Source organism: Haemaphysalis longicornis, unplaced genomic scaffold (assembly GCF_048455015.1).
Source record: "Haemaphysalis longicornis isolate Haplotype H1 unplaced genomic scaffold, Haemaphysalis longicornis Haplotype H1 scaffold_10, whole genome shotgun sequence".
Classification (NCBI taxonomy): Eukaryota; Metazoa; Arthropoda; class Arachnida; order Ixodida; family Ixodidae; genus Haemaphysalis; species Haemaphysalis longicornis.
This window is the reverse complement of record NW_027526204.1, coordinates 5467288-5539376: the sequence shown is the minus strand read 5'-3', so window position 1 is coordinate 5539376 and position 72089 is coordinate 5467288.

The following is a 72089-nucleotide window of genomic DNA, read 5'->3' as shown; positions in this document are numbered from 1 at the left end:
TGCTCGCATTTCACAGAGGCGCCTCTTCCTTCTGTGTTGCTGGAGCTGGTTGCCATTCGTGATGGCCTGTGTGCTTTAGCTTCTGAGCTCGGCGCTGCCCCACCACCGCGCTTGGTATTATACACCGATTCCACTCAGGCTGCTCGAGAGCTCCGGCGCATCAACAGTACACTGGGCGTTACATGCGAGGTGCACCAGATACTCCAATCATTCCCGTTCCTGTTCGCATCCTCTGGACCCGCCGGAGCACGACCACGCACGCTCTTGCCGACTCGGCCGCTCACCCCCAGCAAGTAATGCACCCACTCCCACTTCTGAAGCTCTCACTGGAAGACACCCTACTAATCAAGAAAGATATTATTCGGCGCTCCACGCGTGCCCTTCTCCCTCCTCGTGGTTCTGACGTTCCTGGCGGCTTAACCCGCCGTGAAGAGGTTGTGCTTCGAAGAATCTGCCTGGGAGTCGCACTGACGCCTGCTGTGCGAGCAACGTGGACTTCAAGTCTTGCACATCCCTCCTCGACCTGCCCCTACTGCCCTGCCCCTATTGCTGCAGCGACATTAGAACACTTCCTAGGGACGTGCCCAGGCCTTCAATCAACCCGAGCTCGACACACGGGGCCCACAGGGCATCGCCGAGGCCTACCTCCCGATATTTATCGGTGGACGCACGGAACCACTTTACAAGAAACTATTGGAAGATATTTCCGAAACTGGACTCTATAGTTTCCTGTAGTGCGCCCGCCTCACATTGTGTGTTTTCTTTTCTTTTGTTTGGTTGCCTTCTGTGCCGTACCCCTGTTGTGTTTTGTCCATTGTTTTCATGTTACCTATGCCCTGTGGCAAAATGGCGCAAAAAATACTGCGCAGGGTAATCGCGAGACTCCTTCCTCGCCCGCGATCCACAAGATATGCTAGACGCGCTGCTTCAATGCTCGCACGTAAACACACGCACGTGTCTAAGCGTCGATTGCCAGCTTGGGTTCCTACAGAATGTAGGGCGAAGTATGTTTATAGTTCTTTTTATTTACTTCTAAGTAGCGAGAAGGGCTAGCTTTCTTTTGGAGTAGCTCCCTCGGAAGCGTACGGTATTGGCTGGAGAGCGAGGGTAGGGAAGTGGAAGCTCGGTCGGTCTCCGAGGGCATCCCCCTTCGGGACTCGAAAAGTAATGGGCTTGTTTTTGAAAGTGTCGGATTTCAGCAGTCTCCAGCGTTTTTGAAGATTATATTTTTTTGTAGATTATGTAATTTTGTCAGCCTACTTTGTAGCATACCCGTGTCTTCTGACCTGCTCTCATTCTGTTTTAGTAGTAGTGATTTCTTTGTAATCATATGTAGCATAGTGTTCTCCTGCATTTATATATTATTACCCTTACTGTTTTATTATTAGTGTTGCCTTCATTGCAATACTTGCATATTTTATTAGCCTCATTTTGTGTATGTATGTCGTACCGATTACTGTGTATTTTTCAATTTCAATTTTTCAACCTATTTCAATGTCGCGCGTAGCTTTCTTGTGTGTATTATTTGTGCTGGGGGGGGGTAGTGTCATTAGTGCAGTTTGTAGACACTTTGTGTGGGCTGGGAAATGAGACTGCGCTTAGCATGTATTCTTTTCTATTCTTTGCTGTCTTTTGCATGCCTGGGCCATGGCCGCTCAATTCGCCTCAGGCCGGCGAGGGCATTTAACGAGAGGGTCTGCTTAAAATCAGACGTTCTATCAGGCCTTGAAGTAAACCAGAGAATGGTAGGACGTTTGGCCTTAGGCGCGCATGGAAAAACAACTAACGAAGCAGTTCAGGGAGATATGGGCAGGGCGTCGTTTGAAGTTAGAGAAGCTCAGAGTAAAATATGCTTTGAGATGAGGTTGAGGGCAATGGATCAACGAAGGTGGGCAGCTAAGGTTTTTAGGTACCTATACTTGAAAAGCGTGGACACGCAGTGGTTAAGAAAGACTAGAAGGCTAACGATGAAATACGGAAAGAACAGTGGGGAATCCAAAACAGCCAAGGTAACCAAAAAAGAGGCAAGGCAGATTGAAACGAATAAATGGAGGGAAAAAATGGAAGCTAAAACGTCGTTAGAGATGTACAGGGCTGAGAAGATGAACATCAGAAAGGAAAATTTCTACGATAATTCCCAGGGCAGTGCTTTGCTTTTTGAGGCTAGAGCAGGTTGCCTGCGAACTAAGAGCTTTGTGGGGAAGTATTCACAAAATGATGGGGTATGCGTGGTCTGCGGAAAAGAAACAGAAACTATGCGGCACATAGTGTTAGAATGTGAAGGTATCCATCCATATCTACATGAAGGGAATATTGGGCTTTCAGAAGCTCTAGGATTTAAGGGTATCAGAGAGGAAGTTAACTTCAAGGCTGTCGAGGGAACGAAAAGAAGATTAGAATGCTGGTGGACGAAAAGCAGAGAGGGGAATATTGCCTAGGACAGTTACCCCCTGTAACAGGGAAAAGAAAGTATTTCGGGCCTAATAAGCTTTAGTTCCTGCCCTAAGCAGCGCTAGTATTAAACCAAGAGTGTAAAACATGATTATATTAGTCCTTTTTGGTAAGATGACATGTCATCACCCCGCTTCAAAGGGGAAACCAATAGGCATCATCATCATCATCAGGAGTGTGGGGATCCTGGCGTCCGCTGCCATTGCGCGAACGCTCGTTTTGTGCCGTCATGGCGACGCTTTCCCCCTCTTCCCGAAGGGCCAGCTCAACTCGGCCCCATGGCGTAGGGCCGAGCGAAAGGTTTCAAATTCCTTGACGAGGTGAAGGCACCGGCGGCCGCTGCGCATAAAACACTGTCAGTTCGATGGCCGCTCCGCTCACCTCATTGGCCCGTTTGAACGATTCCCGAATCCCCCCTCTCTCCGGGACACGAACGCCCCCCTTGCACAGGGGGCTGTACGGGGAGACACTTCGAGGATGCCGAAGGAGTCGGCCGAAGGTATTATATGACGCTTTCTCTACCGTCAGGCGGCAACTCTGTTGCGCCAGTGAAAGCCCGCCAGCCCCTCTGGCTGCTAGCTTATGCCTTAGGTTGCTCCTGTTGCTCCGACCCGATGCTCACATGTTGGCCGTACCTAACACTCGACGATCACGCCGTGCGGTACGCGCCGGTGAGCGAACGAGCCGCGTCTCCCTCGCCGCTGCGAGCCAATCTGGCCAGCACGCCGATGCGCGCCGAGAACGGTTGCGCCGCGCCCCGTATTTTGCCCTGACCGAAGAGCCCACTGGCTCTGCGCCGATGAAGCGCACACTTGTGCGTGGCGACCCATCGCCCCTTTCCCCAAAATAGAAGTACGTACCTGGACGGTAAAGTATGTAACTGGGACGTTAAACATCTTCCCTTCGTACCCTTGGCCTATTCCTTTGTTGCCCCTACTCCACCTGTCTAATATGCGTGGTGTTGAGTTGGCGCAATGGCGTTTGAGTTTCGTGGGCGTGCTCAGTTAGCTCTAACCCACAGTGGTTGTTCGCAGCGTGCATGAGTGCATGCCTTGTGCATACTAGGGCTGCGCATATTGCGTGGTAGAGAGACGGTTAGCTGAACCCCTTTAGCTGTTAACCTTGTTTCGGGACGTAGGAATCGGCTGTTTATAATGGAGGTGACTGTTCCGGTTTGGGTGTTATCACAATTTTGCTCTTTACAAACCATCACGCACATGATACGCTGAAACGGAGCTACAAACAACGTTTTCTATGCATTACAGGTGCACGTTTTTGTGTTGGCCGCGGAAAAGGCGGTCCTTCCAAGTCCGCCACTCTAATACCCGACGAAGATGACCGGTAAGGATGGAAACCCTAACCCTCGTATTCAGGAAGCAAACTTATCTTAAGGCTTAAGGACGCCTTTCGTAAATGTCCGAAAAGGATCAGAATAAGAAAAGGCCACCGCGCATTTCAGAAACCTTCTTGAGCCACCCGTATGAAAGGCGTCCTTGTTGGAGCACGCTATAGGCTCCTGCGAACGAGGCTATAGCGAGCTACGCGCCAATCCTAGTGCGGAGTGTGGGCGGCACTTGACTCATGCACCAATCGGAAATAATGAAATTTTCTGGTGGGCTAGTTGCTTCAAGGTCATCACAACCGAGGGTAGCACTTCAAGGAACAAGACATACGACAGAAAACGAACTGGAAGGGCGACACTTCAACTGATCTGCTACCAAGCTACTCCTCGAATACATGATTAGAACCAGCGCAAGGGACAGGAGGAGAAAGATGAGAAGGACGGTCGCTGACTGACGACTTGCTTGTGCTTGTGCTCTTGCTGGTGCTCTTGCTTTTTCTTGTATATTTTATGGTTTCTTTCAATAAAATTTAGTCGTCAGTAAGCTCCCGTCCTTGTCAGTTTTATCGTCCTGTCGCTTGCGCTGTTTCTAATCATGGATCCTTACCGACTGGCCCAGCTTCGCACTCTTGTTCATCCTCGCATATACAGCACAAAAAAAAAATCCGAGCATGCGCAGAGTGATCCATTCATTACACGACTCCAAAACAATCATCGCAACAAATACATTGATAACACCGGCCTGTGCAATAAGTAATACTAGATGAAAATTCTACCTCAGAGGAAAAGAGATCAACAGGAGTATCACTAACCCAGTCATTCCCATATTCCTTGATATAAAAAGCTTTCACTAGTTCACGCGCTTTTGAATTGTGGCTTCTTCCCAAAACCGTGATATCACTTAGCCATGCAACGCAACCCTTCCAGTTCCCGCAATGTGCAGGCAAGGGCGCAGTCCGCCCTTTCCTTAATGCCAATCCTTGTTGCCATGATCGATAATTACTGCACCGCCCCATCTGGCCGATATTGGCCTTCCCGCACGAAAGCGGAGTCTCATACACCACATCAGTGCAGCATTTCACAAATGGCCTGGCGTGCTTCCTATCGCATGCTCACTTCTGCGCGGCAGAAATGCGAGGGAACAGGGCAGAGAGCTTCCTAGGTGCAGAAAAGACAACGGGGATGCCTTGTTTTAGGTGCGGAGGACCTTAGGACAGCACAATGTCCATCCGCGTCCGTGCGCATAGCATTTACAATCGCAAAATATCATACAGGCACCAGCAGGTTTCGAGCCTGTGTCTGGTAGACCAGATAGAGTTGGCCGTCTTACCCATTGGGCTACGATCATGAGTTCGCACCCGAGAGTCAAACGGCTTACTATGCGGGATTCTACATTTCACACACTAGTGATTTGCCACCCCGCAGCCATCCGCGCTCAGCAAACATGCCTTGCGAGCGCCGGCTGCGGACGGGTTCGTTGTTTGCGGAGACAGACAAAGGCAGGAGGCGGCGAGGGCAAAACATCAATGACAGCATTTATTGCAAAGTGCAAATCAAATATACTGCATACAGACTAATCGTAGGCCATAACTGTAACACTGGGAGCGAGGCATTAAACAACGCTAGAGATCGAGATGGTTCGACTCACCGATGGCATACCGGGGCAGCGGAGCGCTCCGGAGTGCGAGCGCGGTTGCACTCTCCCAGCTCGTCCGGATGCATCCTTTGTGGCGCGTTCCCCAGGTCAGGACGAGCGCGCCGAAACGTCCGCGCGCTACCGGATCCCCAAGACAAGACAGCGTCCTCACGTCATCCGACAACCCACCACAACTCGCCTTTTGGTGGCGCTAGTATTAAGGAAGAACTGGTTCTCGGGTAAGGCAGAGGGGAAAAGGGTCAACGCCGTCACCAGGGCGACAACAAACCGTCCGGTCGCTGGCGCCCTCCCGTATGGTTCCCGTCGCGTGAGCGAGGCGCGTGTGCACGCCGGCCGCGAAGGGAAGCTAGCCAGAAAGGGGTTCGCGTGAAAGTCGTGATCCCCACAACTCCCTCGCCTGCAACGGTGCGAAGTACCTTAGGACCTCCCGATGCCTGTCCGCGTTCATCCGTGGGCACACCACCATCAAGCGAAAATCAAGCGAAATTCGATTTGAGCCGTGAGTTGCAGTTTAATATAGGGAATAATCAAGGTGCAACTCCCGGCTGAAAAAGAATGTCGGTCGGGGCGCAAATCGGATGTCACTCGGGGCGCAACTTGGATACCATTTCGAGTCCCCGTACTCCGCACTCTCGCCATCATCCACGGAGTGGAGATGCTGCCATTTTCTGCCACCTTCTTGTTGTGGGATACCTTGTGCACATAAGTGACCATTTCAGGCCTTATTGTCGTGCGCACCAAATCCGCCTTTTCCTTTCTCCCACCACTTTTTATGTCTTGAAGCAAGGATTCAGCAACCGCTGTAATTACTCAGTACAAAATCCCAGCTCCAATCAACCTTTTTACCTGTTTTTTGAAGGCTATGGGCATATTGTGAAAGCACAACCTCGTGAGTGCAGTCTCTAGGCATTACCCTGCAATGGCGCGCTTCTCTGTCTTCGAGTGTGGAGAGCGGCCGTGCATTTTTTGCTCGTAGTGAAAAAAACCACCAGGTGTCCTCCTTCTAAAACTGTAAGTTAAGACCTAAAAACTGCAACGCACCGTCTAACGGTAGTTCGTGTGTGAAATTTAAGCCTTTGCCATGTTGACCAAAGGTGGAAAAAACCTGGTTAATCGCTTGTGCACGCGTCGTTAATCACAAGTTGGTATATAAGACTAGAAAGTCGTCAATATATCTAAACAGCTTACGGACAATTCCTCCTTCAAAGGCGCTTTCCAACGCTCGATAAACAAAAGCGAAAAAAAACGTTACATAAAACAGCGACAACACACGACCCTTGCTGTTGAAGGTTACGTTCAACGACAAGAAATATGTATTAGGGTCGTGGGTCAGCGACATCGACCTCTAGAGCCTGCTTATTGAGTCCAACCAAACGCTCGTAAAAATCACCCCACGAAGGAGCGCGTTCTATAGTGAACTTTAATTGTATGCGAATGCTGGTGACGAACCTCTTCGTTTGTAGTGCTTTTTAAGAGGTCGTTGTCACTATAAATAGGTGTCGGTAATCCTCATAGAGAAATGAATAGACGGAACATTGCTGGCGATAGGCGGGACAAGGACGACGAATTACACACAAATGAAGCGCACTTGATTGGAAACAGACACACCCGATGTACTTGAAATATAGTTAACCAGAGCTTGATATAGGGCTAGTTGATTTTTTACTCGGAACATTGATGGCGCTAGGCGGGACAAGGACGTCGAATTACACACAAATGAAGTGCACAAATTCGTCGTCCTTGTCCCGCCTAGCGCCAGCAATGTCCCGAGTAAAAAACCAACTAGCCCCATTTCAAGCTCTGAACAGACGGAAAGCCAGCAGAAAGGAGGCAGCCAACATGTCACTCACCAACTCGAGGCGTATTGCCCTGGTTACACCACATGTGAAGAGCACGATGTAAGACTTCCTCGTCGTTGCTTCTTTGACGAGAAGATGGCCGGCAAAGTCGAAACCGGTCACTTGAAAAGTATGGGCCCGGGTGATGCGGCCAGTCGGAAGTGGGGCGGTCAATTGGTTCACTTGCCGTGAATGAAAACGCTGGCACGTTACGCACGTCTTTATGGTTCTGCTGTCTTGGTCCAGTCAAATAGAACCACTCTTTTACTTGCGTCAGTGTGTCCCGTATGCCTCCATGCAACACCTGTCGTTGAAACTGCAAAGCTAGAAGCTCCGCCACTTTATTACTCTTGCGTAAGACAGCGGGATGCTTCTCGTTGTATCCAAGTTGGCGTAAGCCCTTCCCTCAACTCTTGAAATGCCAACACAGTCAATCATCAGTGACCCATTTCTCAAAGGTGAGTCAAGGGAAATTCTTTTTTCTTGGGTGACACACAACTTCCCTTATCCAGTACTGCTAAACTTGATTCAACTCGTCGGATGTGAGGGTTCCCAATTCGGTGCTTTGTCGTTCGCTTCTCACGATGAACCGAAAAACGGATGCCGTGACTCTGATTATCTTCGAGGATTTTCCGTAGTGCTCCAAATCGATCACAGCCGACTCAGCAGTTGGAAATGTCGTCGCTAGCAATGACCTTGTTTCCTTTCTTTCCTCTGGTTCGATTTCACTGAAAATCGCCTCCGGAACCATTCGGGGCCAGTCCGTCTGGGTGCGACAAATCCACGGTGCTCCGTTCCACCATATCCCTTTTGTAGCCAGTTGCGCGGCTCTGATCCCTCGTGTTAGCAGATACGCTGGATTTTTATTTCCTGGACAATGTCTCCATACGAACTTGTCCTGAGGTGTTGAATTTCGGTGATTCTGTTGCGTAAGAACTGCTGCCAGTGGCCGGAATGCCAACGAATGCAGAGGAGCGTGATTGTTAAATCCTATCACAGGTAGAAGTTGGAAGGCTGTTCCTCGGAGGTTTCCAAAATGTAGAGACACAGTCGAGCAGCAACGAGGCATGCCATTAGTTCAAGTCTCGCCCGTGTAATTTCCTTGAATGGCGCCACCGTTGACTTGCTTATCCGGATTGTCGAACTCGTACCGTTTTCACGCTCTAAGGTGATGTGGTGATGTAGGCGACCGCTCCGTATGCCAGTTTACTGGCATCGGCGAAATGTGCAGGCATTCTGTTCTCCCTCCGTTTGTTTGCGACCAGTAGTACCGGGGTACTTGTACCTCGGAAAGGTGTTGGAGTCCGCCTACCCACTCTGCCCAGGCCGCCGCGATGTCGTCAGGGTAAAGTGTCGTCCCAGTCTGTTTCTCCTCCACAGCTGTTGGAATAGTACCTTGCCCCGCACACTGAAGGGAGAAGGTGACCCCAGTGGGCCATATATCCGCACCGTTGTTTGCATCATGGACCGTTTTGTGGGTGGTTCTACTTCGCGAGAGTGATCCGTGCATGGAGAGAACGTTAACTGGTCAGCACATGGGTCCCATGTAAGCCCCAAAACCTTCAGTACTCCTGACAAATAGCCGAGATGAATGGTGGCTTGGCAGTCACGCTGGAATGAGTTTTCGCTGGTAGACGACCATTTGTGCGATTTCAGTTTCGCCGCTTCAACCATTTCGGTCGCATCGTTGTATAGCTTCTTTGCTGCTTCTTCGCTTTCAGCCCCGCTTAACAAGTCATCCACGAAAAGACTGTTTTTGATCTGACTCGCAGTTTGAGGGTAGCGTTCTTCGCATTTCCCCAAGTGGTGTTGAAGAGTTTCGGAAAGCAGACATGGCTAGCCGTCGTTCCACAAGGTACACGTGTCATGCGCCAAGTCCCAATCGGAGGGAGTGGTTCACCCGCTTTTTGTGTTGTTTGAAACCACAGAAAACGCAACGCGTCTCTGTCCTGTAGTCTTATGCCAACCTTGGTGAATTCTTGTTAGATATCCGCAACTTGCGCTACTCGGTGTCTTTGGAAGTGCAGCAATAGACCGACTAAATCGGCGGTCAGGTTCGGCCCCCTTTCCAAGTTGTCGATGAGTAATTTCCTGAGTTATTCTGCGATGATGCGTCAAAAACCACCAGAACGTTGTGGGAATTACGTGGCATATAGTAAATGTCATCGCCTTCACTCATGCTGTCTTCGATAAGTTCCGATATTCCCAGGCGGCAGTAGTTTCTGATCACTGCGTCATTGTCCTGACACAAGTCTGGGGTGTTTTAAAGGCATCTTGAAAAGTGCTTTAGGCGCTTCAAAGCTAGCTCCTTATTGTGGTGTAGCGACGTTATTGGCTTCCAAGGAAGCGCCACCTCTTAACGTCCATCCACTCGTTTGACTGTCTGCTCGAAAAATTTTAGGGCGGGATGTGGGCTCTTCGCTTCCTCAATGTCGTTCCCTCCCATTGATTTTAGTGTACAGAACTTGGTTAGCACGTCAACCGCATTTCTTTTGATGACAGACGTTCGCAGCGCGATTGTTTTTGTGCGCTGGGACGACGCACTACTACCATCCCCAGCTCCTTGAATACTCCAGCCTACCGCCGTCTCCACTGCCTGTCGCGGAAAGCGACGGAGAAAAAAGCCAGGCAGCCGCACTCCCCCCCGCCGCCAAGATACAAAGGTCCAGCAGCAGGAATCAACCCATAGGTGTAAGAGGACCACACTAGATGCGCTCATGTCGTATGGACAAAACGAATGGTCGGGGAAACACTACGAAGTCCAGAATAAGCACTGCGGCGCCAGTGAAGCAGCCAAACACAAGTAAAGGTGCGTGGGGAACTAGGACAAGCATAAACATCTCGAGACACGAAGAAGCGTTCCACGTAAACACCGGGCGAGCGACCAGATGTGCCACTTCATTAATTCTGGAACGCGCCAAAATTTCAGAGGGAATACGAAATGGCGAGGTTCGGAGACACGAAATTCACTCCCTTTGGGGAATCTAGGAGCAGAGGTCTTTAATTAAACGATGCGGTTCTTTAGCTCCAAACTGTGGAATTCCAGGACATTAGAAACGTTATATGCCCCCTGAAGTAAACCACGGCGCACTCATTCATCAGTCGCAGACCGAGGTAGCCCCGCCTAGTCACGCAGAGCATTGGACACAGCAGGATCATGCTGGTCGCCTTCGTCGCATTCACAGCCATTGCACTTGCTTGCTCGAGCTTGCTGCGGAAACCTCCTTTGGCGCCCTCCTCCTAGAGTGGCTAATGGCGTAGTTTCGCTGGTCGGTAAGCTGCGCCTCCTCGTTGTAGTCAGTGTGACGTTGACGCTCGGTGCCTCGATCACAGCCCTGGTCGAAGCGTGATCCGCTGTTATCGCCGGGATCATAGGGGAATTCGCACTGCTCAGGGTGTTGCCGCAGATTGACGAGCGCACTCTTTGTTTCCCCTTTCAACGCACGCGTGCAGCCAGCGCAGTTTACTATGGCTAGTAGCTGGTCACAGATGACCACTGGTTATTGTCGTGAGTTGCCCGGATCGGGATGGTGAGCTGCGCCACCGTGTTTCCAGAACGACGATCGTAGTAGCAGATGCGATAGCCTCCAGGATCTCTTCAGGTGGCCGCCAAGCGGAGTCATTGAAGTTTCCTTGTTGCCGTTCAAAATTTCGCCGCAACCAGGTTCACTTGGTTATTCCCGTGAACCGATTGGAAGCGCCGGTGGCCCGATCGGAGGCAAATCCCGAACGGGCCAACGCCAGAAGAGAAGCCAGCGCCGGGAGCCGAACAGCCATCAGCGTGCAAGTGGGAATGGCTCCCTCTCGCTACGATCACCCACGCGGTGTTTTAGCAAGAAACCTTTACAAGCGCCAGCGACGTCCGAACCACCGGAGAAGCTCAAGCTGGGCCGCTCCGGGTCGGCCGCATCATTGTGCTCCGTGGTCACGAGGTCCTTAAAAAGCCCGGTGACCTGGCCGTCCGCTAGGACGACGCAGTCGTCGCTAGACGGGCTGCTGGGTGTATACAATTGTCCCTCAAGGGAATATGTCCCGAGATCCGCCAGTTTTTCCGGGCTATGAGAATGCTGTGCAGCTGTGCGGACGTCTAGGTCACAAACGAGCGGCCCACACGCAGAGTGCACATTGGCCATATTGTAGACCTCGACGGTTCACCTGCTGTCACCGGGGAGCGGCGCGGTCTCACCGTACCCGATGACGGTGAAATCAGGGCTCGGGGTTCCGGTACTCTGAGAGCAGCAACGAGGGAAGGAACCGCGGAGGGTCTGGCGAAGGGGACGTGAGAACGGATCAAGGTGACCTTTTTGTCGTATTCAAAGCTGGTGAAGAAGTCAGCTTCAAACTTGTCTAAATCGATGATTTCCTGGACGCGCTTGTCAAGGACCTTCATTTCCTTGTACTTGGTGTTGACGGCGAGCAGGTGCGACCGCATCTGCTCGGTCGGTGAGTCAGGAAGGTTCCTCTAATAGTGAATCAATTGCCGCTACATCCCTTGCGACGGCTTGTCTCACGAAGTCACGGCACCGGCGTAGCTCCTCCATGGCAGAAGGCGGCAAAGCCGGGCGAACGGGTGGCTCCGGAACGAGCACAAGGGGCGAGCAGCGTTCGAGGACGTGGCTTTCCGAATCTGCCGGATCCAAAGGGATCTCGAGACTAGCGTACCTCGGTGTCTGCGCCGCGTCAAGTCGAGTCTGCTCGTGGTTCGATCTCCTGGGTTTGATGGCCCTTAGAGAAAAGATGCCATATTTTTAATGTATTTTGAATGCATTTCATACATATACTAACTTTGCATTTATTCTGCATTATTTTGTCCACATTCCAAATGCATTTCGAATACATTTACAATGTATTTAAAATGTACCTCAAAAATGCATAAGCAGTGCATTGAAAATATATATTTAATGCATTTTAAATGCACAGAAAATACTGCTTCAAATATACTCAAAATGTGTTACTAGTGTATACTAAATAAAACCTGAATACATTGAGAGATGCCATGGCAATGTGTCTTAGGGGGAATTGTTAACGTTCAACCAGAATTTTATTTTGTGGTTTCAAAAAGTTTAATAGGCACCGGCCATGCTCGGAATGCAGGCCAGTAAATACAGCATGTATGCGCACAAATTGGCAGTTTGAAAGTTGTTTATTGTACACCTCAGCCGAGTGGCCAATTGTGCCATTACTAAGCAGCAGGAATGAATGCCTTTCAGCCACCTCGGTAGCCAGCGCAGATGAAGCGTTGTGAAATCAGAGTCCTCGTACTTCGGATCCTCCACGCGGAAAATTTCACCAGCACCTGCAGTGAAAAGAAAACGGGAAAATATTAGTGAAACACTTTTTTTAGACTCAACTAAATATCAAATCAATCAGGCCTTTTCTCTTGCCGTGCCAACGTCCCTCGCGAGCAAGGATTTTTTAGTTACCTCTTCAAAGAAAAAAAAAACCCGCAGTGAAAACAATGCCCCTTTTAAGGACGTAAGACAATTTATGTAATGGTAAGCATAGTTTATATTGTCATGCGGCATCGAATCTTCAATACAATTTTTAAGAAAGAATGGTCCGTGGGGGGGCGGGAGGCTTATGTTTGGACATTGTCTAGGGATAAAAATTAGCGAAAATTAGAAACAAAAGACCGCTAAGATAACAACGTTACCAAACATGCAACAGAGTTGTTAGAGTTATGCTACTTCTCTTCCTTAGGCGCTTGAGTTAACTTGAAATGGTGGCAATTCTAGTTTTTCAATTAACTTGGACAAAACTGGTCTGTGACCTCACAGGACGCTAATAAAAAGAGATAAGTAGTTATCTTATCAACTATAAGTATTTTAATGAGTTCCATATTTCGGCGTCACCTTCTTCGGAGATTACGTTCGAAAAATATAGTTCACAGTGAAACAGTTTAAAAGTGCATGGGCAGGATTGCAGTAGAAAGCTTACATAAAAGTCATTAGATTGGCGGATGCACTCAACAGTGCTTTCATAGGAACGGCAAAGTAAGGTTATTTCGAAAACAAGAAAAATTTCACGCCGTCCTTAAAATAACAAACTCTTATATCGTAGGCACCTAACCGAAGCGATTAAAACAAGCAAAGCAAGAAAAAGCGTATTTGTGCTTGCAAACACATGTAAATTTTTTGCTCACCGCCGCACATCACCGGCAGGTAATTTTACACTTTTTGCTGTACACAGACAACGCCATCATTTAATTGGCGGGCAACGCGGAAAATAATTGTAAATGCTCGCTTCTTTAACATACAAAAAAAAGATAAACACCTGTTAGCGTCAGGGGCCATCAAATAAAAAGTAGTTGCTACATAAATACTCGTGACACCTAAAAGAAACTCGTGTAAGTACACCCTTTAGACGCAAATGGGCAATGGACCTTTTTCCAGTGCCGGTCCGTCTAGCGGCCGTTTGTATGAACTAAAATTGGCAGCAACCCCGCCCCCTCACGGATCCCGATGGGCACTGCCCGGACCGCCATTCGGCCATTCCTCGCAGCGCGCTTGGTGCGCATGTGTGTCTCCTTGCAGTTGACGCACACGCGTTTTCCTTGCGCATCCCTGCGACCGCGAGGATGGCATGCGCGAGCAGCCTGCCCTCTGCGACGTGCCGGACGTCTTTCAGTTCGCACAATGAAGGTAAATGGAACAGTGACTTCCGCCACGCGCCTCAGTTCACGTAGACGCAGCTGGACAGGCACTTCGGCGATGTGGCTGCCGGATTCTGTGACCGGCACCGGTCTCGCGGGTGGAACTTTAAAGTCGAATACTTTATCAGAAACGTGATGTGGCGGCAGGCAGAAGCTGGCGTTTACGTGCCGTCCATGAAATCTGGGCACTACAAGCAGCTTGCACTCCTGGAGTCCGGCTCTGCGACCGCGTACTGCGAATGCCCAGCAGGGTAAGCATTATTTCCTTCCTTACTTTCAGAACGGAACTAGCGATAGCAAATGTAGCAGGGTCGGCCTTGCCGCTCCTTGGGCGACAGCCCAGTCGCGACAGATAAGCTTCATCGTGCGCGCTGCGTTCGGTTTCCCGGCTCGACAAGCCGCGCTGCGCATAACAGATGCCTTAAAACAAAACGTGCTATGTTAGGGTACGAGGCTGGGTTGCGAGAGTGAGTACTGACAGAAAAGCAAGACGGCTGCAGCGTGCGCAGCCATGAAGCGCGTTTCCAGGTAATGGATATAGTTAAATATCCAGCTCGCTCAGGCCACACGGCTTGTGTTACTTCACATCAATAACTTGCATAGGTAGTCGAAAGCTTTGACAGTAAACCCGGGAGCACGCGTCGCTGAGTGCATGCAAAGTGGTGTAGCGGAGGGATGACAAACTCGTATAGTTCGTACGTTTGGCGGATCCACTCGCTGACAAGGGTTTATTGCGCTGTTGTCTGCTGCGGTAGCTGCGTCAGATATCTGGAAACGATTCTAAAAAATACACGTGCCGATTAGGGGCTTTTTATCAAGCGCAAAAATGGAGTGAACGCCTTAAAATGCTTGCGTTTCGCTGCCCAATAGGGTGATAAAAAATGTGTTATCCATGACGCAACTAATGCAGCAAGCAGCCGCACGACAAAGTGCACGCCAACCGAACAAACTGTCAGAGCATGCCAGCTTCTCACCAGAGTGCTCTGGCATGTGTTGAGCAGCACGCGCTCCCGTGTTTACAGTCATAAAGCTTTTAACTATACTGTTGTGTGTGCTCTATACATACAGTTCAACACACTGGTAAGTTTCCTGGTTTTGAATTTGGCGCTGTCTTGGGAATGTGAGTGAAATTTCAGTTCACGGCAACTGTATCATGCTGAAATGTTGCCTGAAGCTGTTATGCCTTTCATCCTTCAAGTGAGTAAGATTCACCTTGTTTGCGTAGAACTAACAAATCCCATATCTGACTAGGCCACTGTCTGCAGCTGCACGCAAGCTGGAAACTGTTCTAAAAATGTTGTTCAATTAAAATAGGAATGCGCCGATGAAGCAGAATGCATGCAGTGGCAAGTGTAACCTATTGTGTCATTTCTTGTGACTGTCCGTGGAGCACTATGAAGTACCCACAACATTGGGCCTCCTCGATTATCAGTCCCGGTGGTCCGCGGACTGCCCGAGATGCAATCCGGCGCTTGATTTTCCCATGTATTCCTATGGGAGCTCCGATCCGGACACAGTCCTCGGACTGCCCGCAGACCGTCCAGGACTGGTAAATCGAGGAGGCCCATTGACACTCACTGCCATATTGCAGTCTGCCTATTTATTTTAAAATAGCAGCATAAATGTTACTGTTCGCGAAAAATTGAATAACTGTAATTAAGATCTGCACGTTTTTAAACTTGCAAGCCACTGGTTTCTCTCTACAGCAAATGTTTTCCCATGCTACAGTCATGCCTCAGAATTTTAAACACCAGAATTCTGACATTTAAAAAATTAAGTCTGCACAATTCGGCCGATCAGTCCTGTTAAGAAAACACTTCATATCTCGTCAACGAGAAGAGGATGAAAAACAGTGCAGTCATGCAATGTTAGCTTAATAAAGTGCAAACATCACCCACCAACAGCCAACCAACTCGTAGTGTGGCAGTAGCAATGCCACTGTAGTTGCAGTGGCTCTATAACTAGTCACTGTGTCAAGAATGTGAAATCTGTGCTACAAGGTCGCGGATTCGATTCCCGGCCACGGTGGCCGCTTTTCTGATAGAGGCGAAAAGCAAAAAAGCCCGTGTGTGCGAGATTTCGGCGCACGTTAAAGATCCCCGGTTGGTCAAAATTAATGCGAAGCCTTGCACTACGGCGCGCCTCATCGCCTGCGTTGCATCGGCGCGTTAAACCCCACAAATCAATGAGTGAAATCTGTGCTTCCTGCGTAACTAGTCACTATGTCAAGAATGTGAAATCTGTGCTTCCTGCTTAGGTGGTCTTCACATCTCATCAGTACCGATAGTCCTTGTCCATGCCCTGCACTTGTTGATTGCACTAACTGTTTATTAAGTCGTCGGTGCCTTTTATGCAGGACACAACCGGCCCAGCCCAATGCCACTGCAGGAGATTTCCTTCTGGAAGGTGAAGACTGGACAGCCACGGCTGGAGAAGAGAAAGAGGGACAACTGCCCCTCACCAACCGTTGGCCCTCTGGATGTTGCTGGCCTGGCTGACCACCTGCACACCAAGAACCCAGGCATCCTGAGGCTTCGCTACGAAGGGGACCCTGGAGGTGGCGACTCTCCTCCTGGTCATGTGGCTCTGGCCGGCCAAGAGAACGCTGGCCCAGTCGTCCGACTTGTCTCGGATGAGGCTGACCTCACTTTCGTAGAAAGTAGAGAACTCTTTCGTGCCCACGTTGCTAAACTAGTGCCCATGTGTGCGGAAGAGAGGGAGGCAGTGCGCCTGGTGACGGTTGGCCATGCCGATAATGGTGTGTGGTTGGAGGAAAGGAGGGGCCGCGTAACGGCATCCCTTTTTAAGCGTGCCGTGCGGTGCAGGAAGCCAAACAGCCTGCTAAAGGAAATTTTCCAGTACTATAGCAACATCGTCCTCCCAAAGGAGGATCCGCGTTGCTGTGGGAAAGAAATGGAGCCTGTGGCAATTCGACGCTACGTAGAGACCAAGAGTCTCTATGACGTAGGTGTCACTATGTCACTGTTGAGCCCACAGGCTTACATATACACGACAAGTACGCTTTTCTGGCTGCCTCACCTGGTGGCATTGTCCGAGAGCCAAGTGGCACAGGGCTCCTCGAGGTGAAATGCCCTTCCACTCAAAAGGGAGAGACACCCGAGGTCGCCTGCACTGATAAAAAGTTCTGCTGTGAGCTGGTAGGCAACAATGTCACACTGAAGAAGTCCCACCCCTACTATTACCAGGTGCAGGGGCTTCTTACAGTTACAGGCCTACAATGGTGTGACTTTGTAGTCTACACCGCTCACGATGTGCCAGGTCGTGACATTTCAGTTGAAAGCAGCAGTTTTAACAAGAAGTTCTGGGAAGAGATGTTGCCCGCATTACTCTACTTCTATGAGCGTGCGGTAGTCCCCGAGCCCCTGACGTGGCGAGTGGAGCGCCTTGGGAAACTTCATGCTTCAGGTCCAGGGCATGTGCCATTTCGGTTGTACCAAAACGGCTATTTTACAACCCATGCTGTCCAGAATTCTTTGAAACTGCTCATTCAGCGTATTATGTAGAGCACTCACGTCGCCAGTAGCTGGTATAATGTGACTGATTGATTGATTGTAGGGTTTAACGCACCGACGCAACGTAGGCGATGAGGCATGCCGCAGTGGAGGGCTCTGGATTAATTTTGACCACCTGGGCATCTTTAACATGCGCCGAAATCTCGTACACACGGGCATTTTTGCTTTTCGCCTCCGTCAGAAAAGCGGCCGCTGCGGCCAGGAATCGAACCCGTGTTTTTGTGTGGTATAATGTGTCAGTGGATATCATCAACCCGTTTGTGTCCACTGCAGGTTGAAGTCCTCCTTTACCTCCAACCATTCATGCCTTGCAATGTCCCAATCTGATGATTGTGGGGTTGAACGCGCCGACGCTGCACAGGCAGTGAACCCCGCTGTAGTGGAGGGCTCCAAATTAATTTTGACCACCTGGGCATCTTTAACGTGCGCCGAAATCTCGTACTTACGGGCATTTCTGCTTTTCACCTCCGTCAGAAAAGCGACCGTCATGGCCGGGACTGGAACCCACATCCTTGGGCTCGGGCAATGTCCCAATCTGCTTTTACTTCTGAATTTCTTGATTTTAGAGCAACAGCTGCATTACTGCAGAAGTCCCTTAGTCCCTTATTGGGAAGTCCTTTATTGTGTCAGTCTTGTGTTCAAGCTCAGCGAAGGTTAAGCCAGTGCCTCATGCTGTCGCGTAGAGAGAAGGCGTCTAATTGCTCGTTCGTTCGTGTGTGGGGGGGGGTAAGCCATCAGAAACTGTTCACATTCATGGCACATTTTCAATACAAACTTCACTTTCACTAGTCAATGTGTGTTCACTGTGGGTTTGTGCTGACGGCCTTTAGGAGCAGTTGTGTTGCCTGTAATGCAATTGTAGATGCCCAAGTTCATTTCTCTTAATTTTGTTTTATAAGGTCTGCTTTTTACTATCCCTAAAGTGCTAACCACATGGAGTGATTTTGCAAGCGACGCGTCTAGCGACGAACTACTTTTCGGCGCGGACCAAGTCGCTCATCGAATCGCTCGGTTCTGGGCTGCCAGAAACAGTCGCTCGCCCCCGGAAGAGGCCTCAGCGACTAGCCAATAGGGGAGCCCCTACATATGCACGCAACCTCCGGTTTTGGAAGAGAACGGGGGTGGAGATTTGGCGCGTGCGCAAAATCCGCGCAGATGGTGTTTGCGATGGAGCGGGAAAGAAAGCTTTGCACGGCAAAGTTTGTTTACATGCTGCAGCAGAAGCAAGAAGGCTCCCACACACACTGGGTGAGACCCGTGTGGCAAAAACAAACGTTACTAGACCTATCCAGTAACGTTGGCAAAAACGACGTCAAAGTGAATTTTTCACGGCGTTCATGTTGCTACCGAGAGACGAGGCGCAGAAGAAAAAGCAAACCAGTTTTAGACATGCAATGAAGTGCAAAAAGCAAGGTAGAAGGGCGTAATACTTTTTAGTCGTGCTTTTTATGACAAGTGAACAAAAATGTTTGTAAACAACCCGCGTACCAATTGCGCGTTACTATGCGCAGTGCGGCAACATTGCAATCGCCGTCCTCAGTCGCTCGAGCCGTCGCTGTCGTGGTTGCCTCGGCCAGCGACTTCAGATCAGCGACTACGGATCCTAGTCACGTCGCCGGAAAAATCGCTCCATGTGGTTAGCGCTTAAGTGTTACTCCTGTTGACGCTTTGTGAAGTATTAAGTTTTTACCACTAGTCATCGCCAGCGGTACGCTTTTAGTGTTATTTTCAAAGTGATGTGTCTGAAGTTGTCATGTGAGACGCTGCTCATTGCTATGAGTTGCTCAGTGGCCACCTAGATGGATTTTGATTTCTGGCTTGTTGTGCTGTATATTGTGTTGTGGTGTATTAGCACTGTGTTTTATTAGAAAGCGTAGGATGTGCTGTGTTGGTTCAGTGCAAAAGGGTGGCCCTTGAGAGTTGCAGAAGTTGGGCCAGCTGTTTCTGAGTGTACACTCGCGCCCTCACTGAGCTCCAAAATACGTCGTTTCAGTTTATTTTGCTTTGGGAACCTGTTTGTTGTGCCTGCCAGACATGGAGTTCAGTGTTTGTCTACATAGTGCACATTTTCATGTGTAATAATGGATTTCCTTTGGCTAGTCACTTTCCTTAAAGCTTCAGAAAGCTATTCAAGGTTCCCAGACCTATGGGTACGTTTGGGTCTCCTGTTGAAATTTTACCCTAGCCAGGTATACTCGGGGACAACTTTCTGTGGCAGTGCTGTGAAGGTTACATAGCCCTAATACACCGTTTCACGGCGCAGCTGAAAGTAGTGTAGCAAAAATAATTTGCTGCGTGTAACCTAAGCCGTTCAAAAATACATTTTTTATCGTTTTATTGATAGTACCACCAAATTATTAGCCAGAATATATGAAACAGACAGCATTATATTTTAGATTTCAAGGTTTTTTTGGTTGCGGCGTTCACCACTGGTGTTCCATAAGTTCTCTTCAGGAAAAAAAATGGCACCCTCGTCAACGGCAGCTTTCTTTCCCTACCTCGCCGCACGCAAGTGTGCTGCTACTCTTGCTTCTTGCCTGGTGGTCTGATAGTTCCTTACAAACTTCACGCGCATGCACAGAGATCGGAATGGGCCTTTTTCCAGTACCGAGCTGCGCATGCGCGGGCTAACAGCCCGCCATTCTTGGCAGGCACCTCCGGCAAAATAAAGCTCGTTGCTTGGGGTGTGGCTATGCTTTATAGCGCGGAGGGTTTTTTTTTTCTTTCTTTCGACAGCTCGTGGTAGGTTCGTACATGCCCACGAAAAAGGCTTTCTAAGATAAGGGGCAAAGATGTTTGAGGCTGACCAAGCTGCGACCACTGGCTGCCAGTGAGGGAGCAACGAAAATGAAAAAAAGTAAAGCGGCGCTTTGACCGTTGCAGTCTAGTCATCGCGGGAACTTGCCCTTGCTACCGTGACATTCATGTTAAAGGTACGGGTGACGAGTGAGTGCAGGAGGGGCTGAGGGACTGCAGGACCAGGATGTTTAGTGCATGAATTCTCCGAAAGCCTGACTTTTTAGGGGGCGTGACTTACTGTCATTTTTAGTTCGCTGTGGCGGCCGCTAGGAGGACCGTTACTGGAAAAAGGTCCATTCTTTGTATCCTCAGTCATAATCTAACCTAGTCCTTTGTATGCTAGTCCTTTAGTTCCTAGTACTAGTGAACAACTCCTAGTCCTCAATACATAGCAATATATTCTTTCCATTAGCTTGTCAGTGAGAATGCAGTCCATCTCTACCTCTTTAGGCTACCTCACTGCCTTTCGATCATGTCCCGTATAATTGTTCTAGAGATCATAATGCAACTTGTAGTTTGAGATTGCCAAAAGTGTTGCAGGAAAACAGTGTGTATTATTGCAGGTTGCAATAATACACTCAAGTGTGTATGTAAGTGTGTGTGTATGTGTGTATGTGTGTAACTCAGGCACACCACTACCATGCCTTGCAAACAAACACCTTTCCCCACCCAAAAAGAGGCTGCCACTACTCCGAACACATTTCGTCCCCTAGGTGCCCCTTCTGTGGAGGAGCAGACTGTGCTCTTTTCCACATGCCCCTCCCACCCTCTCCCCAAACCGAATCCGTACAACTCTCCCAAGCTCTGGAGGCGCGCCTTGTCCAGCTCATGCCTGTCCGACCAGCTTCGACTGGTGGAGCGGGCTGTAGCGGCTGGCAAAGCATGGGGTCCTGGACTGAGGACTCCACCTCCTGAAGACGCCACACAAATTTACTACACAATAAAGATGTTTATCCCCCTCGTCCTGCTCGGTCTCTACATGGGGGTTCACACTACGTTCCCATTCGTGCTCCGATCAATGAAACAACATAACGGCAACCAATGGAACCTACACGGAACCCCTACGATGCTTCGTATCCTCCTCATGGTTCCCCACGGGAAGATGGTGTAACTGTTTTAACTTCAAACCCTCTTGTGTCAAACTGCAAAGTGCACCTTATCATATGCTAAGTGATGAATGGGTAGTTCCTGCTAACTTTGCGCGATACATCGCTACGGCTCCTGTAAGGCCACTTTTTGTTTCCATCTAAAGTGACAATTGATCAACAACAAAAAGATGGACTTGATAGGTTTTTCAGTAGTTTGAATTTTCTCTTTGACTTTATCTTTTATCTTAAACATGGTATGGAAAAAGTTCTGCAGTCTGACATCTACCCAACTATCAATGTTACACAAAATCAAGAACTGGTAGGCGTGGCGACGGAGCTTGTTTGCTTGCCCCCACTGATCGTAATGCGACAAGTATTGTTGACTTCTGCTGTACTACAGGTGAATATGAAGTTTTATCTGTTCTGTGCGGATGCATAGTTTACTCTTATGTATCGTCCCCCTCATTGGAACTCTCAGCTCTTCTTTTAGTTTCTCGAACAGTACCTTTTATTTGTATCTTAGAACAAATACAAAGTCATGTGTGGAGGCTATTTTAATGTAAACATGTTAGCAACACACCAGTAAAACATGAACATGAGGCCCTTTTGTATACTTTCTGTTGCAGCAATGTTATATCAGCTACACGAACCGCGCCTAACAGCTCCACCTGCATTGACCTATTTATTACCAACATAGGCACTGACTTTGTGAAAGCAGGAGCTCGCAATTGTTGTCTGAGTGACCATATGCCTATTTTTATGAGCCTTCAGGGGAACAGTAGAACACAAGATGAGCTGCAGCACACCACACAAATTATCACGCAAGATCGATTGGAACTTTTCAGATAAAACTTGCTCCTGATTTTCTGGTCAGACGTATAAGACCTAGAAAACGCAAATACACCCTATGAAACATTCTTTAACCTATTTTGTTCCTGTTATCACGACAGCTCTCCCTCGTACTTAAGTAAAATTCGTCGTTCCAAAATTCGTAAACCTTGGATCACCCCCGAACTATTTCAAAAAATGAAAACAAGAAACGCTTTCTATAACAAATTTGTTAATACCCGAGACTTAGCAGATCTACGTACTTTTAAAAGGTTTCGCAATCAATTAACGAGTGAATTGCACAGAGCAAGAGTTCAGTATAATAATAGTATGCTTTACGCATGCCAGAGCGACAGTCGTAAAATGTGGAAGACTGAATCAACTACTAAACTGCGTATCCAACCCAATACCACCCCAACAAATTATTGACCACGACACTGAACTACCATGAGCACAGCTGCCAGATACATTTAACGATTACTTCGTTAACTATGGGACCAGTACAGTAGATACACGTGTCTACAACATATGCCCTGATTGCCCTGAGACTATATTTTTTTCAACCCACCAGTGAATCCGAGATAGTTGGCGTATTTCAAGACCTAAAAAATAGCAGCGCCTGTGACGTCGATCGCCCGCAGATAAGTCCGGTAAATCATGTATTAGATATCATAGCACCTGTTATCGTTCGCATATATAATCTTTCACTGTCGTCCGGAACACTTCCTGACCAAATGCAAGTTACAAAAATTTCGGCATTAAATAAAAAGGTGGCAGGACCGCCGTGTCTAACTACAGACCAATCGCAATACTACCAGTCTGTTTCAAAGGTCTTGAGGAAACATTATCTTTAACCGCATATCAACATTTCTTGAAGCAAAAAAATCTTAACTAGTTGCCAGTTTGCCTTCCAATAAAACAGATCAACTCAGCTTGCACTAGTAGACCAAAAAAAATTTATTTTGAGTAACTTTGAAAAGCGATTACTCACACTTGGAGTGTTCATTTATTTCACCGAGGCCTTCGACTCCATCAATCACGAACTTTCACCTAAGAGGCTCTTTCATTACGGTATTCGGGGTGTAGCATTCGATCTAATTAAATTGTACCTAAACTCGAGACATCAATACGTAGAAATAAACAACATCTGCTCGCAGATGCAATCAATTCACACAGGTATACCACAAGGAAGCATCCTAGGCCCTCTACTCTTCAATATGAACATAAACGATGTAGTAAACATAAACAGCAGCACCAAATATATAATTTACGCAGGCGACACCCCCTTGCGATTCACATCAAATGATGCTATGATCTTGCCTCAACCGCGAATTCAGAGAAACCGCGGTTGTGGTGTATCGATAACGGTATTAAAGCTAACACCGAAACAACGAAAGCGATTCTGTTCCAACCGATCACAACGCGCTCACGAAAGGGCCCATCCTCGTCCTCTTCGCGGCTTCGGCGGTGCCGATCATGCTTGTGATATCCATGATGATGATGAGGATGATGGAGACACGCCAGAACGGCGCACACCGGCTCCGGGAGATTCGCGTGGCCAGCAGAGAACGTTGCGTCGGCGCCGTCTGCGCTCAGTCGCTGATATGCTAAAACAATATGCTAAAACATTGGGAGTTCTCTTCGAACATCGCATGTAATGGAATGAACATATCCATGTTCTAATAAGTAAACTTTTCAAAGCAGTCGGACTTATTTATTCAGTTAAAAATCGCCCACGTTGTGTAAAAGTTCTGATTTATAGCGCCCTCTTTTTAAGTCACAAATTATTGCCCTTCTGTTTGGGGAAGCACTTTCGCTACAAAATTGCACAAGCTGTTCCTTCTGCAGAAAAAATGCGCGTGCATAATTTCTAATTTGCCTTACCACTCACCGTCTGAGCCATTATTCCGAGAGCTGTCTTGGTGAAGGTGCACAATCTGCTAAACCACTGATTAGTGTCTGCGTATGGCAAACAAGTGAACGGTGGAGCCAATTTTATCCCTTTCCTGGCAAACCTGAAAGCAAACGTCCTAGCCTACAACCCACAGCCACCGGAATTGGGCACGTACCCTGATCAAGAACAAACAATGGTACTCAAATGAGCTTTAATAAGCTTTAATGATACGCTTTAATCTTCCCACCTTACGGAATAAACTTCACTTAAGTAGTATAGACGTTACATCCACATCCTTATCAGCTCGACGTACGTACTTTCAGTAGTGACACGCCTTCACAACCGCCAACAATTCTTTCCTTTTCCTTCATAGAAGTATATGTCTAACGCCCCAGGTTTTCATTCCGGTGTCACCGACTTACTCAGCACCGCTCCGGGGCGCGTGAAATAAATTGCCCGGACGCTCAGACGTGAAAGGGAGAAAAGGAGGAGTCGAGTGGGAAAGGCGAAGGGCGCTTGGCTTTTCCGCCGTTGTGCACACTCCCCGCGCTCTGGGAGTCGACCTGCCGGAGCCGCCGGAGCTGTGCCCTCTGCGCTAGCCTGTGCTCATGTTACGTGAAGTGTTTCAATCGGCATGTTGTATTTCGCTTTCTGCGACGGCCGCGCTGTGGATTGAACGCCTAATCATTCATATCCTAACGAAGTTACGAGTGCTTCAACCGTGCCTGTGTTGGATTTCGCGTTCTCAACAGGTGTTTCCCGCCGCTTATGCACTTACGTGAAGCGGCAAGTGTTTGGATCAAGCCGGTCGTGGTTTGGATACACAGTGTGCGCTACCGCATCCGCTCCTCATGCTCTTACGTGAAGTGCTTCAACCGTGCCTCTGTGCGTGATTACGCGTTCTCAGGCGTTGCCCGCTGCTGTAGATTTCGAAGTGCCTCAACCGTTCGCCAATCGCCGTGTATATGAACCGGTTGTTTCTCGAGCGTGTATCTAGATCTACACCATTCACCCTGTGGTGATCGACCGCCGCTGTAAAAGTTATAAAGTCAACCTTTAATTGTCAGGTGTTGCCCGCCGCTGTGAATTTCGAAGTGCCTCCTCAGCCGTTCGCAAATCGCCGCGTGGTTGGAACGGCTGTTTGTCAAACGTGGATCTGCACTGTTTACCCTACGTGGAATCAGCTTAACCTTTGGCCCGAAAATTGCATTTTGTGCCCTGATTGTTTCTGCGATAGTGCAGACCACGGGTGCAGACAACCGTGTTGCTTCAGATATTTTTTTTTTTCAAGCGTTCCGTGCTGACGAGACGGCAATTGGAACTCCCAAAAGTTTCGTCAGGCGGAATGATAACTGGCCAGAGTCCTTCAGTGATTTACTATTGCTCTATTTCACGCCCTCGGCCGTTCGCAAATCGCCGCGTGGTTGGAACGGCTGTTTGTCAAACGTGGATCTGCACCGTTTACCCTACATCCCTACATGGAATCAGCTTACCCTTTGGCCCGAAAATTGCCCTGATTGTTTCTGCGATAGTGCAGACAACCGTGTTGCTTCAGATATATTTTTTTTCTAGCGTTCCGTGCTGACGAGACGGCAATTAGAACTCCCTAAAGTTTCGTCAGGCGGAATGATAACTGGCCAGAGTCCTTCAGTGATTTACTATTGCTCACATGCGTTGCCTCCATCAGGCAGGATGACCTTTAATTGTGTTATTCAGTAAAGCTTGGGTGTTGGGCTAGTTGGTATGAAGACATGAGGAAAAGCAGAGCGCTGAAGTTTAAAAGACGACCACAGAATAAAGGAGCAAACGAATCACACCAACCGTTTCGTTTGTCCCTTTATTCTGTGGTCGTCTTGTAAACTTCAGCGCTCTACGTTTCCTCATGTCTTCATTGTGGCCTTTGGTGTGTGCTTTCGTTGCTAAATGTGTTGTCCGGTGCTTAATCAAATTTCGCCCCCCGTTTTCTTTGGCTACAGCCACGGTAGCCATTGTTTTCACCTGTCGTGCAGTTCACATGGTGAGAGCAGAATAGCTTAAAAATGCTCACTTCTGGAAGCATATTTGGGAAACTGGTCATTGTAATGCAATAGTCATCACATCAAAGGCTATGTGACAAACTTGCTAACACCCACGCTTTGCAATTGGTCTGCTGTACGCTGAATTTGCGCACGAGACATTCTTTTAAGAGTGAAGTGTACATGCATGTGTTGCTGCAGGCCAGCTAACAGTGCTGAACTGGCTGTAAAAGTTGGTCTGCCAAAAAAACCACAATTTTTCAAAGCCTTTTCTTTTATTCATCGGACTGGCTTTTTCTCTTTCGCTTTTTGGAAACATATCAGGGCACGTCACAAAGCGCCCAGAGCAAGCCAAGCCCGACTATTCAGTTGTTACCGCCTTCTTAAAAACTTTTCTGATTGCCCTTCACTTTTCAAAGTTACGTTCTGTCATTCTGTTACATTCTACCTAATGCTACCTTGGTGTGGCGGCGTACAGCAAAATAGGCCACCCAGCCCCATCTCCTTGCTGGCAGGCATTATGACATCGGCAAAGCTTCCCTAGGAACGCCCGCAGTGGCAGCACCTAGGAAAAGCTGCTACGCGAACATGCCTGCGCCATTGATCAAAGCATTTCAGAGCCCTCTTGTTTCCTGCTGATTGTGCTCATAATCCCCTGCTGTCACTAGCTGCTTTATCTGTATGCGCTAAGTCACTAGCTAGGTACAGTACTACAGTCTCTAGTGCACCCACATGCATGTATTTTTGTGGCTGTGTTTCTAGGCGAGGCAAAACATTCCCACGAAATCGACACTGCAACAAAGCGTGGGATGAGGCATCATATTTTATGTTTGCTAGATGAGGTTTTTGTCTTTTAAGAAGCACAAGACCAGGAAAAGTTCTCGCACACATTCATATCCCTGCATCAGTGTTTGCTTCAGAAGAACGCTTCGACTAGTTCCACCAGTCTTGTCTTGACATCCGCAATTAGTAATGTCACAAGTTTTCGTGCAGAACAATATATGGGGCAGCCGTGCCTGTTTTCACGCCACTTTGGGAATTTTTATGCACTAATAAAGTACTGCTGCTGCAAGTGGCATATTATTTGTATTCACAACACGGTAATTACTGATGCTGGCCAACTTGCTTTTGCACTTTAGTGTCTCTTTAGGCTTCTGTATTGTACCGTAAATCCATTAGGTCCTTCCTGGGCAGATGTGCTGAACTATGCTCCTGTGCTATGTCGCTTTTGCATCCCAATATATTTACTTCCTCTTTCTCTCTTTTTAAGCATAGCAGCAACCTTTGAGGTGCAAAAAGTGTCGAAACATGAAAAAGTTCAGTGTAGTTCTTCGTGCTTGAAATGAGTGAGCTACATTCTGCGCATATTACACCTTGTGGCATTTCTGCTGCCCACAGGCCTGAAAGAAGGACACGACAAGTGCTTGACTTGCAACAAAGTTTATTTGTTTGCACCACAAAGATATGCAAGTACAAAACATCAAAAGCAAGTATCACAAGCAGGAGCCTGCGTCCTAGCCTTAAAAAGGTGGCATTATGCGAACCATAAAAACACAACTTCAGTCATATGCATACTCCTATCACTCAGTAAGTACATTCACATCACTCAGTACATTCACATTAACAACTTCAGCAATCGTAGCAGCACCCACACAAACAAAGCACAGCAACATCTCTCACTAAGTGCATTGGCAAAAAAATTCACCTACACAGTCTGTACAGATGATTAACAAGCAAAGCTGTGACATACAGTTGCTGTTTTATGTGTGATGCGTGGCCTACCTATTGAGCTGTGCTTCACAGAGTAGCTTGCTGCATGTGCGCTCTGCTGCGAGAGACGCCTTAATGTTCCCTTTGATGTGGCATTCCCAAGTAGCACTGTCGGTAGGTGTGAGAGTAGCTGCGTCATCTATAAACCTATAAGCCAATCTCTGTCTTTGTCGAGAGTTCGACGGAATGCCATCTGGTCAGGTAAAGGCATTTGTATAAATGTTGCAACAAAATTGACGTTTCGGGATCCGTATGGATCCCTTGTTCATAATGGATTGATGGCTTAGCAGCAGGCTCCTAAGTAGCGTTGAGCGCATGACGTAATGTACGGGAGTACACATAGTTTAGAGTGCCAGATGATCTGTTGATTGTGTTGCTTGTTGTCTGAATTATTAACGATTCAAGATTGAGCCTCGTTGCGAAATTCTTTCCCGCCGACCACTACATAATTCAGTCACAAATCTCCCATCAAAGAGCGAGCAGCCAAAAAATTGGCACTGCGTGCATAACAAATTGGAAGAACTTCCGAGAAACCACCCCCGCTGGTCGGATAACAGTCTCGAGGAATGGACTACCAAGCTCATTCAAGAGGCAAGAAAACACGCCAAGGAACTTTCCCTTACGCAGGATAACCCAGCCATCGATGCCCATCTCCTCCACCTCTGGGACGCCCGTAGAGGGCTAATCAGGTGGTGGAAAAAGAACAAGACGAACCGCAAGCTGAAGATCCGCATTGCGGAAATTACGGCAGAAGCTGAAGTGTACGCCCGTGAGCTGAGCCAGCACAACTGGACGCAGTTCTGCAACAAGCTGCAAGGAACGCTGGGAATCCGCCGCACATGGTACCTGCTCCGTTCCCTTATGGGCCCCGGTGAATATGAGGCGGTCGCAGCAGACCAGCTTCGCCTATTAATCCGCAATTACCCGGGCACAGAAGAAGACTTGTTGGACGAACTTATTAAGCAAGCCTTGGCGCCCCCACCTCACGTCCAACCCACCCAGGCACCTGACTACACAGGCGATCCGAATCCCAAAATGGACGAGCCGTTCTCCATTGCTGAAATCGAGGCGGCATCGTACAACCTCACCCGAAACACCACTCGGGGTCGAGACAAAATCCCTAACAAATTATTGCGAAACCTCGACCATGCCGTCCTAGAAAATCTTCTAGTCTACATCAATGAGTGCTGGCTGGCGGGTTCCTTGCCCCCACAGTGGAAACACGCAGACGTCACTTTCATCCCCAAGCCCGGCAAACCCTTGAACTCCAAGAATCTGAGGCCTATTTCTCTGACCTCATGTGTCGGCAAATTGTTTGAACACCTGGTTTACAACCGGCTCTCGCCCCACGTTGAAGACAACGGCTACTTCCCTGACACGATGTACGGCTTCCGCCCACATCTGTCAACCCAAGACATACTACTTCAGCTTAAGGAGGAAGTGCTGGACGACTTTAATAGCCACAGCAAGCGGTCCATCTTGGCCCTTGACATTAAGGGGGCATTCGACAACGTTTCTCACCAAGCCATCCTTCAAGGCCTCGCATCTACAAACTGTGGCGAGCGCACATTCCAATACTTTGTCTCCTTTCTAACCTAGCACACAGCAACAGTGGGCATCGGGTACTGTCGATCCGACGCATTTAAAACCCTGCCAAAGGGCACTGCGCAGGTGTTGGTAGTATCACAAATACTATTCAACCTCATAATGAAAGACTTGCCACCCCTACTAAAAGCCATCCCGAATCTTCGCCACGCAATATACGCGGACGACCTAACGCTCTGGGTCCCCACTGGATCTCTGGGCGACCAGCAAGATGCACTTCAAGCAGCCATTCAGGTCACCCAACAATACCTGAAAGCCCGAGGACTCGATTGTGCCCCCGAAAAATCTGCCCTTCTAACCCTGTGCAAAAGGACATATAAGAAGCGTCCAGATCCCATACCAGATCCAGAACTTACCATTAATGAGCAACGCGTCCCCAATGTCCCACTCCTACGCATATTAGGCCTCACCATACCAAAAGATGGCTCAGGCGCTCAGACTGTCCTTCCCTTGCAACGGACTCTTGACCAGCTCATTCACCTCATCCGCAGGATCTCCCATCAGCGACTTGGGCTACAAGAAGCTGACACCCTGCGCATCATTCACGCCCTCTTTATTAGCCAGGTTACGCCACCGTATTTGGCCCTGAAACCCGCAGAGAAAGAAAAGCTAAACATCGCCATACGCCAGGCCTACGAGGCCGCCCTTGGACTGCCTCCAAAAATAGCAACAAGAAAACTTCTACAGCTCGGTGTCCATAATACATGGGAGGAACTGGAAGAAGCTCATCGCATCTCCCAATTCACGCGACTTAAGCTCACGCCAACCGGCAGGGCTACACTTACCCGGCTCGGCTACAGGCCTCCCCCAAAATGCGAACAGAGGCAACGCATCCCTCTAACCATCCGACAGTACATCACAATCGCACCCATTCCCAGAAATATGCACCCCATCTATAACAAGGCACGCCGAGAAGCCCGGATACGAGTCCTTAGAAAACGCTTCCCCAACTCTCCCTGTACTCGTTACACGGATGCCTCTCCATACCACCAACAACCGGAACATGCCGTGAGTGTCACCGGAGCCAACAGTGCAGAACTGACGGCCGCTACAGTACACACGACATCTATTGAGGCAGCAGAAGGACTTGCCATCGCTCTAGCCGCCACCACTGGAAACGACTACTTCACTATAATCCGCCTGCCACAACTTCCTGCTAGGTCGAATAACACCCACGGCCTTAAAAATTCTGCAAAGTGTGCACCACCTCCCAGAAATGCACATCACCTGGACCCCCGGACATGAGTCCTTCGAGGGGAACGAGGCGGCACACGCCGCTGCCCGCGTTCATACATACCGGGCCGTTTCTCAAGAAGGCGAAGTCACGCAGCCCCTTCGCTCTCCCAAGCCCGCTACTCTGAATTCATACGCGGACATCCTCGCCCATTACCGCCACGAACGACGACGCTTCCCGCCACCACATCCCCATTTATCCAGAGCACAGGCGACTGCCTTTCCTCCATGCCATGTACCCCACCCTCTACTACTCAACGTGTAATTTCTGTCCCCAACCAGGCACCCTGTACCACATGGTATGGGAGTGTCAGAAAACCCCATCTCTTACCCCAAATCCTCACCCAACGTACGAGCAGTGGGCGGACCAGCTGGCCAGCTCCGACCTCTCAGTCCAGCGTATCCTGGTAGAGAGGGCTAGGGCAGCCAGCGCAGACCAGGGCTTCCCGGACTACAGGAGGCCCCCCACCTGGCGGGCACCTGAAGCTCGTCTTAATAAAGTTTATCCACTCCACTCCGTGGCTATGATGCGCGCGTGGTCCCACTCTATCTTGTGGCCCATCTTCTCGGCATGCTCTGCAAGTGCATTCGTCACGGTGTCCCAGTCGAAAAACACAACAGAAAAATACGACAGAATGATCCTGTGAGGGAATGGGACATCCTGTAGTCTGTAGTAAACCCTATCCTGTAGTCTGTAGTAAATCCTGTCCTGTAGTCTGTAGTAAATCCTGTCCTGTAGTCTGTAGTTATTCCTGTCCTGTAGTCTGTCGTAAATCCTGTCCTGTAGTCTGTAGTAAATCCTGTCCTGTAGTCTGTAGTAAATCCTGCCCTGTAGTCTGTAGTAAATCCTGTTCTGTAGTCTGTAGTAAATCCTGTCATGTCTGTTTTCGTAGTAAATCCTGTCATGTCTCCAATTTCAACTTGTTTGGCATAAGAAATTTACTTCCCGTGATGTTTTTTCTAATAAGTACCTGAAGTATGCAGGATTTCAATAAAACTTCATTTCAATTTCAATTTCAAAATTTCAATAACAATTGCAATAAAAATATGACCAACAAACATAAGCATTTGGGGTCATTCTTGCCTTTCTGGAACAAGCTTGAAATTGTTTTCAGTGAATAACTGATTTCAGAAAGCTGTACCAAAAGGCATTTAAGCAATGCAACTAGTGGTACATTCATGCATGCAATACAAAGGTTTGATGTTACGCAGACTGCACATGCCTGATCACAGTCCGAAAAAAAAAGCAGTTTGCGGTGCTTATCCATTTTATTTTCCTCTTTTTACAACACTGTTCCTGGGCACTACCGTGGCTTCACTTTTTGTCATGGAGAGGCTTTTAATGCCCTCTTATGTTACTGTTACACCAAACAAATCATTTTTATTTCATTGCCAAATATAAAAACAAAATGTGGCGCGTTATTTGTATGCTCCATGATCGTACTGACTTGGAAACGGTCAGAACTATAATTTCTTTTAGTACAAAACAGCTTTCATCCGCACGTCTTGCGAAACTACGCCTGCTGCAAATTCACGGGAACCTGGACACTGGTACAAGCCGGTCGCGGAAACTCGTGGATCCAGCAGCCGCTGGAACGTAACGCTGGAACACGCCCGGCCTTTTTTTCTTTAATAGCCGTGTAATTGCAAACCCGCGTAGCTGTTAACAAGAAATACAGAAGTCATTCCTTCAGGGAAACCTCAGTAGCGCTGAAAAATTTAGCCAGACTCATATGGGCACTTTTCAGCTGATTTGGCCCTGCTTCGGAAGCAGGGCCAAATCGCGTCCCATCAGCGCGTTCCGTCAATGACACTCAACCTGTTCATAAAAGCAAATTTATTCTATAGAAAAAAAAATTAAACGAGCATCGACAATAACCGTTCGAAAATTCGTTCCTTATATTAGTTAGGGCCATTAAAACACAAGTGAACAAATATTTTTTTTACACTGCAAAACGTGAGAGAACGTGAGAAAATTAAAATGGAAAGTCAATCTTTAGCTGGAATGCTTGCCTTTGTGAACCTTGTTCCGTTGCATTCGCACAGCAAGGCGTGGAAGGGTATCCTGTGGCGAAAAGCGCACGTCTCTGTGGTGCTGCACTATCTTGAAGAGTATGCACGCACGATACCTGCCGAAGTCACGCAGGGATCGTGGCAAGTTCAGTCGATTGTCGAAGCACATCGCACGTATTCCAAATCACGCTGCCTGCGAGATTCGTCGCATTCACTCACATTAAAGTGCCAATTATCCAAAGCACCCCGGTTAGTCGTCGCTGGAGGAGTCTTCACATCGAGATGCTTGAAATCCGGACCACTGATCTTGCTTTTACCACAGCTTCCGAAGCTTCAAATGTTGCTGCTGACACTCCGCGGAGACATAAGATGCACGTTTTTACAAAACAGTTAAACCCAACTTCAACTAGGCAAAGCGCCGAATCGATGTGAAATGTGAACGAGCCACGCAGCCACCCCAAATTTTGACCGGGAGACGAAAAGCAGGAGGGAACAAAGGAAGGGTAAGGAGGGAACCGGCCGATCCCGAGAAGTTGTTTCGCGACCCCTCCTCACCCCTCTCGATTCTTCGTATTCTGGTCTCCCCGTCCCGCGAGTTCTGCCGGTTCTGCCGCGCCGCGACATGCCTTCAGTGGTGACGATGCTTCCCCGGACTTCTTCCGAAGGGCCGGGCTAGAGGGAAGGCGCGCGTTTTCTTTCTTTCTACATTTATTTTTTTAACACATCTCGGTAATGCAGCGAGTTCACTGGCGCCGTTTCTTTTTTTTTTTGTCACACAGGTAGCGGCAACTGGTTCGCTGTTTTTAAAATCTTATTTTAACTATTTCGTCTTGATTGGACACATTTATCGCGTTAAAATAAACAAATTGCTCGCTAAAAAATAAAACAACAGCACGCAGTTTGAAACAATGGGGCTCTTAAAGACACCACGAAATACATGTCAGAATGTGCACTGCAATTATTACTCCACGTCTTCAAAAAGCACATCTTGCTTGTTTTTTATGCGTCCGTTTTGTCGAGGGGCTACCCTTGTTGCCTGATTCTTTTATCAAACATTGTCCACAGTACAATATATGCAATTGCAATTCACTCAAAGAACCCAAGGAATTTCCGAAGTTCTCTATGTATCCATTTTTTTTATTATGGGGCTACGTTTAGATGCTCCAACATTAGTGTGATTTGTGCTAAGTTGTGTTGTTAATTGCAAATTTGTAGCGAAGGTTTTTGCCAACACGGCCGGAATGCTAATGGCCGCAATGCAACAAACGTTCATTACAACAGACGCTTGCAATGCAATTGATAGAGATGACCGTCACTCACACGCAGCATTGTTTCCGTGCAGCGCACGCTAAAAAAAGTGGGATTTTGCGGCACCGCACGGGCCGCAAACACCAAGTTTCGGAGCATCTGCGTCGATCGCGGCGCGCGGCATTCCCGTGTCCAGCCAAGCAGCGGTACCATACCATCCCGTACTATCCAGTTCGTGCTATCCCCTTCGCATTGGCTGAAGCCCTGTCCCCAAAGGCAATGTCCCCATGTTATTCGATGCTCTCCAGCAACCTCCCCGCGTTGCTGTCGTTCAGCGCGGCGTTTTCCTGTGTATTCCGTTCTTTCCGGGCTATTCCATCGCTCTCCTAATGCCGGAAAACGCGGGGTTTTCCGACAGGGTAAGCAAGAGATTTTGTAGCAATACTGAACGGTCTGTCATGTGACACTTTCGCAATGGATCTAAACTTCTCTTTCACGCTATAACAATATGCAGGGACTACAAAATGATCTTCGCATGGCAGATAATAATGGTAATTACGGAATGCTGAATGTAGTGGCTGAAGGACAGTGTGTGGGCCAACAGAAGTTTGTGTAGTGCCTACAGGGTGTTGCACAATAACTGTAGTACAACAGAAATGTCTCATGCGACAGAAATTTTGTAGTTCTATTACAAAGGTTTTTGTAGTGGGGACTGCAGAATGTCAGTCGCATGATAGATATGTCTGTTGTACTACATAAATTTCTGTCGTACGACAGACATTCTGTCATCATTCTGCAGAGATTCCTGTCTCACAACAGACCATCCTGCATTCCCAACAGAAATTCCTGTTGTGCGACAGAAATGCCTGTCGTACGGCAGATTTTCTGTAGTTGTACTACAGAAATTTCTGTCGCACGACAGGCCACCCCGTAGTCCCAACAGAAATTCCTGTCGTGCGACAGAAATGCCTGTCGCACGACAGATTTTCTGTAGTTGTACTACAGAACTTCCTGTCGCACGACAGACCATCCTGTAGTCCCAACAGAAATCCCTGTCGTGCGACAGAAATTTCTGTCGTGCGACAGAAATTTCTGTTGTGCGACAGAAATTCCTGTTGTGTTTTTCGACTGGGGTGGCCCTTGGTGACGTCATTTTTGTGCTGTTTAAGACGCCGGCAGAAATTTCCGCTTTCACCAATGTATACCGATTCGCAGTCGGCGCATGGGATTTTGTAGACCACACCAGGGAAACGTTGCCGAGGGAGGATCCTATATGTTAAGCAAGTCACCCTTGAGCTTGCTTGCTTGCACATGCGCGATCTGCACACCACGTTTTCTGAAGACACGAGCAAGGGCTCCACTTCCAGGCAGTTCCTCCACAAGGACATGACATTAGTGTATCGCACGCCGTTCGATGTCACTGAGCTCTGCACCTTGCTACGGTTTTGCCTGTCTAACACTTGCTTCTCGCACAAAAGCGAATTCTACAGGCAAGTTTTCGGTACCGCTATGGGAGCACCTATTTCAGTCACGACTGCAAATATTACAATGGAAGCAATTTAAAACAAGGCATTGGAATTATTTTAGCCGATACCCAAGGTGTTCCTGAGATACTTCGATGACTGCTTCTGCGGTAAGGTGTACATCAGACAAACCAGCCGATGCGTAAATGACCGCCTCAGGGAACATGATCTTTCCATGAACAATGGCACCGGGTCGCATTTGCCTCATCACTGCCGCGAGTGTGGCAAAGGATGCCTTCCGAGACTGACAGAGACAATCATTATCGGAAAGAGTCGTGACACCGTGGCGCAAGAACTGTGCGAAGCATATTTTATCAAAAAAAAAACAGCGCAGGCTGTATCAGTGAAGCATCGCTATCCCTGTTTTCGAAGGAGTACCGGATCCTAGACAACATGCGCTAAAAAGGTGTGATTGTTGTCTTCAGCTGTGGCTATTTTGTTTTTATAGTATCTTTTCCAGATCTATTATCCTTTGTGTATGTTTGTGCGTTTGTAGACAAGCTACTTATATCACTGTCTTTCCTTGGAATAAATCAGTTGTTAGTAGCGCATCTGTCTCGTCGTTCTTCGTTTTTTCTGTCCTCGTTTGTAGCGCTCGATTTTCCTTAAGCAATGAACCAACTAGCCCAACAGCATATTTTACTAAAAAAGCGGTCCCTGATTTACAACGCTACTTGCCCGTACGATTTCGAAAAGGAGCTTTTGTTATAGCCGACGCTTCAGCTATCACGTCTCTCTCTTTGAAGGGAACAAACCGCACGCGGGCTGCGATCGATCACTATTTTTACACTACATTATGTGCAAACAGCTTCGTGAATATCAACCCAGTATTTTTTGCCTTGCTGCCCATAGGGAAACGAATTATAAAACGGATCTAAAACGATAAGCCAGCTTCCACAGCTAAATGATGCACTAAAGCACGAAAACATTTCCTATCTGCCACTGTTTTCTACCTTAACCAGAGACAAGTGCTGCTGAAAACATTTTACTTTCAAATAAACTAAATCTAACGCTCAAAGTAAATACTTCACTTGGGAATTGAACTTTTAAAAATCTAGTCTATTATTTAGGAGAGGAGAAGTTTCGTTAGTTTTCGCACTTGACGAAGACGACGGCCGATATTTGTGCTGATGTATTTGTTACTTAGAGAAAGGCTGATTTTGGCTCACTTAGCGAGTGAGGCAAAAGTCACACAAGCGTTATAGCCACGTGTACAACAACTCTATTTAGGTCGTCAAACTTTTGAAAAGGTCTAAAGGATGGAGGTGGCGTTGGGCCAGCCCAAATATGGCCCATATTGGACGCGGGATGCAAGCAGCCAAAAAGTTATAAAATATCTTTTTTTTTCTGTGGTAAATGCAATAGGAATGACAAATGTAAGGCATGTGCTCATTTCGCACTATTTTTACCTTTGAGTAAAAATTTTATTTTTAAGTAAAAAGAGGTTTGCTAACATCAAGACATTCGCAAGCGCGTGAATAGTTTGTAGGCTTCTCATCTTTCTTTTTTTTACATTGAAAAAAAAATGGCGGATACGCCTGCTTATGCGGTTAGTTTAAACATGTGATGGCGACGGCGGTACAGCGCGCTGGTGTAGCAGAGATACCCCGGGCGAGCACATCCCTGCACCTGGCGGAGCGCCCTGCAAGTCGCCGGAGAAATGCGAGCTTCACGGGACAGGTTCCCCAACCTCCGTCACAGGCTGCTCGGAACTTGTTTCGGCAACTCTCCGCCAGGTGCAAACGTCGTCTGCATGGAGCTACTTTGAACGATGGTACCTAGTGTGCAGTGTGCTTGCGAAGCTCAGGATTTCGCCAAGGTGATTTTAAGAGCTTAGACTGCTTATTTGGACAAAGAAAAATTTGAGTGCAGTTGGCCTTTAATGCCGAGACATGTGCATTTAAAAATATTGGATTTGATTTCCAGTGAGTTTTCACTATTCATTTACGACTTGTAGTGCCATTCACACACCTCCGGAGAAAACATAACCCTAAATGAAGAGGCCCACACAAGGGGAACCCTATTAGGTGCCTTCTGTCCCTTCTGTAGTCCGAGAGCTTTGGCGTGCGGCACCCCATCTCTGACGCTGAGGTTCAGGGCGTGAGGACCGCTTGACCTTCTTGCTAGCTGAGCTCTTGGCCAGCAGGCACTCTACCTGGTCCCCGGTTGACCCCAGGGCGACGCCTGGCAATGCTTGTGGGCTGGACCTTGACGGTACAGCCGCACCTCCGGGCGCTGGTGAAGCCTGCCTTCATGGGCAGGCTCCTTCCTGGGGCTCCTTTCTGATCTTGTGCATCTGCCGCAGCAGCTGCTGAAGGGCAGTGGCATAATATGGGTTGCCAGCAGCTAGGGAAGGCTGGCGCCACCACTCCTCGTAGATCTTCTGCAGCTCCGCAGTGTCCTACGAAAAATTTGTTCAGGATATACCACAGATTTACTCAAAATTTGTTGCATCTCCTATCTTTACTATTGTCTTCTTTGCACTGCTGAAGTAATAAGGGTGTTCCGTAGGTATTCAACTATGGGCCTACCAGGAAACCCATTAGGGCAGAAAAATGTTCACAGAACTCACCTTCCCCTGCCAAGCTTAGATAACCAGTTTGGACCAGAGAATACTACGCAAGTATTTACAGATTAGTTTCACAAACATTAATGCATTCATTGAACTAAAATAAAACACAAGAGAAAGCTTTGTTTAGTGCCATGTTCAGTTACATAATAATGACTGATTGATTGATTGACTGCGAGGTTTAAAGTACCGAAACTACACCTTGCTTATGAGGCGCGCTGTAGTGGAGAGAGCTGGGGTTTAATTTTGGTCACCTAGGAACAGCTAGGAAGAGTTAACGTGCGCCGAAATCTCGACACACAGACGCTTTCGCTTTTCACTTCTATCAGGAAAATTGCTACCTCAGCCGGTACCGAACCCATGTCCTTGGGCTCAGCAGCACAACACCATAGCCACTTTAGTCTCACAGAACCCAAGCAACGCCTCTTCAAAATCCCAGGGTTCATCAAAGCCTTACTTGAGAGCCCCTGACCTAGCGCTTTCGCAAGGCACCTTTTTATTCACAGGGCCTTAGTGGCATACAAGGACTATTCAGCGAAACACACAGAAAAAACATTAAGACCATAATGCAACTGACTATGTATGCACTATGTATGAGATTGGATCCTGGCAGAGTCTGTTTAACACTTCTTTTAAGCTGGACTGAAGACACCAGCACAGCGCTGTTTAATGAAAGTTTATTCTTCCTCCTCTTAGCACCCTCCCTATGTCAGAAAGGGCCTCGGAAGACATACGACAGCCAGCATAAAAAATTTCACACTAGCTGTGACATATGAATACTACTTCATTCTTGCTCCCCTTTACATGCATTGGAAAAACTTGTTCGTCTTGCTTCTGCTATGATGCTACGCAGTCATGTTGGATTGCCTTAATTTTTGGAGTGTCTTTTTTGGCATCCTGTAGCCTTCTTCTACTTAGCTCCTGCAATTGTACCTTCGTAAAAATAAATTTTACTACTAGAGACCCCTGAAAAAATGCATGCACGTGGTTATAAAATAGGTAGCTCTTTCCAAAAGTGGAGTGTGTTGCTGAGAAACAGATCTTGTTCAGGTGTCTAGTTGCTACCTAGGTGTCCAGTAACTGGAGTAAGAGTCACAATTATTAGGCTTTGCTAAAATAAATGCACGAGCACAAGCCACACCTCAACACCTCACGTTGGTGACTGCTTCCAGTTGAGCCCTGGGCCTCCAGCTGTGGCTCGGTATCCATAGGCAGCTGCTGCTGTTCAGGCTCTGCTGCCACCGGTTGGCCTTGCCCTGTGGGTGTGCTGGTGCTGGCTTCTTGGGAGTTGTCCTGTGTTTGCTTTCCCAGTCAAGCTTCCTGAATGCCCCCTCCAGACATGCTGTGAACAGTTAGGAATAGTGAAAACTGACTGTGAATCAGATCGAATATTCTCAAATACGAATAGTAGAAACCAACCGCGAATTACATATATTCGAATGTAAATGGCAAAAGATTACTGCAAATGAATTATTTTCAAATGTGAATAGTGAAAATTCACTTCACATTGAATTTGATTCAAATTGCGCATTGCTCCCACGCCAGGCTGCTGTTAGCTGTGCCACGTATAAAGATGTATTATGAGCTGCACTGTTGTGGCGAATACCACACGCCCATTTATGCCTTCTAAGTGGAACAAAAATAGTAGAGCGAAGGTATGTACTGAGACATATGAACGTCTGGGCCATAATTTAAAAGTAGTTTTACAAGCACAGGCTTTCACAGTCAGGCTGTGCCATCTTCATTAGGACAGGTGCATCAGACGTGCGCCGTGGCTGTGCATGTGCTCATCGCTGCCTTTCTCCAGAATTGGAGAATTCAACACTGCAGAACAGAGTTTTTGCGATACCTTTCCGTCTACACTGCATGATAGCTTGCTTGAAGCTGAAAATTAAACTGAGAGAGATACCATGTTTGCATAAACGTTGGCACAGGTCACATAAAAGTAGCCATATATGGAGTGTGCTGGGGTACATAGCTACTTACAATGTTCAACGTGATTTGGTGCTCTTCTGTCCAGCTTAGTGAGGGGGCTCACTCCTTCGTCGCCATACTGCCCTCTCCGCCACCCGCAGAACCAGTGGTAGACGGTGCTGACTGGGGGATTTACAGCGCTGCTAGCGAGCAGGCCCTCACCGTCCTCCTGCCTTGCCAGCTTCGTTTTATGAGGAGCTAGTGCGGCTGCTGGGGTGTATCATCTTGAAAGTAGCGGAAGAATGTGGCACTTTTGTCCGATGTGGGTTTTAGAAGGCGAAGCCCATCGGCGCAGTCGAGCCCGTGGTTGAGCACCTCATGCAGCTTGATGACAGCAGTCGGCGAGACTGGCCAGTTGAGGAATGGGTCGTTCTGCTGAGTTGCTTTTGTGACTTCCTAATTTTGACATCTACAAATGCTTAGCAGTAGTAGAATGCTTTCCGGCAGTTTCGTTCAAGCTTCTGTGCTGACACCTTCACTCCTTGTGGAACACAAGCCTGTAAAAAGAGAATATCACAAATTATCTCAATTCTCAAAATATTATCTAAAGCTTGATATACAAGGACTAACCTGCAATATATTTTTTTACTTAAATTACAATTTTATGAAACACAAACGTGTTAAACGGTAATATTATGAATTATTTTAGTTGTGAGAATATTATTGAGAACCAGATATGCAATCTGTAACTTACAAATGTTTTTTTTTACTTCAATTACCCACTTCATCTGACAAGTTTCACAATCAGACAACTAAGAAATGCTGAAGTTCCAAGGTGATGCACATACTGTATTAAAGATGCGCCTCCAAGTCATGTTCTGATCTACTTCGCGGAATGAGAAATTGTACAGGTTTAGCACTCGCCTTTCACTTAATTTTCCCATGTATGAAAAATGGCGTTTTAGGAAAATTTGTGTTGGTACTAAGCAAAAAAAAAAAAACTTGCTCAATCGCTTACGAAATCGAAGCGGAACAGTTGCATGTTATGCTCTTGCATATAACACAATTCTCTCCAAAATAGGACAGTTATATGCTTCCCACATTTCGGTTACGTTTAAATCTACTGAACACGTAATAACACGACACGTTTAAAGCCTCTTTTAAAGCATTTTCAGTTGGTCTTTTTTTCCTCCTCAGCAAGGGGTGCCCCTTTATAGACCGAAGGGGGCAGGAGATAATGGGCTAAAAATCATTCATCTGTGAAAATGTTAAAAACATGACACACATGCTTGACTCTTTTTGCTCGGACTATACTATGAAGCGTTATTTGTTTCTGAATTAGAATTACATCACACATTATTCTGATATTGTTTAATCTTACGTAAGGAAAAATAAATTAATTTGAACATGAAGTGAAATGCGGATTGTTTTTGCACGGGTGCTTCAAATCGTGGTCAAAAAATCCCAGCCCAACTCAATGTAATGTAATTTAAGCTACATGTTCTTTCACCTCGGCCAAGAGAACATACAACGACGAAGTTCAGGTGTTCTTCCCTTTGAAATTGAGCGTGAAAGACGGCGGCATCGATGATTGACCCGTGGCGTTGTTCAGCGTGACGGAAGCAAGTGTGATCAGTAGTAACCAGATTTTTAAGCCACCGCTACTGTAATAAATGCGTAGCAAAAAAAAAAATCTCGCTGGTGTAGCTTCGCAACTGCAACTGATCAGTCTGTCTTGATTTTACCAGGTCGGGTAGGGGGGGTGATTTGGCAACGCGTCCGAGGACCTTGCCAAAAAAATAAAGACACTGCCGAAGAGCATCTATGGTACCTCGTTGGGTTGGGGCTACCGGTCGACGATCCACGACGCACGGTTGCCTCGCCGTAGTAGTCAGCCATGCGTACGCATCCCCGCACGAAGCACGTCCACGTTATCGACGCTGGCTTTGCAGTCTAACTCGAAAGGTTGGTCGCGCCCGCGCATGTCACAACGGCTGAAGAAATGAACTGCTACTTCGTCGTCGAACTAGAAAAAAACCGTAAAATTGCAGCAAACTCTACGCCACTGATGCTGCTGGTGCCGTGAACGAGCCCTAAACAAGAGCAGAGGAGTGCGGAGTACGTTTACTGCTTTGTTCGAACGCCGGCAGAACCAGCCTAAACATCAAATAGCAGGGAAGGAGCGCGCAGTACGTTTGGTGCTTTGTTCGAACTTCGCACACCGCAACGTTTTTATGGCGCAAGGTTTGTTTTGCATTCAATAGGTGGCGCACCGCAAACGCACAATTTTTAAATTGTATGCCGCGGCATTCGCGCTCACGTCTCCGGCTACGGATGAGATTTCTTTTTCTTGGAATGCATTTTTAGCATTTCTGCGCGTACTGTAGCACGATATTACGTTACTGTGATCGCCTAAAGCATCAGCAACCATGCTTAAAATAAGACATATTCCCGCTGCATTTTTTATTCAGTGACAAAAAAGTAAATTCTCCACAAGAAAAGTAGGGGGAGGGTTCATTATGAGAGTAAATACAGTAGCTCTCATTTTAAGCACAAAAAACTGCACTGAACTTTTTCATGTTTCGACACTTTTTGCACCTCAAAAATTGCTGCTATGCTTAAAAAGAGAATGAGGAAGTAAATCTACTGGGATGCACAAGCGACATAGCACAGGAGCATAGTTCAGTACATCTGCCCAGGAGGGACCTAATTGGTTTACGGTACACTATAGACCCCTTAAGAGACACCAAAGTGCAAAAGCAAGTTGGCCAGCATCGGTAATTGCAGTGTTGTGAATACAAATAATATGCGACTTGCAGCAGCAGTACTTCATTAGTGCATGAAAATTCGCAAAGCGTCGTGAAAACAAGCACGGCTGCCCTGTACAATGTTCTGTAGACAACTTGTGGCATCACTGATTGCGAATGGCAAGACAAGACTGGTGGAACTAGTCGAAGTGTTCTTCTGAAGCAAACACTGATGCAGGGTTATGCAAGTTTAAAATGAGTGTGTGCAACAACTTTTCCTGGTTATGAGCATTTTAAAAGACACAAACATCAGCCAGTAAACATAAAATATGATGCCTCATCCCAGGCTTTCTTGCAATGTCGATTTCGTGGGAATGTTTTGCCTCGCCTAGAAACACAGCCACAAAAATACATGCATGTGGGTGCACTAGAGACTGTAGTACTGTACCTAGCTAGTGATATACAGATAAAGCAGCCAGTGGAAACAGGAAAATTAGCACAATCAACACGAAGCAGGACGGCTTTCAAATGCTTTGATCAATGGCGCATGCAAATTCAGCAGCTTTTCCTAGGTGAGTAGCGCCTGCAGGCGTTTCTGGAGAAACATGGTCAAGTAGCGCGGTAAAGATGGGACAAAAGTAGAGACCACACAGGACTAGCGCTAGACATCAACTGAAATTTTTACAACACACATCAAAAGATATACAGGAAGGGCGCATGCGTGAACATGCTCAAAGCACAAAGAAAAAAGACAAGGTCAAGTGGTGCATTTTGTTACGCACGTGGCAAGTTTGCATCCAGATAATCTATTTCTTTTTTTGATGAACTAATAGATGCCGTGCTTACACACTTTTCACCGGCTTTCATGGTGCACCACGCTTCAAACAATTCACGGCTGGCTTGGTCCTTAAAACAGCACAATGTTACTGTCTTCTCGTAAATTGGAACACAGTGTGGAACGCACCGGCAGCGGCGGCAATGGTCAGCTAAATGGCCCCCCGCAGCGAGCGCTTGAACAGCTGTACGGTGCTCCCAGAGCCTGTCATTTATGCACCTACCAGTCTGCCCAATATAGCATTTTCTACCAGATAGAGGCACTTCGTATACAACACCTTGTTTTCAACCAACAAACAGCGTGGCATGCCTCTTCTTCGGTTACCCTTCTTCTCGCCATTCACAGCAGAGCACATTCGTGCTAGTTTTTCTGGGGTGGAGAACACAACGTCGGCACCACATTTCCCCGCCACCTTTTTAAGGCGGTTGGAGAAATTGTGCACGTAAGGGACGACCACAGGCTTCCTTTCTTTGCGAGGTTCATCTCGCCCTTGACGCCGTGCCCCTGACTTGACGTCACGCAATAGGCTTTCAACCACTGCTGCTATTACTTCCCGAGGGAAGCCGGCATCTTTCAAACGTGCAACTTGGTGCTGAACACTATCGGCGAGTTGGTGCTGACAAGACTTCTCAAGGGCACCGCGAAGACAGCTAACGCCAATACCCCTTTTCCCTATCTTCGAATGCGCTGAACGATAATCCAAAATTGCCTTTTTTGACCGTGGCTGATACGCCCAACACACGCGTGTTCCACAGAAATTAAAACACACATCGAGGAACTGCAAGGACCCATCATTTGGTAATTCATGAGTGAATTCCAAGCCGTCAGAGCACTCCAGAAATGTTTTCTTAACTGTCTTGACTAAAAGGTTTACTTCTTCTGGCTTCACCGACCTAGTAACAATCATGTAATCATCGACATATCTAAATATCTTTGCTGTCTTAGCCGTGTCAATATATGCCTCAATGCTGCAGCGCCAGACAAACGTCTTCAAATTTTCCTTCTTCCCACACACCATATCCGACTGGAATAATCTGCCTGTATCTGTTGTCTGCAGCATTGATGGGATTGAACATATAGAAAATTGAGACAGTATGTTTTTACAAGTTACTGTATTTTACCCTGTGTTGTCGGTTGTTTATATTGGAGTGATTCCTGTGTGGGGCCTGCAGTATGTCATAAATAAATAAATAAATAAATAAATAAGCTGGTCCGCAGCAACACATGCAATGTACACTTAACTCTTAAGCCAAATACAGCCACCATAGCACATTGTTTTCACCTGTTTTGCAATTCACACAGTGAGAGCAGAACTGCTTAAATATGCTCCTTCTGGAAGCGTCTTTTGGGAAACTGGTCATTAAGAATGCAATAGTCATCACTTCAAAGGCTCTGTTTCAAGCTTAATAACACCCACGCTTTGCAATTGGTCAGCTGTACACTGAATTTGCACACCAGACACTTTCGTAAGTGGTCGCCAGCGACAAAGAAAAAGGGGGGTGGGGGGTCACAAGAGATTTGAACCCTGGAACAACACATTTAGCAACGGAAGCGCACACCAAGGGGTCATCCTGTCTGACTGAGGAAATCGTCCGAGCAGTAGTAAATCATTGAAGGACTCAGGCCAGTTATCATTGCGCCTGCCGAAACTTTAGCGAGTTACAACTGCCGTTTCGTCAGCACGGAACGCTAGTGAAGAAAAAAAAAGAACGAAAGCAACATGGTCGTTTGCGCTATCACAGAAAAACATCGGGGCACAAAATGCAATTTCCGGGCCAAAGGTTGAGCCGATCACATGTAGGGTGAACGGTAGATCTACGTTTGAGAAACAGCCGCTCCAACTACGCGGCGACTGGCGAACGGTTGAGGCACTTCGAAATCTACAGCGCCGGCCAACACCCGAGAACGCGAAATCACGCACAGAGGCACGGTTGAAGCACTTCACGTAAGAGCATGAGGAGAGGATACAGTAGAGCGCACACTGCGTATCCAAACAGTTGCCGCTTCACGTAAGAGAACGCGAAATATCCGACACAGGCACGGTTGAAGCACTCGTAACTTCGCTAGAATACGAAGGATTAAGCGTTAAATCCAAAGCGCGGCCGTCGCAGAGAGCGAAATAAAACACGCCGATTGATACACTTGTCGCTTCACGAAAGTGCCCGAGCAGAGGCTAGCGCAGAGCGCACACTTCTCCGGCGATATTCAACGCCGGCAGGGCGGTCCCAGAGCGCGGGGAGTGTGCACAACGGCGGAAAAGCCAAGCGCCCTTCGCCTTTCCCACTCGCACTCCTCCTTTTCTCCCTTTCGCGTCTGAGCGTCCGGGCAATTTATTTCACGCCTCCGGGGCTCTTCCTCGCCACCGCTGACACCTCATTCACAACTTTTTTACCCTTGCCCCCACCGGTGCCTCTTTGGCAAGTTGCGCACTCGACAGCTAACGGCGGTAGTGCTGTTATGAGAAAAATAAACAGAACCACGGATATGCGTAAACAATGCACTGGCGATTACTATACTCCCAAATATGAAATTTGTGTGCAGCGCGAGCTGCATTCTTCTAGGGCACAACGCATTTCTGCTGCTTCTCAGGAAGTGTTCACAAGATCTGCGAACGCCTGGGTGCGTGCGCTACTCTGCTTCTACCTTGCAGCGCGCCGCCGCCGCCACCACCAGCCAGCATGTTGCAAATCGCATTTGAATCTGCCGTGCAAATGTCACGTGGTTCGGATTAGCCCATCACAAGGGAGCAGCGAGCACATTGTTGCAAATCGTGTTTGAACAGGCCGCGCAAATGTCACGTGGTTTGGATTAGCGGAGAATGGAACAGGGTGTGGGGAACGTGTCAGGAGCTGGGCGCTCCCTGGTGGCGACACATGAGACATGTGTGAGGGAAACGCAGTGAGAGAGATGACGCCGTAGCCGCACGTGGCGTATTCCACCTCACCCTTGGTTAGACGCTTCTCACCATTTTCATTCTTTCGTCGCTGCTGCGATCGCTCACTCGTTTACGCGGATATACACAGACGCCGCTCCCGCGAAGCCAAGGTAAAGCCTGCCAAAGGGCGGCCCCCTAAAACGACTGAAACGCGCCGTCGCCGTTTGATATAAAATTATACTTCGCCAAGTTGCTGCGAATCCCTCCCGGTTGAAGAGCAACTATCCCAGTTGGAACGACGGCGTGAGCCCATATATCTTTTTCAGCTTGGAAGGCCTTCCGAGCGTCATTTGTGACGGTGTCTTTCACGCCTAAGTATGCGCCATCACCGGTTGCCGGTTTATGCGTGCCCGGTTTGCGGGTGGAAAAAGAGGCGTGTGCACGCACAGCTAGGCTTCAGGCCGCTACCGATGACATGCAGGTTGCGGTGCAGGGAGATTTAGCTGTCGAAATTACATGGCTCAACGCGCTTAGTCAGCTGTCCTGCTTAATCGAGTGGTTCGGGTGTGGGTTGATGTGTTACACAGACATCTTACACAGACAGTAAGATGCCTACGAGGGGGAAGGGAAACAGACAGCCTCATGTTTGTACGCGAGAATAGAGCTCAAGGACTTCCAGGTTTTCAATCGTTATGGGAAGGGATGCATGCCGTTCGTGTGGAGGAAGAAGAGCAAGAGTTGAAACGTTAGCCCGACACAAGCGCCAACGGGCTTAAATACAACGAAAAGCCGCTGGCGCCGCCGTTACCGCCTCAAGTTCAGGTCATCAAGTAGTGGCGAATCCCTCCCGGATGAGCAGCAACTTGCCCGCTTCGAACGCCGCCGTGAGCCAATGTCACTTCAGAAGGCTTTCAGGGGATACGCTCGACGGGCCCTGTCACTTATAACCATGCGCACATGACCGGTTGCCGGTTTGTGCGTGCGCAGGTTTGTAGTGGAGAATAGTGGGAGAGAGGAGGGAGGGGGGTGAGCACGAGCAGCTGTAGGTTTTATGCCCGTAATCAGAGATGGAACATCCACTGTGCTGGTGCGAGGTTTGAACGCGGACGCTAAACCCCTTCAACCCATTAAAACCCGTTAAACGCGGATGTTAGACAGGTCGCCGATGCGACCTGTCCAAAGTCCTTAGTGGTAGAGCGGATTGGGTTTCCTGTGTTAGACAAACGGCAAGATGCTTACAACGCCGGAGGGACACAGGCAGCTCCATATTTGCAAAACAAAGCTTGGATCCATCAAAGGTTCATTAAGACAATTGGCTAAGAAGTATGCTCCACCGCAAATTACAACGAACGTGTTTTGTTTCATGCATTAGCGCACCCAGGATTTTTGTCTGGCGGGGTTTGAAATTTTGCAACAAATATAAAATATAATAATATACAAATGCGAAAACTATAAAAGAACAAATATAAAGACAAATGTAATTAATGCTAATAAATAAAAATACCCATAAAGGATAAAATATATAAAACTATAAAGAGTACCCGAGGTTGTATTATTTTGTACGCGAAAAAATTACGCATTAAATCATCCGCCATAACCTGTACAATTCGCCTGCAGGAGGAATATAATAATGGATGCACTTTCACATAAAAAAAGAAGATACGCGAACTTTGGGAAGGAAGGGATGACGGGAGATCAGGTTGCGGAGGAAATATTTAAAGCATTCCTGAATGCCTTCTTCACTGATGAAGTCAAGCAAAGAGTAAAGCGCGTGCAGTCTCCTCGTGACGTTTATTTTTACAAAAATGCAGAGAGAAAAAACTTTGCAGTACAGTTGACTATTATGCAACGACGAATATTGTTCCTTCTCTGCCGCTACGGTAGCATGGTGAACGGCAGGGAAGCAGTACAGAAGTTTCAGTATTTTTACGTTAACGGGTTGAATTTACTAATAACATCGGTAGACCATTAACCCATACAAATTACAAACAATACACCTATTACATGAAACTAGAAAATATTGAAGAGAGTGTAGCAACAGAATTTGGCCAATAACTGCCACTACAGTAGCAGGTTGGTAGAGCGGTGAAGCAGTCGAGACGTTGAAAAAGCTTCAAGGTTAACTGATTTAATTTACTAATGACCTTTTCTGATATTTAACACATACAAATTCGAAACAATAGAATTATTACATTAAATGAGAAAAACGGCAAAGAGAACAAGAATACTTAACGTGACATGGCTGACTGGATCGCGGTCTACTGGCGAAAGGGCCGGACGACGGGCGGCAGCGTTTCTCGAATGATTTCCTGGCGCGGGCCCCCCTGAAGCCGGCGGAGCGGCGTTATAGTTACTTCAAGTGGGCCCGTGGAGCAAAAGCGAATTCTGGCCCCACTTTCCCCCTCCAATGCGGGAGACGCTTATGAATACCAATCAGCCTTGTTCCCGCCAAAGAGAAAATGACCAATGACACACAGTCACAAAGTTTGGACTGGAAAACGCGCACTTGCAGAAGTATTGACGTAAAGAATGTAGTTCAGACAAAACACACCAAAGTAAACAGTGGAAAAGACATCAAGGTCGTTTGAACTACACCGAGGGCCCGGAGCCCGTAACCGGCCAGGGGGGTGTGGGACACCGCTGCCGCGCTGTAACCCAAGCTGGGCCGATGGCTCCCCGTAAAAGCCGCTTCTTCCGGCCGGTCGGCGCGCATTTCTTAGAAAACCTGTGCCTTTGCGGCCGGAAAAGTAGCTTAAAGAAGAAAAACGCAAATTCAACGGAGGGCTTCGCGACAAGAGGGAGAGTACTAAACGGAGCACAGCTGATGGTAAAGTTGTCCCGGAGTAATTAAGGGACCAACGACTGGTGGCAACGTTTCTGAACTGAAACCCCGGCGCCGGGAGCTGCTCCCCGTGAACGCGGCGGAAAGGGCTTTGATTTGTGCCGACCGGGTCATTGAAGAGAAAAGCGCATTCTGGACACGTTTTCCGCAGTCAATCAGGGAGACGCTTCTTAAGACCAATCAACCATGGTCCCGCCAACAACAAAGGAACCCAACACTAACAGACTCAAAGTTTGAACCCAAAAACGCAGGCTCCGGCAAACGAATTATTGACCTAGACGAAATAGTTCAGACAAAAGAGGGAAGTAAGGAGTGGGAATAACAGGAACGGCCGTTGAAAGTAGACAGAGGGCGCGGAGCGTGGAGCGAAAACCACAGGGGGTGCGGAATCTTCTACAATGCGAATACCCGATCCCCTGCAACATTCGGCCAGGACGGTCTCCTCACCCCGTAATAACCGCGCCTTCCGGTCGGTCGGCGCGCGAACACAGGCTACATGCGTTTCTCAGTAAAACGGGGGCCTTGACGCCCCAAGTAGTTCTAAGCAACAGGGAAAGACAGCAAACGCAACGTGGGCTTCGCAACACATATTTGCTGCTATACCAGCTACTAAAAAAATTAGTAGTGGCTTAGCTCGGCTATGCCAGGGTATACATACGTAGCGTGAGCTAAGGTTCAGCTGGTTATTCTTAGGTTTCCTGGTTGTCTAGGGTTGGCTGATTATTCTTACTGCTGCTAAAATGATTTCCAATCCAATCCAATCCAATTCAATCCAATCCAGTCCAGTACAATCCAATCCAATCCAGACCAGTCCAGTCCAGTCCAGTCCAGTCCAGTCCAGTCCAATCCAATCCAATCCAATCCAATCCAAGCCAGTCCAGTCCAGTCCAGTCCAGTCCGGTCCCGTCCAGTCCAGTCACTGCTCCTCGCGCATGCTTAGCACGGCTCTCCAGAAGCCGTGCTGTGATCCTAGCGGCAGGGTGCTGCGGTGTGGCCGTTCCCTTTCCCTCAGAGTTTCTTTTCACACCGGTCATGCTTCCGCGCCTCCTCACGCATGTGCAACAGCTCACCGGCGCCAATTTTTTTTCTTGCTCTTGGCGCGCACGGCGGGCCAGTTCGGTTCGTGCATGAGCGGTCCGGCGTGGGAAGGCTAGCGCATGTTGCCTAAACGCCTGCACGGGCTGAAAGTTTCGCTGCATTATAAAAGATATTCGAATGTATTCTAACATGGGGCTGCGGTGGAATGAGCGTCACCATTCCTGTGCAGCTCTGTGGTGCAGCAACACTGCGAGAAACACTTCGGCCAAGTTTCTCGTCTTCTCAAAAAACTAGGTAAGCAAATTAGCTTTGTACAAGTTATAGTGAATTCCAAAAAATCTGAGCAATGGCACTCTTCTGTTATCAAAATAGTTCGCGCATGAAACTTGAAATGAATGGTACTTGTCAGTCGTCTTGGAGTGGAAACTAATTAGCAAATAAATCCCAGCTTTGCAGGTACGCAAAGTTTTAATAGGAGTAAATGCGCCTTCGTCGCGCACACTCGTGCTCGTAGGGTCAATTTGTGGCAGAATCACCATTTTATCATTGCCTTACTAACTGCTTGAACGTCGATTGAGGATTCTGATCCATGTACTTTTTTGTTGTTGCTCCGTGCAGCAGGTTTGAGGCTTGGTTAGCGCCCCAAGTCGAGGACGGTTTGGGTCTTCATTGGGCGTTTCCGCTGGTGAATCTCGTCAACCCCTCCGAAGTCCTCACGCCGCACCTGCACACAAAGAAGGCAAGCTCAACTGTACGCGCTCCTTGTAGCTCACTGCGAACCTACTACCACGGCGATGGGTGGTGGGGCGGTATTGCGCCCTAACCAATTCTTCCAGCGCTATGTTTCTACAAAACGGATATCTCCGGCAGAACTGTTGCCCAGTGTTCCTTCAGTCTTCCGAAATATCTGACGTAATACCTCGGTGTTCACTGCTAACCTATTTGCACAGGGAGCACTGGAAGGCAAAGCCGAAATACACGCGTTTTCTGCAGCCGCCATTGCAAGCCTTTCACTCAAAAAAAGCAAAAAAAGTGGCATGGCTGGCTTTGCTGTTGAATATACCTGCGCGCCCGCGCCTTGTCATGTTATCGCGAGTGGGTTTGCTGTTCTGTAGTTTTAAAGTTAGAATCGTCATGCCATGTCGGACAGGACGAGACAAGAGGCGCTGCCCAGACGCGAGCTAGAGAGTAGCTTGTGACAACCGAGCTGATATCTGCAAGTGATGAGCTCGGTACATACGGCTTACAATACCCCTTGAAGTCCAATGCCAGCATCGCTGTGGGGGAGTGCCGGGTGGCCGGGGTCATGACCTGTTCTTTGATCTAGAGGCGAGGTGAGGTCTGAAGCGGCGAGGTGAGGTCTGAAGCCAAAATAGAGGCCGGCATGAGATCCCGATCGTCTATGTGACGCTGGTGGCGAGCGAGGACGATATGCTCCATGCGTTTTCCGACACAGGATGTTAACGAGATAGGTCGGAGGTTGTCAATGGAGGGGGGCTTGTTCGGTTTTGGAATGAGGTGAACGTTGGCGAGCTTCCATTCGGCAGGAATATTGCCCTCTCGCCGCACTCTATTGAGGCACGCGGTGAGGGACACGAGGGAGTCGTCATCGAGGTTGGCTAGCAGCTGGTTGGAAACTCCATCGGGACCCGGTGCAGTGTTTTTCCGTAAGCGAGCCAGTGCCACTCGTACCTCCGAGATGAGGATGTCTTGGTCCGGTGTGGGGTTTGGCTCGCCAACGTAGTCTATGTGGCGCTGTTGAGGACCAAGTGGGAAGAATTTTGCCTCAAGGTTCGTCAGAAGTGTGTCTGGTGAGTGCTTGTGCAGGAGGACCCGTAGTTGGTTCAGTGACGTTGTCTCCAAGGTAGAGGGGTCCAGGAAGCAGCGAAGAATTTTCCAGGTTTTTGACGTGACCCATGGCGTCACAAAGGGAGAGCCAACTCTCACGGCAAAGTTCACGTGCGTATTTTGCCGCCTTTTCAGTGAGCGGCGCAATGCGCTTGCGGAGTTTTTTATTGTGTCGTTGTTTTTTTCCAGCGCTTTTGAAGGCTGCGTCTAGCTCCCCATATGTGTAGGTGTGTGTCCACGCAGGGATTGTCGGTACTTGTATGTAACTTCGTAGTACAAGCGGCCTGGTCCTGAATAAGTTGGGTTATCCACGCGCAATACTGGTCTTCCTCCATCTGATCTGGAATGTCCTCTGTATGCCGTGATGACCTCATTGTCCTAAAACCAACCCAGTCTGTTTAGGAGGCACGTCCTACTGTGCGGACCAGCTCAGGGCCTGAAATGACATTTTCAATAATAGAATGATCATTGCCCAGTGCCTCTTGCTTGTTTCGCCATACGCACGTCACCTGCTTGTTGCTCAGGAAAAGGTCTGTCGTTGTATCACGGCAGGTGCTTGTGCCCGTGCGAGTAGGTATGTTGAGCTCGTTAAGTATCACCCACGCTTTATCGTCTATATACTTGTGAAGGTAGTTGCCCCTTGAATTCGCGTAAGCGTAACCACAAAGCGGGTGCGCCGCGTTGAAGTCTCCACTGACGATAAGCTGATGCCTGCCTGCTTTCTTTCTAGCCATTTCTAGGAGGGCGCTTGATAGCGGGGGAGAGTTGTTGCGGAGAAGGTGAAGGGGTGTTGGCTGTTGTTTTTGTTAACGAGGCCCGCAGTTCTGCTAGCTCCTGTCTTAAAGCCGCGTTTCCAGCTTGCAGTTGTGTTATAATTGCGCCGTATTTATCCTCAGCTCTGGAGGATGCTATCCCTGCCCAGCTCACCTTGGGAGAGTCTTCCTGGCGTGGTTCTTTGTTCCCGGTGCCCGTGTTGACTGAGCAGCTTGTCGAGCGTTGGTCCCTGGGTGGCTTGCGCTGCGTCACTGGCGTCGTACCTCGATTGCGTGGCTGGGTGGGCGGGCGTTCCCTGGTGGTTGAACGCTCCCTGGTTGCTGAACGCCCGTGTTGTGGTCCGTGACAGTTGTCTCGCCTCGGTCTTGAGCTCGAACGATGAGGTCCCCGGTTGCGCCGCGAGCCAGGAGAGGGGGAGTGTGACCGGCAGGACTTGTTAGATGTGAACTTGTTTGCAGTTTTCTTGGCCTTGTACACGGTGGGCAAGTACCGTTTGGGGCCGTCTTTAGATGCGGTTGTGTGTGGGCCTTTACAAAGCCTGCACCGCGGTGTGCAGATGTGCTGAAGCTCGTTGAGGGAGGAGCCGCATGACTTGCACTTGGGCGTGGCGGGAGGCGAGGGGCCAACGTTCGCTCGGTGGGCCGTTTGATGGCAGAGGGTGCAAAAGGCGACCGTGTGGCGATAGGGGTAGCATCGGAGGAGGGCTTGATTGGCATAGACGTAGTACGGTACTCACTTGCCTCGAAATGTAATGACGAAGGCTTTGGAGTCTCCGAGTCGACGAGCTGTGAGCACCTCGTAGCCGGGAGCGGTAATGAGCGACTTGACGTACTCTTCTGGATGTTCTTGTGCGATGTTGTGTATGACGCCACGGAAGGAGTTGTCCGGAGTGATCGGGTAGACTGATACTTCGTGTCTGTTGCCGAAGATTACAATCTTCTAGAGGCTCTCGAGCGCTCGCGCAGCTGCTGGGGAAGGTGTGCTGACCACATGACGTTCTGCTCCGCGCCAACGCGGAGCTGGAAAGGTGCTGGTGAAGTGGGGAGCCCGATCTCCCGAGCGATTGACGCAGTGAGAGAAATCGGGTCTGCACGGGAAAGCTGTAGGCCGTTTCTTGGTTGGATGCCTATTTTAAAGTCGTCCGTGGGTAGAGGTGGTTGCCTGGGTTGACGCGTTGATGGGCGATGGCGGAGCGCTGGGGGCAGCGGCGAGTGGGGAGCAGGCTTGTACGGGGGAGGAGCACGTCGTCGAAGCGAGCGGCGTACTACTTCAATCCATGGGCTGGAGATTTCTTCCTCGGTTTCAGTGGTAGCCGGGGATGTAGCGTCTGTGTCATTCGCTTCCATAATTTCCTCAGGTGGGTCTGTAGGAGGTGACAAACTTGCAACTGGGTCGTCGGTGGGGGGGCGCGCTGACGCCATGCTTGCCGGCAAAGCAGCCGGCGGCGTGGTTGGCTCGCCGGCGAAGCGTTAGGCTTAGCGCGCCTGTCCTCTTTAGACGCTTGTCAAATTGCGAATTCTGGACTCAGAGATGTGGATGGTATGCTGGTGCTCCTGGTGACGTTAAGAAGAACGCTCGGTGGTCAGCTGCAGTCGCTGGGGGTGATTTCCCAATAAAATTGAACGATTTCAATGGAGCCGACGTGACGCTCATTCGAACACCACGAGCGGGCACGTGCCCCTCTCGTAGAGACCGAGAAATGTAGGGAAATGTAGAGACAGCGAAGAGACCGACACCGGCGTTACCTGCTTCTCGTCTTTTTTTATTGCGTGCTCACGCTCCTACCCCGCTGCCCGCCCTCTTCGTCCCCTTCACTGGTTGAGCTACAACGCACGTGGCGCTTCCCGCCACAGCTTTCCCATAGGAAATTCAACATCATCCTCTAAAGTTTCCAGTTCTTCGTTACCGTTGACGTTCAGCTTCGCGTGTCTCCGTTGTATCAGTAGCTTTTTGACGTAGTTTGAATGAGTCAAGGACATAAGGCGCGTTCGTAGGACTTGCTCATGTCTCGGTTTTGTAGCGCAGTGGGAATAGCGCCACGTGCCTGCCGCTGCAGCCAGAGAGTCGTGGGATCGAAACCGGGTGCCGCTAACTATTTCTTTTTTATAGTGTAGGGGGAGAGGTGCGGACGCCGGACGACGGAGGGTCGACTAAGAGATACTTTGCATCTAATAGCGGTTTTGAGGTTCAACTCGTGGGCATCATCCTTCAATTTATCAACGTCAGCGTGGCATTTCATTCGTGGTTGATCCCCCTCCTCTTTCTTCACGCGAACGTTCCCATTCCGGTGCCAGGCGAAGCGGTAGTCGTTTTCAAGCGCCCATTCTTTCGTTTCTTTCAGCAAAATCTTGTTTCGTTTTGTCAGGTTTTAGGTTAGCAAGACGTCGGGTTCACGAGTTCACAGCAACTTCCGTTTTGCAAGCCGTTGTTCACTGGTAGACAGATGTACAAAACGCACGATCACAGCAGAAGGTTTGCCACTATTCGTTGGAAGTTTGTGCAGTGCGGAAGTTGTTTGCCCTGTCACTGGGGTGTCCGTCTATCTATGCCTTTCTAAACGGTTGGTATAGATCTCCACGGGCCTCTTCCTTGCGCGGCTGGAGGATATCGGTGGATTGTGACAGCTAAGATGAACGCCGTCAGCTGCCAAGACATGGTTGGTCTTGGCAGCTGTGAGTGGTGACAGTACTCCCGTAGAAGGGTGTTGAACTGGCGGGCCTTAAGATGGAACCTCCGGATAAAGGACATGTTGTCGCTTTGTCGACGGCGATTGATAGCCCTAGGCAGGACAAAACTGACATATATTCTTTTGATTTGGCCATGTTCTTTTGAGATGACATCGAAGAGTCTCCGAATACTGTCTAATGCGTTGTTGGCAGTGCAGAAAGCCAGGTCGTTTGTTCCGGAATGAATGATGAGGGTTGTTGCTCTGGAAGGAACGAAGTCTAGTAGGTTCACCATATCTTTGATGAGGGAGCCAGACTGTGACCCAAACGCTGGTGTGCCCGTTACATTTGGATGGAAATGCTGGAAGACGTATTTGGTGTGGGAGTCGCCCAGAACTGCTGCAGAGACAATGGTGTTTGGATACACCCAGGTGATCCTTTTCGACGTGTTAGTCCCGGAATCCATTGTGGGCATAATAGCGGGAAACAATTTTTGGACACCGGTAAGTATAATGAAGAAAATGAAACGCGTTGAAAGAGGATAGGATTTAACGTTACGACCGGGGAATGGCCTTCGTCAGAATAACAGTACGAAGAGTAGTTGTACAGTATATAAAGGCGTTCATTGCGGTGACAAAAACCACGTGGAAGCATAAATCACAAGAAAAACCAAAACAAGAACAACAAAATCAGCAAGGAACATAATCAAAGTGCAATGCACTGTCGGGGCCCCGTTTTACAGATATCTAACCAGTAGCAGTCTAATCATATGTTTAACACGTGCGATACGGAGTGTCACAAATATCAGAAAATGCAAAAAGAGAAAATAATAACAATAACAAAAAAAGAGGATTGACATCTCAGGTGCAAGCAACTCAGTTTTCCGGCACTTTCATTCAAACCACGTGCCATTGTGTTAAATTTGAAGATTAAAAATGACTCGCGAACTTCCCTAACATGGTGCGTTCGAAAGCCAGATTCGAGGATCGTGACTTTGATATTGTCAAAAGTGTGATCAGCGATATTGGCAAGCTTTGATAATATACATATATATATATATATATATATATATATATATATATATATATATATATATATATATATATATATAAATGTACAAGAGATATGTATATATAAATATACATCTGGAACTGCATGGAACTGCCCTTCAAGCCCTTGTGGCTTTGGCAGACCCGCATTTGTATTCTGTTTTTTGGAATCAATAAACACTATTAGTATTAAATACAAGGTGCCTGTACCCAAACAGGCATCGATGTGGACCTCACCCCTAGCAGCCCCCCGAAACTACCTACTCAAAGCACAAAAGTGTCGCCCCGGAGGTCTGCTCGGAACAAACACAAATGACTACCACCGAGTAGGTCGTGTGCTCCAACCCCTAAATCCCGCTCTTTCCTCAAAGCTCGAAAACTAGCCGGCAAACAAACCAACTACAGATTTCATCTAAAAACGTACTCCTCGTATCTCCAAAGCAAAAAGATCCCCAAAGGCCTCCACCTAAAAGTTAGATGTGGCCTTGGTGAGCTCCCTCCTGAACTAGCTGCAAGGTGGCAAGATATTCTGAATAATGCTTCTCTTTCCCTCCTAGAAATTCTTAGAGAACACTGTACTAGCCAACTCAGCCTCTTCAACGACCAGATTGAAGCTCTTCCACTAACCGAGCAGGAGAAACTAGATCTCAATATTTTCATAAATCGTAAGGAAAATGATCTTAGCAATAAGCAAGCAGTGAAGTTTCAGCATGACCAACTTCCCTCGCAAAATGCAGCATGTACTGTAGGAGATCAGCCTCTCAATAGCCGGGACTATGAAGTACTAGGTCATGTAATGTTCCCCCTCAATACAGAGATCGCTTTAATAGAACCTCCTCCCCCAGCCAATAATCCTACAGAAGAAACGAGCTCTCTCGCTACCTGCCCAAGCAACGTTATTGACATTTCCAATACACTAACGGCCGACGAAAAAGGTATCCTAGAACGAGGTCTAACTTTCTGCCCCACAAATAAAGTGTGAATGAACACGAGTTACACAAAGATCTCACTGAATTTTCTCGGAGAATGAGACTAAGCGAGTTTTTTTCGGAGAAGCAGGACCAACCTGACATTAACAAACGCACCCTCCACCCTCCTAGCACTTGGACTCCAGATGTAGAGCAATCTCCAGAATTGGATCTGTACTTAAAATCAGTATCAAGAGAAATATTGGCAACAACTAAGCGATCAAACAAGCGCAAGAACCTAACTCCGTCGGAAGAAGTTACCCTGAATTGCGTATCAGCCAGAACCGATATAGTCATAAAGCCAGCCGACAAAGGTGGCAGTGTAGTGTAATTCGAATGCCTTACCAAGGCATTCGACATGTAATCGAAAGGCGTGGGTTCGGTCCCCACTCTGGGCGCGTGTTTTTCTTTCTTTCTTTCTTCTGTATAATTAAAAAAAATGTTTACCTAATTAACTGTAGTGAAAATGAAAAGAGCCTAACCACACCCCTATGCCTCCTTTGGCGTTGTAGACTGCTGACCTATCTTTCTGTATTTCCTCAACGAGCCCCTCATTGCCTTACTATATATATATATATATATATATATATATATATATATATATATATATATATATATATATATAAATTGTAGTGCGAAAGACGAGCAAGTGGCGCGCTGCCACCATGCGAGCACTACCGAGCAACTGATAAGCTACGCGGCCACAACAACCGTCAGCAATGTCATTGTGATTGGCGTACGCCACTCAAGGAGATTGACCACTTGAATTGTGCAGATGACGACGAGGCAGCACGGTGAGCCACCGCAGCGGCATCGCCATCGGGGTGAAGCTCGTGAAGTGCCCGAGATATACTGCCGGCTGGAACACTTATCCGCTTGCCACTTCTGAGTGCCCCTCCTACTCTCCGCTTTCAAGGCAATAAACCCGCATTACAATATATATATAGCGAATCAGAATAGGAATTGAGGGGCTCGTAGAAAAACACAGAAATAAGGGTTGGCAGCCAAGAAAACCTTTATTCCTTTATTAATTCCGTCTTCCCCATAATACAAAAAAACAAAAAAAATCGGGGAACGAAAGCCGCTCCAGCCCACCTATGGCAGGTTAACAGCCAATAAAAAATATATAAAAAAGAGCGATAGCCCAAAAATATTTTTTTTTTGTAGAAACCAATTTGTAGCTGAGAAAAAAAAATGATACTTAGCACCAAACCAAACTCTCCACGCTTACCCAAATCAGAGGGAGCAAGCTAATAGCGAACTGGTGAAGCACCAATGACAAAAAAAAATCAGAATCAGTACAAATAAAACATACACACTAAGGCAGCCCCGCACACTGCGAAAAAAAAAGGTAAACAGTGCACATATTATGTGGCATCCCACAGTACCGAAAAGCGGTCTACAACGCTATATAGCTGACACCAGTCAACAAAAAGTGGCACCTATGACTAGCTTGTGAGAGCAAATCTCTCAAAGTTTCAAAAGCGGGGAGAAACAGCATGCCGCTATATCCTTGTACACTGCATAAGAAAAAGACAGACAAAACTCAGTGCATGTTCCGCTTGCACGAGAGAACTCCAGTCCCACAGCGAATCAGGATACGGTAGCCAGCACAATTCTGCAGCCCCGCACACTGCACACATCATACTAGAAAATGCTGTTCATGTGATAGTGCAGCCCCGCACACTGCAAAGAACAAAAGCCAGTCACACTAACGCGAAAAAAAAACTGAGCACATCACTCGCGGAAAAGTACATCTTGGCTCGGGTTGCTGGATATCTGTCACACTTCAGGCAGTGCCTTTGAAATAAACTCAACGAGTTCCGTTAAACTTTTTACTGCTACACAGTCCAGTGAGGTGGTTCCAGTGCTTTTCTTATTACATTGTGGAGTCGTCGAACGTACACAACTGTTCTTGTACAATCTTGTAAATAGTGAGAAATGGAAGGTGCGTCTTGTCCACCGAAGCATCGACATGTTACCGTCAGTTGTAACCTATAAAAATAATGCGGGAACCGTTCATGTCCAGTGATCAACTGAGTTAGCTTTTTTGGTGGAGGGAAGAAGGAGGGAATGTCCAATACATTGGGTATCCACCTTCGCTGCCATTGCAGGTGACCCTCTTTTGTTAATCGAAATCTCATCATGCGTTTGGACAGTTTGCCGTGGGCATCTTCTCCTCTCGTAGCCGCACTTGCCGCCACCATGTCCGCCAGCTCGTTACCCCAAACACCTGAGTGTCCCGGTACGTGATAAAGATGAACAGAAACAACATTCGCGAGAGAAATGATGCCTATTTTCAATTGATGAACTACGGTGGATTGATTAAACGGGTTCTCAAGGGCGGTTAGGACAGAGAGGCTGTCGGCGTAGATGTGAACCGGAGAAGAAGGTGGATTATAAAGTAAAAACTGAAGTAGTTTGTTCAGGGATAGTGCTTCTACGTCGAACGAAGAGGTTTGGGTAACGAGCCGGTAACGGCGCACTGCTGTAATAGAATCAGGCCCAGACATGATAACAAAGCCAGCACCAGCTGAAGTAGAAGTATGCGACCCATCTGTGTAGGCGTGTAGGCCAGGGATTCGTAATCTTTGGTTAGCATCGGCAGCATTAAGCCTCCCGCTGCTAATTCGCATCAATCTGGCTGGATGAGTGAGAGAGTCAATGCTAAGGTCTACGTCGGATGGGTCGCAATTAATCGAGTTGAACGTGATGGATTGCCGCTCAGAAAACAGGAGAAACATAAGTACTTGGATGTCTAGGTGTATGTCTAGAGGTATCGTATTAGCTATTACCTCTAGAGCAGCGCTTCTTATTGTCATGTACGCTCCTGTGACCGCAAACAGTGTGGATCTGAGAAGCGAGCGTACTCTTGCACGAAGCATGGAGTGTTGACTCGTATACCACCACGCAGGAGCGCCGTATGAAACGGCTGGCATCACAACCAAATGATGTAATAGGCGAAGATGCTGTCTATTTACAATGGTGTGCATACGACTGAAGCGTATCATGGAGACCGCAAGGTTTTCGACGATGGTTCTAAGGTGATTAACGTGAGCGACAAAGGTTAAATGGTTGTCGAAAACAACCCCAAGGAGCCTCATCTCAGGCACATATCGTAACGACGTCCCGTAAATTCTCACTGTGGGTTTTCGGCTTGCTCCTCGTTCTCTTCTCGAAACCAGTTATTTCGTCGGATTAATCCGAAGTTTGGCGTTGTTGCTCCAAGTGGTAATTCTCTCCAAGGCTTGGCGAGCCGTTGTCTCAAGCTGCCTTCGCGTATGGCCATGTATGACAACGATGGTGTCATCCGCGTATGCCTGAAGATATACGTTATCAGGCATCGGAAGAGAGAACAGACCATGGATGTCAGCATTCCATAAAAGCGGGCTTAAAGGTGGACCTTGGGGGCTTCCCTTTGTAGCTGCATGGGTAATGCTTCCGGAGTGGGAAAGAAATGACATTGTTCGGCCCTTCAAAAAGGAATGCAGTAGCCGGTATATATTGCTAGGGCACCGTTGCGACCGGAAGAAATATAGAAGCCGTGGATGCCAAATTGAGTCAAAGGCGCCGGCAAAGTCCAAGGATATGACCACAGATAAATCACCTTTATCTCTGCGTCTTGCAGGGAGCGACGGAGATCCACCAAGGCAGTTGTCGTATTCTTCCCCTTAGTAAAACCATACTGGTGAGGATGGAGGAGACCAAATTCATAAAGGAAGAAGTATAAACGGGAATTTAGCATTCTCTCCAGCAGCTTCCCCAGCATAGATGTAACACAAATTGTTCGGTATGACGAGGGTTGACGTCGTGGCCTTCCGGGTTTTAAAAGGAACGTAACCCGGGCAATTTTCCACTGGGAAGGGAAGTGTCCAAGCTGAAGGCAGGTGTTAAACAGATTGAGGAAGAATGGGGAAATGTGGGTAATTAATAGCTGAGTCGTAAGAGTAGTAATACCGTCCAATCCAGGGGCTGAATTAGGGTTCAGGCTGCGGGCGGCTGCTCGTAATTCGGTTTGGGTGAAGTAGACGTCTTGGTGATCCGTTTGATGTGGTGTGTGGGCAACAAACGTGCGTAACGCCATGTGAGCCAACGTATCACTCTCCCTCGTATCCTCTGATATAAGTGTCTTTAGAAGAAGGTCGGCAGATTGTATGGTGCCAGTTGTAGAGCTGCCGTCAGCTTGCAGAAGAGTAGGCAATACTGTTGGAACTGTATAGCGGCTAAATGCGGCTTCAAAGGGACGCCCGAATAAGCTTCTTCTTGTTTCCCATGAACATGCCTGTCTTGCTGCAGTGACCTTCGCTTCTTCTATGTGAATCCTGTAGTCACTGAGGGCTTTGTAATAGGTAAACTTGAGATGTGCTCGTTGAAGCGCATCCTTGCATCGCTGAAAATGCCGACGTAAAACACGGACTGCAGACCTCTCCTTAGCAAGGGAATCGGTCCACCACATGTTTCCACTGTGTTTTTTTGGGACGCTCTCGTACTTCTTTTTGACACGATCAAACTTTGTATAAAATGCATTAACTGCAGAATCGAGGGCTTCGGGCGTGGCAAAGCATAGCGGAGCGATATCGTGAAACCAATGATCACTTGTCAAGTGCTCAATCATGTGACGTGTAGCCACTTTCGTTAGGCCTCTCTGACGAGGAAACGTAACTGACAGAGGGCTAAAAACTATTAAGCGATGATCTGACAAAGAAGGTGTGTCATGACAAAGAAGGTGTGTCATGGACTTTCCAACGATGGCCACCTTCCGGAACAGGGCCAAGCACCATCGTCAGGTCAATCCACGACTCTGCATACTGATTCAGAAATGTCGGCGGTGATGTCGGATCATTCAGTAGCTGCAGTCCAGTGGCAAGCAAAAAATGTGCTAACTGCTGCCCACGAGTGTTTAATACGGTGCCACCCCACAAGGGGTTTCGGGAATTGAAATCCCCTGCCAGTACCATATTTCAGTTTCAGTTTATTTGCATTTCTTACATAGCACAAAGAATATGCAGGGAGAGGGGACAGAAAGCTGATGCTATATCAGCTTGACGGGGTCCCATCTCCCCTTACAAGGCAGTGAGCTAGGCAGAGTGCAGCTCTTAATGGAATGAAAAACACTTTGTTTGGTAGAGTAACAGACTGTGTAACGTTACTGAAAACAGCAATGATAGAAAACATCAACTACAGGAATGCAGAAAAAAAACACGATAACTTGCATTTTTCTAAAAAAAAAATTGTCACAATTGTAGCGCTCGATGACATCATTCAGTAAAGTGAGCATGTAATCTAGTGGAACGGACGGCGCAGCATATGCAAGAATCAAAAGCATAATACATTCCTTGTGTTGTATTTTCATTGCAACCACGTAAGGAGCCTAATAAACAGGAAAGACGTCAAAGTTTCGTCGAGGCAATAAAATCATACAATGAGGAGCCTCCTGATTGAAAAACGTGAGGTAATGGTGCGGCACTCCTGGTACAGTTGACCCCCGGGCGTATGGATCAGAAATAAAAGCCACGTCAATGTGATGCGCCTCGATGAAGTCAACTAAATGAGAAGTTGCAGTGCGCGTGTGGTTGAGGTTAGCTTGCAGGAAATTTAGCGTAGCCATAATAAATAAATGAAGTGAAAGGGCTTGTGGAAGTACTTTAGGCGGTGGATGGAACGCAGAGAGCGGGCGTAGAAGGCAGGTCGTAAGTTGTTTTCGCTTTTAGCCTAGAGATTCTAAACGCCACCGTGATGCAACATGGCGCATTAAAAGCGTGGTCGAACCGCCTACCCGCTGCTCGACACTCCCTGCACACCACTTTTTTCTGATCAGTCACTGGGCACTCTGCCGACGCATGAAAATCCGCACAATAGGCACAGCAAAGAATCTTTTATTTATTTATTTACAAATACTGCTGTCTCACAGTTCGAGACATTGCAGGAGTGGGTCCATAACAGTGAATACAAAGTAAACTAACAGAACACATGGTTTGGTAGTTCATTCAAAAAACTATTGGTAGGCAACTTCCTGATAGAAACATCCAGATTATTCCACAATTCAACTGTGAAAGGCAAAAATGAAAACTTAAAACAATCTAGAAATGGCATGAAGGGCGTAATGTTAATAGGGTTTGACCTGCGAGTGTTTGCACAGGAGTTTGCAAAGGAAATGGGTATGTCAATGGTGATTATCTTGTTCACGATTTTATGTAAAGTGCCGATACGCTCACAAGTACATCTGTGTTCCAGTGATTTGAGTGATAGACGTATAGCGTGTGACGAAGGCGAAAAATTCTGATCATAACGGTGATATATGAATCTTATTGCTTTTTTTTTGAACACCTTCTAGTTGTGCTATGTAGCATGCGCAGTGAGGTGACCAGACAACGGAGGCGTATTCAAGTACAGGCCGTATCAGGGATTTGTATGCTGTTAGTTTGCATTCGTGAGTTGCATCTTTTAACGTTCGCTTCAAGAAGCCCAATTTCCGAAGCGCTTTCGAGCAGACTAAGTTTATATGTTTATGCCATTTTAAGTTCGTTGAGAGTGTTACGCCAAGGTACTTGAATTCGTTAACATGCTTCATGTTCTGACCATAGCAAAAACGTAGGGGTTCCTTCTTGTTTGTGAATGTCATGCTTACCGTTTTGTTAAAGTTTAGTGCCATTTGCCACGTTGAGCTCCAGGTACAGAAAGAAGAAAAAACATTATTTAACTGTATTTGGTCACGGGAGGTACTAATACAAGAATAGAGGACGCAGTCGTCGGCGTACAGACGGAGTTTAACTGGTGTGTTTTTTGTTATTTCAACAACATCGTTCAGATAAATTAGGAAAAGGAGTGGCCCAAGGACCGAGCCTTGCGGAACACCCGATGTGACAGGGAGGGATGACGAATGCGAATTGTTAAACGCGACAAACTGCTGCCTTAAATTTAGGTAATCTGATAGCCAAGATAACAAGCGAATGCCGTGAGTGCCGCGTAGAAAGGCTTTTAATTTGAGGAGAAGTTTTTTGTGGCAAACAGTATCAAAAGCTTTCGAGTAGTCAATAAAAATGGCGTCCACTTAACCGCGATCGTTTAAAGTCGAAGCGATGTCATGCGTAAACCCTATTAACTGCGTGACTGTCGAAAACCCTACACGAAAGCCATGCTGATTTTGGGAGAGGAGGTTGTTTTCAGTTAAATATGTGACTAAATGTTTGTGAATAATGTGCTCTATTATTTTACAGCATGTGCAGATTAACGAAATAGGTCGATAGTTCGGAATGAATTGTTTGTCCCCAGATTTAAAGACCGGAACAACTTTCGCGTTTTTCCAAATCTGCGGTACAATTCCTGTTTCAAGGGATCTCTGAAAAATGACTGTTAAATACTTAGCATTCCATTCAGCGTAACGTTTTAAAAATGTGTTTGGGATGTTATCAGCGCCAGCACTCTTATTTGTTTCGATGTTCAGTAGTAGATTAACAACTCCAGCGTAACTAATCTGTAGTTCTGGGAAGGCAGGCAATGTACTGTCAAGACCGAAAGCGGGACTGGTACCATCATCTATACTAAACACTGATTTGAAATAACCATTGAAGGCTTCAGAGATAGTTAAGGAATCCGAAGAGGGCTGCTCGTTCACAATAAGTAAGGAAGATGTCGGGCCGGCAGGATTAAGAGTTTTCCAGAATTTAGATGGGTCGTTTTTCATAAAGGTTGTTAGCGAAGTTTCGTAGTAGAATTTGCGGGCGGCATGCATTTTTTCTCTTAGCTCTGTTTTCAGAGAGTTCAGTAAATTCTGGTTATTTAGAAGAGTTTTACGATACCTTCGAAGTCGCTTTATTCGCCGAGTAAGCTGAATAATTTCTCTGTTTAGCCAAGGATGCCGAGGGTTTCGTTTTAGGCACTTCTGTGGGACATATGTGTGTATGCAGTGTTCGACAATCTTATAAAACTGCTCAACTAACAAGTCCACATGACATTGGTTGCTATTTAACAAGAAATCATCAAAAGATGCTGCTAGAACTGCAAGAATTGAATTGTCGTCCGCGTGGGTAAAATCTACAACCGTTTTGTACGTCGGAAGTTTAGGTTCACAGGCAACATTCAATCTAAGAACGACTGCCTTGTGGTCAGATACACCATCCACTGCTTCACATTCAAATCCATTCTGCTGTGCAGCATCATTTAAGAATACAAGGTCTAAAATGGCATTTTCCCGTGTAGGAACATCGACTACTTGGGTAAGATCAAAGGACACAACAAGATCAATTAAAGCTTCACTGAGTGCCCTATCGCGACCAGTGGGTAAGAGTGAATTCCAGTCAACATGCGGTACATTAAAATCACCACATAAAATCAGTTTAAATTTGTTAAGCCTGTTTTTCAAAATATATTCACTAATAGCAGGAAAAACAAAGTGGTCAGCACCAGGAGGCCGGTATATTACACCTAATACGGTTGTTTTCCCCCCAAGGCTGACTTTGCACCATACGGATTCTGACTCGGGAAGGTCGGGTAATGGATAGAATTTCAAACTATTCTTTACGAAGATGGCGACACCGCCACCGCGGCTGTCCGCTCTGTCTTTACGTAGTACCGAGTAACCCGGGGGTAGAAATTCAGCCTCGGAAATTGTATTATTTAACCATGTCTCAGTGACACAAATTAGTGATGGGGCGTAAGTTTGGATGAGCCAATTAAAATCTACATTCTTATTCACCAAACTGCGAGCACTTACGTTCAGAAGCACTAATTTACGCTGGTTTCCGGAAAGTCATTCATTGCTACGGGGAACACGAGTGCTAGACGCTTCAACAACTGACTTGGTCACGTCGTCCCAGACGTAGCGAACACTGTCAATAACCAACTGATCGTACTGTAGGCGTACTTTTTCGGCTGCTTTTCTTAAGTCAGCAGAGTGCTGCCATAGTTCCTTGCGGATTTGTCGAACCCTGACTGAAAAATCTTCGTTGATGAAGACATCCGTTCCTTTTAATTTGCTAGCATTACTTAAGATCTCGGTTTTGGTTCGAAAATCGAGTAGCTTTATAATAACTGGCCTTGGATTTTCGCTTCTGCGTGTTCCGAGGCGATGGCACCGCTCGATGTTGTCACATTGAATATTAAGCTTCGTTGATATAAGGTTCACGACCAACGGTAGTAGCTGCTCGGGTTTCTCATCACGTGGTTCCAGCAATCCATGTATGACTAGGTTATTTCGTCGTGATCGATTTTCCAAGTCGTCGTTTTTGCGATCAAGTGTGTGCGCTGCTTTAGTTAGATCGTTCATTTTAATCTCTAATTCCGGTACACGTTTCACAAGATCGTCATTATCAGTGACACTAGACTCCAATTTTGTTAGACGGGCTTCGAACGCTGCAACCCTTGTGGTGAGGGCTAATATATCTTCGCTAATGCGTGTTTGCCCAGCAAGCAATTCTAATAACATCTGTTCAGTTTTGGATGTAGGGCCGGGATTGGTCTCGACATCGCCAGACAAAAGTAACAAAAACCTTAAGGAAAGTTTTACACTAGTGACAACACTCAAAAGCCATGCGCAAGTAGGGTCCGGCAGAAGCAGCAAAAAACGGTTGTCACTTCTATGGCATTTATACCGGTAGGGATTTCCTACCTGCAAAATGAAGCAGAAGACACTGTAGCGCCTGCACATCATGCCGCTGCCGGACCCACTGAAGGGGAGCGTCGGCGACGATGCTTTTATGTCCGTTTGCCTCCAGGTAGGTGTCGCTGCCGTCCCACGCCGTGTGCAATTTGGCCAGCTGATCATGGACCAGCCGACGGGCGAGCACCACGTGGCAGCGGGCACGTCCCAGAGAGTCGATGATTTGGCGCATGTACTGTTTTTGAAGGGTTCGTCATGCTGCTTGGAGGGCGCCTTGCAAGCGTGGCTTTCGGAAGGGGCATGCAAGTGGAGATAGTTGATTCCCGGACTGGCGGCAATCTGCAAAATGAAGCAGAAGACACTGTAGCGCCTGCACATCATGCCGCTGCCGGACCCACATCTGCGCATTGCATCTTGTTGCGACATGTCCGTATGTGCAGAACTTATCACAGGCAGCCACATAGAAGTTTTCTTTAATTGGACAAAACGTCCAACCAACCAACATTCGTTCCCTGTCCTTCAATAATCTATAGACCGATGGAGATACTTCTACAATGTGCACATTATTACCAGACCGGTCTTTGAAATATGTACGATGCTTGAACTCTTGCTCAGGAATGTTGAGATTGTTTCTGGCATTTATGTTACTCCTTAGCAACGCAAGAACTACACTGGGGTCCACCCCAGATATCTTGAATTGAGGTAGGCGGCGGGGAGGCCGGGATGTCTTCAGTGCAGTCTTTAGGTGAGCATGGGATTATATCGCCCTTTGTAGGTTGCCTATTGAAGCTTGATCGGCTGATACGACTGTCAGACCAGAGCGTGTGAGGATGAGCTTTACTTGCTTCACTCCGATTTCAGAGGGGTCATTTCCAAAAGTAGATTTGAGCATGCAGTAATCTCGGGGCCTGGGTTAACAGTTGGAAGGAGAGGAGCGAGGTGTAGAACGTGGTTTGGATTGTTCGTTGGAGTTGAGGGTCTAGCAGCAGCTTCATTGTCCTTATGACTAAATGGACGCGGCACAGGCAACGAGGAACTGCCAGAATGAATAGCCGCTTGTGAACTGCGTATGGCCTCCACATAGGATTGCTTCGCGATGAGTGGGGAATCCTGGGCCTCGGCATTCTTGCGAAAAGAATCCGCAAGTTGAGTGCGTAGTTCCTTGATCTGGCCTTCAGAACGTGAGAGCCGCATGCATAACACTATCATCCTGTGCTGCAATCTCTCGAAAGTTTCGAGTACCTTCCTTCGGGCATTGACAGGTATTTTGTTGCCTCGATCGTTTAAAATGGTCGATAGCTCTACAATGTCGCTCCCAAAAAGGCGAGATACGTCTTCCTCTGGCGTGGTTGATAAAGCCGAGTTGTTTTGGCCATCCTGCAACGTTTCTATTGGCAATTGTCCCTGATGGCGGTTATCCTGACTATCCCCTTCTTCATGACGTTGATAGATTTGGAGCTCAGGGCTTGAAGTGCGCTCCGGGCTAGCTGAGGTACGTATCGAGCTAGTAGGAGTGTGGCCTGTGGGATTGGCCAAATTGGGAGGGGTATGTGCTCCGCTGCTTCCGGCCTGTGTTCCTAGCATTCTTAAGAATGCGAGCCGCACTAGTGACGTGACACGTTGCAGAAAACCTGCCAGCTGCTCACCGACGATAAGTAAGATCGAACATCATGGCAGGTGACAGTGCAATTGCATTGGCTTGGCAGCAAGGCATGTCTGCAAGCTGATGGTAGGCCTAACAGGTAAAAGCGTCCTGGAAGCACACAAGTAGCCACTTGCGCGTGCACCGGAGCCCGCCGTGGCCGAACGCCACGTGCACGTGCTCGCTCCGCAGCCGCCCACCGCCGCAGAGAAAGGCTTTCGAGCAGCAGCGATGGAGGTCGTTGTCGACGGTGAAGAGATTCCCCCGAGGACTTCGCAAGCGAAGAATGGGCCGAAATTCGGCGCAAGCAGCGAGCACTGACCTTGAAGAGGACCTCAACCACCGGAAGTCCCAACACGACGCCCGAGGTGGTTTCACCGAATTCCCGCAAAAGCCGGCCGCCACGTCGAGGTCCACCGATGGAGCGCTTGCCGGAGACCGACATCAAAATCGTGCTCCGACCGCGAGGAGGCCTCGATCTAAGGTCGGTAGCGCCTGCAACTATCGCCAACACCATCTCTAAATCAGCACCAGTCCCCCTGAGTCCAGGAGATCAAGTTCGTGTGAACCAAAATTCCAACTACATTCTGATCAGCACCGCCGACGACATGCGAGCCAGCAAATTCGCAAGCATCACATCCCTTGTTCTCAACAACAAGAAGTATGAAATCTCCACGCACGTCTCGGCCCCCGCCAACACGGTGCTGGGAATTATTTTCAAAATTCCCGAAGACGATACTCCAGAAGAAATAACTCGCCATGTGGTCGACTTCAACCCAGACCTGCCCATCCTGTCGGTCAAGCGACTCGGAAACACTGACGCCGCTCAGATCCTCTTCGACGGATACAAGGTTCCGTTTTGGATTCGATACGGCCACACCACGTACCGCTGCATGCCATTCCGACACAAGACAGAAGCTTGAACGCAGTGCTGGCAGCGAGGTCACAGGCCTGACGTCTGCCCGAAACCAACGACCAGGTGCCCCAAATGCGGCATCGCCAATCCCAGTGAGGGACATCCGTGCAACCCAAAGTGCATCGTGTGCGGAGGAGCCCACCTCACGGGATCCACAGCATGCCCGTACCGCTTCAAGCCACGTCGCCCCCTACGCCCGCCGCCAGAAACAACGAGGGGCGGAGAGGCGAAAAGGGGAACTCCGCCGAGCACTCAAAACCACCAAGAGTGGCCCGCCCTGCCAGAACGCAGCTCTCCCACGACCCAGACCCCGGTAAGAAGAAGAGCCCCGTCGTGGTCGCAATCGAAGCAGAAGTCGAGATCCCCATCGGCCAGCAGCGCCAAAGCCAACGCCACGAGGTGGGCCACCCCCCCGACCACGTCACAGAAAACCGCCGATAATGGAAAATCGGTAAGCTTCGATGGCGGGGCCTCCCACCCCTGCGCCTCGTACCCGATCCCTCAAACCCCTGTCAAAGAACTACTAACTGAGCTAGCTAACATTAGAGTGGAAATGGCTGCCCTTAGGAGAGAAAACAATGACCTCAAGCAAGAACTTCTTAAACTCCGCAGTCAAAACGCAGCTAGCTCGCAGACAAATTCTACAGACCAAGAATCTACCTCCCCCGCACCCAAAAAGCGAGCGATTGCGGTAGCCTCCGTACAAAGCCCCAACCCAGTAGAAGAATCCCCTCAACAACAAGAACTAGAACGTAAAATAGTCGCTCTCGGGAAAAGCAATGGTGCCCTGCACGAAAATATCAACATCATGCAGAACAGCTTAGAATCCTTCCGATCGGAAATGAACCTCTACAGATCAGAACTGCATGCCTTCATGCAAGATATAATGAACCGGCTCGGTATTGCTCCCAATCTAATTCCTCAACCCGAAACACATAATGGCTTACAGCAACAATAGCAAGGACAACCCTATTAAGGTCTGGCAGTGGAATTGCCGAGGGTACAAACGCAAAAAAACATAATTTACAGATGTACCGTCAAAGCATAGACTCTCCCCCAGAAATTATAGCGCTGCAAGAGACAAATGCCGTTGTCAAATTACCCGGTTATAAGGCCTTTCAAAGTGCGACGGACCTCAAAACGGCGGTCCTTGTACAGAGACATATACCGGCCTATAGGAGCCAATTCGACAGCATTGCAATTCCCCATGACCTAATTACTGTCCTCCCACGTAAAAGGGGAGCGCAAAGACTTTATATACTGAACGTCTACAGCGCCGCTAAATCTAAAGCCGACCGATTCAATCAACTATTCTCGCTCACGAGGAAGGAGGTGGGCCCGCACGCTCTGCTCATACTTGGCGACTTCAATGCGCCTCACACGGCCTGGGGATACCCAAAATGCGAGCCAAAGGGAAGAGACCTATGGGAACGAATACAGACACACCATCTGACGCTAGAAAAAGGCATGCATACCCCTACACGCATCGGAAACAGCACACAACGCGACACTACCCCGGATCTCACCCTCTCCCTACACGTAAACAGACTAAGATGGGGGGTCACTGAACAAACGCTTGGCAGTGATCACATAATAATTGAGATTGTGATGACTCCGAATCAAAAACTCAGTCAAAACCTTAGACAGCAAACTCTGACCGACTGGGATGAGTTCAGGGCGCTCCGGCAAATCACCAGCACACATGGCGACGAACGCGAAAGTCCGGAGTGCATTAAGGACATAAACGTATGGACGCAACAATTAATTGCAGACATAAAAGCAGCCACTAAAGACCTAGACCCTGAAATCCCTTCCGATATGGTAGACTCCCGCCTCAACCACCTTTGGGAGGCATACCGAGGGATCCAAAAACGATGGCGTAGAAACACGAGCAACCGGAAACTGCGGCTGAAACTGGCCAGACTGGAAACGGAGATTAGAACGCACGCGATCACTCTCGCGCGCAACCAGTGGAGCCAGATTTGCGACGAGATGAAAGGAAACCTTGGAATGAAGAAGACATGGCAGCTGCTTAGACACCTCCTCGATCCAGATCAGAGCAAAACAGAACAGAAACACCGCATATCTAAAATCCTTCACTCACACTCAGGATCCGACGACGAACTAACGGCCCAAATCCGAGACATGTACCTCCCAATAGGTCCCAAAATCGCGCTGCCCCCGTACAGTGGGCATCCTAATCCTGAATTGGATAGAGATATAACCGAGGCAGAGGTCCGACCGGCAATTCGCAAACTTAGGTCTAACTCGGCGCCTGGTCCTGACCAGATCTCGAACCGGGCACTAAGAAACCTCGAC